The 72,089-nt window shown below is 37.4% G+C and overlaps 3 protein-coding genes across 3 annotated transcripts in view; 2 read left to right on the plus strand and 1 right to left on the minus strand.

Annotated features, from left to right (window-relative positions):
• Positions 1 to 12,813: 12,813 nt before the first annotated feature.
• Positions 12,814 to 39,884, plus strand: LOC113102070 (IQ motif and SEC7 domain-containing protein 1-like). The gene is made up of 15 exons (XM_026265732.1): positions 12,814 to 12,898; positions 22,278 to 22,563; positions 27,955 to 28,155; positions 28,260 to 28,436; positions 29,428 to 30,479; positions 31,677 to 31,838; positions 32,005 to 32,127; positions 32,213 to 32,379; positions 32,500 to 32,639; positions 32,824 to 32,949; positions 33,624 to 33,723; positions 34,226 to 34,387; positions 34,548 to 34,739; positions 36,213 to 36,262; positions 37,308 to 39,884. Exons 1-15 carry the CDS (start codon positions 12,834 to 12,836, stop codon positions 38,514 to 38,516), a joined length of 4,212 nt encoding a protein of 1,403 aa, XP_026121517.1. The 5' UTR covers positions 12,814 to 12,833; the 3' UTR covers positions 38,517 to 39,884.
• Positions 39,885 to 43,299: 3,415 nt separating this feature from the next.
• On the minus strand, positions 43,300 to 57,325 carry LOC113102072 (PDZ domain-containing protein 4-like). Its single transcript, XM_026265733.1, has 8 exons — positions 57,158 to 57,325; positions 49,816 to 49,854; positions 48,871 to 49,160; positions 48,658 to 48,748; positions 48,041 to 48,139; positions 47,864 to 47,926; positions 47,379 to 47,480; positions 43,300 to 45,246 (listed from the first exon to the last, which is right to left on the minus strand). The coding sequence occupies exons 1-8, from the start codon at positions 57,215 to 57,217 to the stop codon at positions 43,300 to 43,302; spliced, it is 2,691 nt and encodes an 896-aa protein (XP_026121518.1). The 5' UTR covers positions 57,218 to 57,325.
• Positions 57,326 to 68,580: 11,255 nt separating this feature from the next.
• The window catches only part of LOC113102075 (protein-serine O-palmitoleoyltransferase porcupine-like), a 6,107-nt gene continuing 2,598 nt past the window's right edge, over positions 68,581 to 72,089 (plus strand). The window contains exons 1-9 of the mRNA XM_026265741.1: positions 68,581 to 68,784; positions 69,478 to 69,637; positions 69,866 to 70,058; positions 70,194 to 70,237; positions 70,368 to 70,549; positions 71,313 to 71,443; positions 71,561 to 71,686; positions 71,778 to 71,878; positions 71,971 to 72,047. Of these exons, the coding sequence (XP_026121526.1) occupies positions 69,502 to 69,637; positions 69,866 to 70,058; positions 70,194 to 70,237; positions 70,368 to 70,549; positions 71,313 to 71,443; positions 71,561 to 71,686; positions 71,778 to 71,878; positions 71,971 to 72,047 (990 nt within the window). The 5' untranslated portion in view covers positions 68,581 to 68,784; positions 69,478 to 69,501. The remainder of the gene's footprint in view (positions 68,785 to 69,477; positions 69,638 to 69,865; positions 70,059 to 70,193; positions 70,238 to 70,367; positions 70,550 to 71,312; positions 71,444 to 71,560; positions 71,687 to 71,777; positions 71,879 to 71,970; positions 72,048 to 72,089) is intronic.

A 72,089-nucleotide genomic window follows, 5' to 3' on the forward strand; every position in this document is an offset into this window, starting at 1 on the left:
GATGTTGTAGCATTAAATATTACGAACTGAAAAGTACTGTAAAATAGCCCCTTCTTCAAGTTAGATGCTAATACGTAATATTATGATACATACATTTGATTAATACTAATGTTTAGTATATTTTATAATGTTCTACTTGTTGACAATATCACACATATTTCTATATTAGTCATGTGAAACGTGAATGTTCACATCCTATCATTATACATACTAGTCTAGCAATATTGTAGTATTTAAACATACAATATTTCTAGACAAATGAATACCTTATAAAATCTTGTTACTTTTTTTATCCACCCAACTTATTAAATATTTACTTTAAATGTATGCACTTATTGTTCAGCTCAGCTGTAAGCTTTAAGGTCCTGGACCTAACTTTATTTTTCTTTTATTGATGGTCAATTGGCAGCTAGTTATTGTTTACATTATCATGACAGTGTTTGTTGCTTCATAAAAGCTTTTGAATCGAAATAAAGACATAGTTGTGTTGAAATAAAGTTGAATTTGTGTTTTATATATTTTGGTTAAGTTTGTTTCCTATACCAGCTGTAAAAAATTGTCTAGTAAATCTGTTATTGATTTTAGTCTTATTTTAGTCGACTAAAATACCAAGCAATTTTAGTCGACTAAAATAAGACTAAAATTAAAACAAATCAGATGACTAAAACTTGACTAAAACTAAAATGAATTATAGTCAAAAGACTAAGACTAAAACTAAATTAAAATTTCGTGTCAAAATTAACACTGCTCGTTGCAAAATGTCTAATGCATTTAACAGACCAGAAATATAAGATCCTAAAATAACCAACAGGTCTGGTGTTTGGGTGCACTTTGGATTCCCTGTAATCTATAATACCGGTGTCTAAATGCTGCAGGGATAGTTTGTTGCGTGCATGTTTCTCCTTTTTTTCGTCTTTTCCCAGATACTGACACATATATACCAGATATTCCCGCTGGTGTTTTTTTTTTTTTTTTGTATTCCCGCTGATGTACCCTGTCATGTTGCAGATGCAACATACCGTTGTTTTTTTTATCCACCACTCTCTTGCCATCACCATTATAGCTTAAAGGGAATCCAAAGTGCACCCAAACCCCAGACCTGTTGGTTATTGGAGGATCTTCTCATTTCTAGTCTGTTAAACGCATTGGCTATTTTGCAACGAGCCTTCAGCGCGTACTGAGTGAGCGAGCGCCTGACTGAGTAGCCTAACATAAACATATAAGTTGGTGTTTTTTTCTTCTTCGGGAGTGTCAGGGGCGTTGCCTGTTACGTCGTTTGGGTTATTGGGCTACCTTGTTGAACGCATATCATTATATTTCTCCCTCTTTTTTTTTTTTTCAAATATAATTAATTACTCCAACGAACCGTTCGGTATACGTAATGCGTACCGCGTACCGAACCGAAAGCGTCGTACCGAACGGTTCAATACGAATACACCCCTAATATATATATATATAATTGTAAAGTGTCCTTGTTATTTTAGTGTTATTTATATCCACCCTTTTCTTCAATGTGAAAGTAAGCCTATGGGTGAGACTTCGGGTTCATTAGCCACTGTAAACAACAAGGAGAATAACAACGTGCAGTAAACGGTAAAACTGTTTGCACTACACACCAGTATGTTCATAATTAAGATAATACATTAAAATAATATAAGACACACCAACTTTCAATATCAAGCAGCAAAACTAACTGCTATGTTCAGCTAAAAATAGCGGATGCAGATGAGACCAGAAGCCAGACCCATAGAATTTACAGATGTAACTGTGCCCATTTTTATGACAAAAAAGGTGCATACTATTGTAGCATTTATTAATATTTTGAATTCGCTTTTATTTTTCCATTTTGAGTTGTAATTTAAATTTGTTTTAATAATTGTATTATGTGTGAAAAAAGATTTTTATCAACAGTACAACCCTGCCATGAGCTTTGGAAAGATGCTATATGAATAAAATCAAATAAAAACATTTATATAGTAAGTAATATAATACAATATAAAAATATACACATTTTATTGTTGGATAATCTTTGCCTCAAATGTAAGGCTTAAATCGCATTTACTCTGTTGTGTATATTTTAGATGTAAATATGCAGCGTTAAGACACTTTGCACCAGTTTTGACATCACCAATGAACCCTTGCGCATCATATGACCACAATAATTACTTCAATTTCAGTCTGTTTCTCACAGACTGAAAAAGAGCACACAATACAGTCCCAAATGTTTATTTTTTGTGTTCCACAAGTATAGAGAATTAACATTTTGGACTTAATTATTCTTTGAATGCTGCCCCTGAGAATCATTAATTCTCAGCTTAGTTTCCATCGGGTTCATCTCACCACCGAATCGTCATCACAGTGAACCTCACACACATGCTGTTCATATCTGAGCTAAAGGTGTTGCAATCTGCTGCATTTGTCAGGCAGACAGCAAACACACAAGCTACCAAAGCTGAAAATGGCAGCAAGAGCCAAACCGATTCCTAGAAACTGACTCCAAAAGGCTTTTAATTCATCGAGTTGCGCCTTTAATATGACAAATAAATATTTTAATGAAGCTCTATGCCTGATCCCTGCATTTCTCCATAAACCCGCACTGCAAAAAGCCCATTCACACGTGTGTGTGTGTGTGTGTGTGTGTGTGTGTGTGTGTGTGTTTGTGTGAGTGTGAGTGTGAATGTGTGTGCATGTGCAATCATGAGTAAAGTACACACGTGGAAGAGACCTGTCAAGAATGCAGCTTCTCTCTGCTCTGCTCCTCAAAGAGAGAGAGAAAGATAGAGCGAGAGGGAGTGAGAGAAAGAAGGAGGGGTGTTGGGTGTGTGAGAGAGACAGGGTAGACTAGAATAGGGGTTCTTTTTTCCTCTGCATCCTTCAGCCTGAATGGGACCTCTCTGTGGCTGCGTGACGGTAATCTCTCGTTCGTTTGTTCACTGCTCCATCCTTTCACTCTTTGACTCTCTGCATCATAGCACGTTTGTCTGTGGCATTAGCGCTGACACTTAACTAAGCAGCACAGTCTTGCGATAACAGATGTGCCGTCCGCTCACTCTGAATGGGAAATATGTTGACTGTGGGCCTTTTTACCCATGACATTTTCAAATTCACATTCAGCTGATCTGGTTTATGCTCTTCATTGCATTTAATTCATCTCCTTAACTATTACGGTACTTGCTATTGTCATTTAGTAAATAGTGCCGTGTCTTGCTGTGTAGGACAAGCAGACAGCTGATTCTCTAGAATAGTACGTAGCCTAGTGGTGATACAGTTAGATGTGAAGGCCCACAGAATACAATGTATTCCTCGTTTATTCCTTTTCAGCATAATTGTTGTATCGTGTGAGTTTGGACAGCATTTGTTCTGGCTTCTTTTATGTAAATGTTGCTTTACAAATAAACTGAAGGGGCCACTTGGGATGAAGTGAACTGTCTTATTCCTGAGTGAGACAGAACTCAATAATTTACCAGTTTGGCCTGCCTTTAGGCTGTTAGTGGTTAAGTCATTGTTTCAGAAATGAAATTGATTTCACTTTTTTTATTTTGCCTAAAACTGATGTTTTTGTCTTTTGGGGAGAACATCTGTATGTATGTGAGAGAGGATGTGCAGCTTCAGCACTGCTGTAACTAGGGATGTTGGTGGATCAGTTTTCATTTTGTCTGATTCATTATACAGTTAAAATAAATAAATAAAAACTGATTGAAAATTAACATGCTTAATGATGCCCCTTGAGCTGAATTTACAGTAAATTTAGTAAGTAATTTTCCAGCCGTCGGAATATGACAATATGAAAATAAATGAAGTAATATATTATAATTCTAGGGGGCGTTCACACAAAATGTGTTTAAAAACAGGAGACACAGCACACAGTAAAAAATATAATGCACAGTTTGTCTATACCGTATAGTTATAAGCCAACATAAAGAGATTTTAATTTATTGTCAGTCAAAGTTGAATTCTCGATTAAAATAGAATCCAACATTGTATTAAAACTGGTAAATGTAATTTTTAGAAGATCTCATAATTTTCCAACTGTATTTCCAACTGAAATGTTGTGATGCCTAAATTTACTTGTAGTAGTGGTAGTAGTAGTTCTTTCCAGTAGTACTAAGCCTCAAATGTCAACTATACATCGGATTGTTTTTTTATTTAAATTATAAAATAAAATATATAAAAAATACAGATCAAAATATTAATAGTATTATAGTGTTGTACTAAAATTACAATTTAAACAATGGAAAATCCCTTAAGATAACTTGTAAAAAGAAAAAAAACATCTTAAGCACACAAAATAACATACGATTAATTGCTGCTTTGAACGATTAAGTAGTTGTGTCATCTGTAATTGTAATTGCGATTAGAAATGTGATTAATTGTGCAGCCCTAATTTTTTGTATATTACTATCTGCCAGAATTGTAATATTGTTTTGGGGGGAAAATATAGCACAGAAAGGGCTTTTAATGAAATGTGCAACAACAAAAATGGAAATAATGAAGCGATAACAAAAATAGTTGAACAGCAGAATTGAAACAAAACAAAAAAGTTCAAAGTATCCAGACACAGCTGCTATAAGAACTTCCTCTTGTTGCTGACCAATGATACACATTTGCTACCCCCCCCCCCCCCCCAACTTTTCCTTATTTGTCTAATCTTTGAAACTGGCACTACATGTCAAAAACTTAAACAAGCGAAACAAATGTTTTTATCAGCAAATATTGATATATGTGATTAAATAATTGTGATAGATGCATTTATAGGCATAATCATGTAATTAATCAGATTCTATATGTATTGATTGTTGTGTCTACAGTATGTTTGTCTCACAGAGCTCAGAGATGGTGGGTAATAGTTTAATAGCAGTGGGAATTTTACCGCCTGTGTTGTCGGAGACAAGAGGAGCATGAAGGAGGGAGATGGATGGAAAGAATGATGAATTGACACATCCAGAAATGAAGTGACAGGTTCAAAGATCCAGAGGGAGAAAAAATCTGTCAAAACCATTATAGGAGAGGAGGGGGAAGGGTGTGTGAGAGCGAGAGAAAGAGAGAGTAAGCAGAAGAGTGAGAGGTCATGTTTTAAATGAATAATATAAAGAAAAGCAGCTGGCTGCATGCACACATTCTCGAGTGTGTATGAGAGAAAAAGAGAAAGATTTATAAGTAGATTTATAAGCTGAAGAGAGCAGGTTGTTTAAGGCTAAAGATGAATTCAGCCAGAATGGTCAGATTTACGGGGTGTGTGTGCACCCCTGGGTCTCATCTAGTGACAGAAGATTAACTGAGTCTGGTAGGATGACTTCTGTTATCTTCAGTCGGCAAGTACAAGGCTGATGGGTAATTTTGTGCTGTGTTCTGCTGAAGCGTCCCTCTTAATGCCTCCTGACTCTCTTAGGAAGAGCAAACCCTGACAAAAAGTTCTGTTAGCGTACGCTGCTACAGTGATTGTGTCAAATGGCCATTTCATGATGTTTTTGTTTATATTGTGGTTAATGATTATCATATAAGTATATATCATATAAGCATATATGGTGCCACACAGTGCTAGAAAAAGAGAGAATAACAGTTGTTTTCATATGCAAGAAGTTAGGAAATGTATTTCGATGTCATAGTACAAAAGTATTTGACAGCAGAATGCTAGTTGACCAACAATAATCATTTTGTGTATATTATGAGTATTAACTATTATGAGGAGTTTTATCTCTTGTTTTCATTCTTGTTTCTACTGAGAAGTGAGTCAACAATCGCAAAATGAGTGACAGCTGTCCAAGTTTCTCGAGGCTCTGATGGAGAGCGCTGACAGTTTGCAGTTATTCTGCTGCGGTGTGCGACTTCAAACTCTGAGGGATTTACGAAATTGTTAATTTGCTAATATGATTCAGTGGCGATGACTGTGTCGGATTAATTATGTTTGGTAGACATCAAGTGTCAGCTTGTGGTGATCATGAAAGGGAGCTAAACGCAGATTAGTGCAAGCGCACATCAAAGGGCGAGGGTGACTCCAGTCCTTCCTGCACGCTGCTGGAGATCATGGCGTCGCTCTTGGGCAGTGCCTTCACTGCTGGTGCTGGACGGCTGGTTTATATTAAATTACTGTACTAAATGTTGATTTTTTTGTATTTTTGCATGAAAATATTTAAGGGTGAGTGTTGTCTGTGGATATAAAAGTGTGAATGCCTGTACTGTGTATTTTTGGTCCAAGCCAAGGTCACACATCTTGATATATTCCAAGAGAAATGGAGGGAATGGAAATGTTCGGCTGTAAAAGGGCACCCAGTCTCTCTGATGATTGTATGTTCATATCAGGATGTTTCCCCCTCAGGTGTTTTGCTCTGAGTTCACAGTGTCCTGTTCACTTGCTTTGTAGAAAAAAAGCACTGGTGACAGTAAATACAGTGACAGAGGAAATCATTAAATTATAGATGACAGTGTGGATAAACCTAGAGGTCAAGGTTTGGCTGGTTAGCAGCATTGACTGGTTAGTCCCAGCTGGCAGATGCTATAACTACAACGTCTGGCTGCAAAGAACATGGGCATTCAAAAGTATAAATATTCAAGTAAATGCTGTTCTTTTTGACTTACTATTCATCAAAGAATCCTGAAAAATAAAATGTTTTCCACAAAGTTATTAAGCAGCACAACTGTTTTCAACACCTATATAATAAAAACGTATTGTGTGCACCAAAAATGATGTGACTCTGAAAACTAGAGTAATCTTAGACTGATTGCAAAATTAAACTGATAATCTAATGTTCATGTTCAATGTTTCTTGAATAATTAATTAGCACAGCTGCTGTTTATATTTTGTGATAAGGACAGTTATGGAATGCATAATGACTGTTTGCTCTCTGTTTATTTATTCTGTGTGTAAATAAACATTTTGATTAGACCTGATCCATAAGCTTTAAGCTTCAATTTCTCTGTGTCCTTATTTGGAATCCTGACTTGCTTTGAGGGTAATTTTACACCCTAATAAAGTGCAGGGAATAATTGCTGCATAATTCATAATGGGAAAATTTGATTAAAAGAGCAGCTTATTTGTTGATTAAAAAGAGCCTCTCTCACACTTACTAGAAACTGGTTAAAACTAGACTATAAATCGCAATGCAATGGAAAATATTTGCTAAAATTTATATTTTGCACTATTTTTATTATAGTTTTTTTTGAATAAAAAGTACTAATAAAGAGGATTAATTTAATTAATTATCATTGCTCTGTGTAAATTATTTCAAAAGTTTTTCATAATTATATTAATTACCATTAATACATTTAAACTATTTTAAATGTCACCTTTTTTAATTTCCAAGTTTATATATATATATATATATATATATATATATATATATATATATATATATATATATATATATATACACACACACACACTCTTGGGTTACCACTGAATGCCCATCAATTTACAAGGAAATCTAGTTGACAACAACAGATATAAATAATTTCACATTAAAGTACACTAATTCACACATATGTTTTAAATTAAATAAAGTAACCCTGGACAACAAAACCATTCTTAAGTGTCAGTTTTTTCGAAATTGGGATTTATACAACATAAGTATTCCATTGATGTATGGTTTGTTGGGATATGAAAATATTTGCCCGAGATACAACTATTTGAAAATCTGGAATATGAGGGTGCAAAAAAATTATAATTATAGAAATACTGAGAAAATCGCCTTTGAGGTTGTCCAGATAAAACCTTAGCAATGCATATTAATAATCAAAAATAAAATATTGATATATTTGCAGTAGGAAATTTACAAATATCTTCATGGAACGTGATCTTTACTTAATATCCTAAGGATTTTTGGCATAAAAGAAAACCTATCATTTTGACCCATACAATGTTTTTTGGCTATTGCTAAAAATATACCCCAGTGACTTAAGACTAGTTTTGTAGTCCAGGGTCACAAATAAACTGAATTGATAGTGCACCACTATAAATGAGGTCAAGCACTCATTGATGATTGCTGTTTTCAGCACAATGGACAGCTCCTTCCACCGTCTCATCAAAGTGTGTTTTTCTAGATAGGACAGCTTCCTGTTGTGCATGTATGTAAACGTGTTTCCATCTCCTGTGGCCTCTTAATGTATTCATTCTTCATCCTTTTCCTTTAAAAAAACAAATAAAAAAAACTTTCTGACCCCCAGATGTTTTATTAGTAATTTATATGGTTAGCTTTAACTGAAATAATATGGCTTAGTTTCAAATTGTTTGGATTCTTTAAGGGATAGTTCACCCAAAAATGAAAATTCTGTCATTAATTACTCATCCTCATGTTGTTCTATACCGCGGTCGTGGTACTGTCATGAGTGTGCATCGAAGTCTGACACGGAAGAGAAGAAATTGTTAAATAAAGTTGTTATTTTGGTTTTCTTTGTGTAAAAAATACAAATAAAATAAAAAGCCACTGATGTCACATGGACTATTTTAATGATGTCCTTACTATCTTTCTGGGCCTTGAACGTGGTAGTTGTGCTCCTGTCTATGCAAGGCCAGAGTGCTCTTAATTTGTATTCAGAAGATGAACAAAAACCTTAAGTATGAGGAAGGTTTTCCTTACCTTGCTTTGGAATAAGAATACAAATGAAATAAAAATAAAATATAATTTGGCGTTACCAATGTTGGTATTCTTTTTTACTTTTATCCCTTAAAACAAGATTAACTTTATAGTGTTTATGTGTGTATATTTATATTGTGTATGTAGTTATATGATGCTACATAACCCCTCGGAGGTACATGAGCCCTCCCTTTTTGTGCCAAATCCTGTAATACAGTGTGAAACCCTGGTCACCAAGGCAACCCCACTCTTGACTCTGGCTCGCTGCAACCCCTCCCACATCCGTTTCTCAGCAACGGTCACCAAGCAACTCTCTCCTCTCATCCCCGCCCCTCATCCCCTTCTCTGAATACGACTCTTTCAGAGAGAGTGACGTCATCGAGAATGAGGGATAGAGAGTGGAAGCAGTGTGGAGAGAGATAATGATTTAAAAAAAGAGAGAGGGTGGGAAGCAGTGTGATTACAGAGAAATGAGAATGAGATGGAGAGAGACAAATGATGAGCAAGAGATCGGTAAACAGGATTACTGTAATGGACAAATAGAGAGTAAAGCGAAAATGATAAATGGTGGGAAATATTGATTCAGGAACAAAAAAGGGTTCAAATGTTTTATTATTTATGGAGGAAATATATATATATATATATATATATATATATATATATATATATATATATATATATAATGTAGCTGACTACGTCTTGTATTAATTTTTTCTAAAAATCCTGTCAGACGTGCACAAACTGACAGTCACCACCATAAGCTACTACTAAATATTGTAGAAACATAATTTTCTGTATAGTTGCTTTGTAACGATTCGTATTGTAAAAAGCACTATACAAATAAACTTGAATTGAATTGAATTGAATATATATATATATAAAGCAAATTTTTATAATCTGCAAAGAAGAGGCCGGAACCATTTTATACAAATTATTTGAATAACCATTATTTTAGGGTTGTTGTTGTTGTTGTATTTCATTTGTTTGAAATACAGTAAAAACATTAATATTGTGAAATATTAGTACAATTTAAAATGTGTTTTCTGTTTGAATATAATAATATGCTGATTTGGTGCTCAAAAAACAGTTGTGATGCTTAATATTTTTGTGGAAACCTTTTTACATGTTTTTTTAGGATTCTCTGATGAATAGAAAGTTTAAAATTACAGCTTTTATTTAAAATAGAAATATTTAGTAACATTATAAATGTCCTTACTGTCAAGTGTATACATATAATAGTTTTTGTCGTTGTTGTCCTGTAAAACTGAGTAAGGATGTGCTTAATTGTCAACAAGATGCACAGTTTGATGCGGTTGCTCTTTAGCGATTTATTATTTCTTGACTTAGGGTCTCCACATTACACTAAGTTCTCATGTTCAGATTTATACAATATTATAAATCAACCTGAAAATATTATAAGAATGTGTTTTTCATTTGTGTTCATTATGGAGAAATCTTAATCTGAAGTGATATCTCCATTCCTCTCAGCTGTTTGCATTTGCTGCATTCTGAAGCAGTGTCTTTCTGATTGCTCAAATGACCTAGTTAGACTTTATTAATATTGCAGTCAGCAGCACGTTGTATCGTTGTTCTTTGGGAATCATGAAAGGGGAAATGCGAGGAGACCAGCATTGAACGCTTAACACAGGAGGCTGATAGAGCACAGTCATGAAGCATCATGTCAGTCCAATCATGTGGAGATACGCATCACGTGTTGCCCTGGTGACATTAAAATGGACTGAGTGCTGCATGAGTAGTAGCTCATTGCACATCGCAATGATGTATGTCTACGTTATTTCAACAAGATTTCTATCATGCAGCAGACAAGTCATCAATGTGGGCCACAGGAACAATTTGAGGCACATTTAATACTGTATACCTAGGAGAGCATTTGTGGTGAAATGTTTTCTGAGTGTGAAAGCATGAAACTTACCTGTGCATGAGCTCTGTTGGTTTATTTTGTTTGCCATCACAGGAGGTTGGGAGAAAGAATGTAGATGTGCAATCATCCAGCATGTTCACTGAACCCGATTGAACGTGAAAGTGATTCTAGACCTTCTTTGGGGGACTTCCTAAAAATCCATCAAGTGATCTGTCAGTTATGCTTTCAGGTGCTCTGTCAATCATCTGAGGCTTCCAGTGAAATCACAAAATAAAAATGCAACCCCATTCCTAATATCCACTGACAAATTGTAGCTGTTTATTTGAAAATACAGTCTATGCAGTACAGTATATAGGCCAAACATCTCATATAACTTGTTTACATGGGCATAATTGTGCAATTAAGGTACATAATCTGGATAATTCTGTATTTCTTTCTGAAAATAAATTACTATTGAAGTATTTCAGTATGTTTCTGCATGTAATCAATGCTCTTGCCATTTATTATGATGTATTTTTGTGATTTTGGAGAGTAATTTAACTAACTTAATAATTCTCATTCATGTCCTTAAAAATAACACACAAGAGTGTGATGTATGGCAAAATATAGGTCATGGGACTTTTACAAATCTGGACCATAATTTTAGTTTCTTTTTTAATTGTTAATGAAAACACTGAGAATTCCCCTAGAATTTATTTGGGCTGGACTTGCCCAGATTAAAATTAATGTCCAGTTTTGTGGACATAAAACAAAATTTAGACAGTTGCGTTATAAATGGAATTCTATGAACTGTGAATTAGTTGTTCAATTAGTTGCTGCATATGTATTTATTATTATTATTATATAAAGATTGCCAGGAGGATTTTAATTTGTGAGCCAGGTAAAAATCATAAGATTGATGATATTTTTACAGTTAAGTATTTTTGCAGTATCCAAATAGAAATACTGGATTCTCCATGCAGAACTTAATCAGAGAACTGTGCATAAACTTTCCCAGCTTGGAAATGACATGTTTAATATTCCCTGGCCTGAAACTTCCAGCTTTAACATGACCATAAGAAGCCTGAAAAAAAGACAAAGTGACACAGGAGAGATGAAGTGAACAGAACACTGAGCAGCTTGTGTTGAAGAATGAGACAGATGACAAACAAGGGGAGGAGGCATCAAAATGGTGGCTAACATGGAATATGATGAATTATATAAAGCTATCCTGAGGCCAGGGAGAGATATGGAGACAGAGAGAGAGAAAGAGAAAGAGAAATATCACTAATCTCTCCCGTGTTTTGATGTCCATGTGAAAGATGGAGGCAGAGTGTGCCATTGTCAAGATGAGAAGACTCAAGATAAAGAGAAGAGACTGTTGTCACAACAGAGTGGGTTGAACAATCTCTCTCAGCGTGCTTCATTATAAGTCTACTGACAAAAAGAAAAACATTAATTAAAGAGAATGTGAATGTGTTCCTGTTGCACAGTGGTTGAGCATTGCATTAGCAGCGCAAAAGGTCATGGGTTCAATTCCCAGGGAATACACATACTGATAATAAAAACTGATAGCCTGAATGGCACTGTAAAGTCGCTTTAGGTGAAAGCATCTGCTAAATATGTAAATGGAGTTATCTCTTGTTTATCTACTCTATTAAAAAGGTTCTTTATTGGCATCTGGTTCCAGTGGTGTGCACAGGCGTTACAAGGGCACAATAATGGTCTCGGGGAACCTTTTCAATGCACATTGTATAGTGATAAATGGTTCTTTGGATTATGAAAATGTTTTTCACAAGGGTCCTTTTAAGTGTTTAACTGTTCACCGTAAGGTTCTTTTGGGACCGAGACTGATTCTGCAAAAAAGGCCTTTATTTTTAGGAATACACTTTGTGGAATGGCTCGAACTGAGTGATGGAATTGACCACCAGATTGACACCATACGTTTCCTCGTGGACCGCGCGACGAATCGAGATGTAACTCACACTGATTATGTCACATGACCCGCGGATTGATCTCAACAGAGCCTGTCTGATGATTCGAAGCAATGATGCCTGAGGTGCGGATCATGTGCTGCGAACAGGAAGCGGTTTACCAGGCTCTGCTGGCAGACACGTTTTCGCACCCTTACTGCTGTGTCACGCTGGCTGCTCGAGCCTGAAAAGATTAAAAAGATTGGAGGGGAGAGAGAAAGAGAGAACGAGAGGTGAGGAGGAGGAGAGTGGCCAAGGATGAGAGAATGAGCTTCTCGTCAACTCCTCGCTAATGACAGCACATGAAATTGCAAATCATGCCTTTTAACGCGAATTTATTCCGCGCGCCCGCCGCGAGGGACGTTGTCAGCGCTCGAGCCAAATTAGCGATCAAATGAAATAGCGCATCCGGACGTGTTTCTCGCAACGATGTGGTGCATCAACTGTGCGTCGGATAAGACTCCAGCGATTCTTCATAACAAGCTTGTGTATAGGTAAGACGCAATTGTTGCGACTCCTTTCTTTAGACTCGACTGGTTAGAAAATTTGGTTTGTTTTCTCAGTCCAACTGGATTTGAATGAATTTGTTAGGTTTGTTTGTTTAAAAGACCCTGTTGTGAGGCATCACCTGAAAAACAACATACAGTAGGGGAAAAAAAACGCGTGCGCGCGATTCCTCATGTAAATGGAAGCGCATCTTTTAGCCGCAGAGAAAACGCTTGAGGCCAACGAGTCAGAGGTAAACACTGCTAAAAACATCCAGCGATGCCTTTAAATGATAGGTTATTACGCAAATACATGTAATGTACAGAGTTTCTGAGCTCGTGTAGTGGTCTCGGTTTTTCAATTCATGTTCTTGGCAATGAGTTGTAGGTCACATGTTCCCACAGCACAGTAATGCTCTCATTTCAAAACAAGTTAAGTACTGACTAATGTTTGAATCATTTTTCAATTGTTCAGGTGTACGTATGGACATGAATGTTGTATATTCAAACATTTTACAGTTAATTACAGTTTTGGTCCAGGTATCATTCGTGGAGTTGGTAGCTTATAACCTGTTTAAATATACACTAAAGCTAGTAGTGTGTGGTGCTCTTCTTCAGTAAGGAGCCAAAGTTCTGTTTTTTTTTTTATTTTTTTATTTTTTACGTCTGGTATAAATTAACCAATTGATTTTTGCCCACATTCTGCAGAGCATTTATGTTACACTGTCGATGAGAAACCAATAATCCACTGTAAAAGTCGTGACATTTACTTATTACCTTGCAGTAAAGAGCATTTTTTTTTTTTTTTTTTTGTATTAGCACTTTTTTAAGTCATTGATCAAATTAGTATTTTACCTTCTTTTTGGACGATTAGTCAACCAGTTAACTGCAGGTGTTATGATTGTCTGACTTTAACGTAACGGAGCAGAGTTGCTAACTAAAAAGCTGTTCACTCACAGGTCATCTTTATAAGTACATTTTTTCTCTGATATGACCTAAAGTGGTGATGTATGAGTGGGTGAGCTGTTTACTCTGTATTTAGTTCATTTGTTTACTCCAGTATGTCTGATTCAGGTCGATTTATGGACTGATTGTGAGAATGAGAGACAGGTATTATTGCACTGACTGGCCAGTCATAGCATATTGCATCATATTCGTCCTGTTTTATTTTTGTACTGTCAGTTCTTTTCTTTTCTGAATTTTGAAGAGGCGCTTGCTCCATTGCTTCCTCATAAAACACCCCTGGCTGAATGAACATGTTGTGCACAGTGCTTCAAATTTCTTGTTCTTACAGTGAAGGATACAGCATCCAGATTTGAGTATATAGTCAAAAAAACATGATAAAACACTTTAGTATGTTGTGCAGAAACGGGCCATGGTGTTCTCTCTAGGCTTTCTCTCTGTTTGTCAGCTGGCGGGGGGTCTTCTAAATCCGTTAGTCCTCTCATGTGAGGGGTTTAAACAGTGCTGGAGAGATTTCAGCTGTTTTACAGACTGCGAGAGTTACAACACTGTCAAAGAAGCAGCAAGATACGGAGTATGTGAGAGAATCACTGTTCTTCAGTGTGTTGCTAGCAAGTTGGTCTTGTAGTTTTTTTCGCTCTCCGTCTCCATCATAATGACTGTCATCCATTGCATTAAGGAATTATTTATTAAGTGCTGATGCATGATTGCAAGTGAATGTAACCGAACGAGCAGGCTGTTGTTCCTGTGCAAGGCCTTCAGATTCATACATTTACCATGCTTTCTAGTCTAATTCTATAGTGAATTATACTTTGATTTTAATCTTGAATTATGTGTTTATATTTTAGCATACTTTTAACTTTATGAACTTTGAACATAGTCGTTGTAGCCCTTCAGCAGAATATAAGTTCAAAAACGCTAAAGATTTCATCTGAGCTTCGGCCTTCTCTCCCTCTCTATCTCTTCTAAGCCTCAGCTATGTAAAGTATGTATCCCTCTGTACTATCAGCCCTGGTCCTTTCCTCTGTCTTAATGCATTGGCTTTGAGCCACTGCCATGATTTTTATTTGCTTTATCTTAACTCATCTTAATTCAGTCTTGTTTCCTATGTTTAGATTTTAGCACTGCGCAAAGCTTTTCTTATCCATGTCGTGTGTTTAAATGCAAACATTTTTGTCAATCTATTTAGTGTGTCTAGTACTGTATCGCATTTATTTCAAATACATTTCTACACATATTAAAAGTGACATTTATTTACCATATTGATGAGAAGCTTGTGAGTCCTGTTGGAGAAAGAGACTTGAGTCAGCTGACTAAAGAAGTATGCTACTCAGCATGGAACCTCACTGAATAAATGCCATGTTTTGCCATTCCAACATGTCTAAAGATATGCCAAGAAAGCTTTCTTCTCATGTTGCTAACTTAACTTGACTTAACATAACATAACATAACATAACGGGGGCGGCAGTGGCTCAGTGGTTCATGTAGGTTGTCTACAAACCGGAAGGTTGGTGGTTCGATCCCCGGCTCCACCTGACCAAGTGTTGAGGTGTCCTTGAGCAAGACACCTAACCCCAGCTGCTCCCGACGAGCTGGATGGCGCCTTGTATGGCAGACACCGCAGTCGGTGTATGAATGAGTGTGTGAATGGGTGAATGTGAGGCAAATTGTAAAGCGCTTTGGATGGCCATGTGGTCTGTTGAAAGCGCTATATAAGTGCAGTCCATTTACCATTTACCATAACGTCTTCCTTAAACATGTTCATGCCCATTCTAGTGTTGGGATATACATTACATTGTCCTAACTGAAGCCATCATCAAACAGTCCTCTGGTTTAAAAGTAGTTTTAGGATTCACAATCTTTTTTTTTCTTCTTTTTTTTTTTAAGTAGTTTGCTTAGAAACAAACATGTCAGTGCTTTTGATGTCAAAGGACAACAGGGGATGAACTTAAAAAAAAAAAAGCTACAAAAGTATGGATTATAGAATGGTATTTTGACCAGAAGCAATGTTTTAAATTGAAATATCTTAATAGTAGATTTGTTTATTACAAACATAAAGCTTTTCATTTATTACTCCACAATATATTAATTGGAAGACGGGAGTTGTCTATATACTTATGGATTATTGTGATGTTTTTTCAGCTGTTTGAACTCTCATTCTAATGGCACCCATTCACTGGAGTGGATCCACTGGTGAGAAAGTGAAGTAATGCTATATTTTCTTTAAGTGCAGCGTTATTGTGTTCTGACTGTAACAATTTATATAATAAGTTAATAACTTATATAATAAGTTATGTCATATTATAGTCATTTACTGTATATAAATAATTCTGCATTATTTAATATGTTTGGATCAAGTGCAATTGGAGATATATATATTTATTATACATTTGAAGTTTATATATTTTATATACATTTGAAGTTTATACCTGAATTCGAAGAGTTAGTCAGATTATTTTCCTGTTTTCTGGCTAAATTTAGAAATATGAATTGGTTAATCTAAAAGATGTCATTATTTTTCTTCCTTCAACATCCGTCTTGTTCAGACAAATCTCTGAAGTTTAAAGTAGTGTGTTACTTTGTATTCTCAGCAGTCTGGCTATTTTAAGCCTAAAACGTTCACGTTGTCAGTGTTTCTCTCTTCTGTGCTGCTGAAGCTGTGATCCGGTTTGGTGTAAATGACAGGCTGCTTGAGGTTGTGCAATAAGCGAGACCGTACAGTGCTCTGTGTCGTGACAGGCAGCAGTTTCATTCTCCAACAGTGCGTTCTCAGGCTGAGCCTTTAGTAATGAACGCAAAGATGATTCCCAGGGCTACTTTAGCTGTTCTGGCCTTTGGCTTTAAACAGTAAGTGTTCTGTGATTGCCAAACACTGCATTTTGGGGGAGTGCAGAAATGACGTACACACTCTTTGGCTTCTGATGCTCACTGCATCAAGATTTGTTGTTTGCTGAGTGTGCAAAATGAAGGCTTGCAATGCTTTATGATCCAAAAATAGGAACATTATGTCATGTTTGGACATCTTAAGCAAGTAAACAAATTTATAGTTAAAAAGTATGTGTTTGCAATATACTGTAGTAGTAATTAATATGAATGACATTGTAAATAATTATGTATGCACTTGATTTATTAGTATATTTAGTATATTTAAATTGGCTTTAATCTTGACTTTATTCATTCATATCCAGTTTCAGGTCTCGTTTTAAAGGAGCAGTTCACCCATAAATGAATCATTTGCTTTCTTCCAGAGATCAACAGTAAGGTTACAATTCACTGTCCGTGTGTGGAAAAGAGCAGCATCACCATATTTTTAGACTCACTTCCTGTCCCATGGAAGAAAACAAATATAGGTTTGGAATGACATGAGGATGACGAAATAATAACATGTTTTTCATTTTTGGGTGAACATTCCTTTAACAGCCCTCTGAAGTGACACATTCTCTCACTGTCTCACACCTTTACCTGCATGAGAACAGAGCAGCACATGCAGTACTCTGAAGGAGATGGATGATTCAGAGACTGTATGTTAACTTTTCATTTCAGGAGGAAACCATGTGCCTGTGAGTGTGAATTAAGTCTAAATTCAGAATCCAATTTTAAAGGTGCAGAACTTGTGTCAGCATCAGATTTAAAGAAAAAGTAAACTGAAAAATCAAACATTTCTGACGTAATACAGTCATTGTCTTAATTAAATGCCACCTGCACTGCTCTTAAAGCTTATGAAATGATAGTTCACTTGCGTATATAATGTATTACTTACATTCATCTACTTTATACATTCTGTGTTACATAAAACAAGGTCATTTAAAGGGAATTCCTAGTATGGACAAAAAGCTGTGGAGATGTTGATATGTGTCATTGTTTGAGAAGATGGATATGAATATATTCTGTGAATAACATTTCAATCTGTTTTAACAGATGGCTTCAGTTCATTTTTAACTTTTCATACTTTGATGGATAGAAAGTTCAAAAGAACAGTATTTATTTAAAATATAGAACTCTTGACATACATCATAAACATTATAATGTGTTTTTACGGTCACTTGATGAAATTAATGCATTCTTTCATAGTACAAGTATTTTTACAATACTTTTGTTAAATAGAAGATTATGGAAATCTTTTTTTTTTTTTTTTTCACAGGCATGAATATTTCTTTTCTGCTGACTAACCCTTAAGTACACAAAAACGTGAACGCTGTGGTTTTCCATTTTTTGCAGTATAATAAACTAAAAAGGCTTCAAAAATGAGTATAATACCTTTCTCTCTATATCTTAAATGAAGATCTTACTCACAACATCACTTCCAACTCAAGGCTGCTGATACTAGACTGATATGGTGGAACTACTGTAAATCTGAACCTGAACTAATTAAACATGATGAAGAAAATCGATGGAATTGATAATAAATTGCTAAGAGCTGTTCCACCAGCCCCCATCTCCTGTAGCAAACGTACAATATCTGTCCCAAAACCTAGTGTTCTGCCTACGGAGGCAGCATTTTAAGACATCACATGGCTGTTCCAGAAGGTAGGCAGCTTAATTATGCCACCTTCAACTTTGTTTAGGGCAAATTCAAAGGCTGCATCACATATATCCTTTATAGAGAAGGCAAATCTGTAATACATTGCACTGAGTTCTGTAAAAAAATGATCCAAGATGGTAGATAGGGAGAGAGAATCATATAGAAGCTTATATTATCATAAAAATGGTTTAATTGCAAATATAATGTTTTAACTGATAATTATTTTTGCTGATTTTTTTTTATGCTTTGGAGTACTGTAGTGTAAGCTTAGCAGCACGCTAGCACCAAACTTATTTAAAATGAATTATGAAAACATGTCTCTCTTGGTATAATCATAAAAAGATAGGCCACTGCATGTTTTCTTGAAGAATATTCTTGTAGAAGTTGCTTATTACTCCTCGATTATGTGTACGCTATTTGTTATTCATGGTGGATTGCTTGATTTGTGGTGAGATCACAGTGGCACATAAATTGGTATAGAATTACACAGAAATAACTGAGGAAACAATTCAGTATCCTTCAAAGATCAATGGCACACTCTGTTTATCAGACATTTCTCTTTTTCTAACAGCTTTATTTTTGCCGTTTAGCTTTAGCTAGATGTTTGCAGGATGTGAAATGTTTTAGAGGTTGTTGTGGAATGATTTCTTAACATAATAAAGAATATCAATTACTCAAAAATTATGACTGAGGCAAGCAGAGTGACACCTTTAAAGTGCACCATTATATAGAGGCAGATGAATGGTATAGTGATATAGAGACATTAGCATAAGCCAATGATCATTTTATTGAAAAGAAAATGACTCTTTTAGGTCATAAAGTTAATGGTGCTGCTTTTTATTACTTTGTTATTGGTTTTATAGAGCAAGCTTAAGCTGTATTAATGTCTGCGGAGTCCTTTTATATTTTTGTTGAATTGCCAATTTTATTGTATTATGATTTTATAAATCCATTTTGATTGCCCCATGGACTTCTTTCTATTGAGAGAATATTGTCTTACTTACAGAGGCACATGATAACATTATAATCTGAGTACAGTATACATATTATCTGTATTTTAATGTATGCAAGATTAGCATGTCCTAAATTACAGTATGTTGAAAAGTGAAAGTGGCCATTCATGGTGGATCCATGCTTGCTTATGAACTATATTGCAGAAATGCTTGCAAACGTTTTCCATACTATTGCTGCCAAATGCATGTAGCAGTCTGAGTGATACTCAATGAACAGCCATTCACTGACATGCAAGGAAACATTGCTTTCTGTCGGCATCTGCCCACGGACCTCTTCGTGAAAATGCACAAGCAAACAAATGCACATGCATATTTTGCTCTCAGCACACTTTAACCTTCAGAAATGGTTCCTTATCTTTGTCTATAAGGTAATTTATTAAATCAGATATCTATGTAAAGAATTACAACTGAAAGCACCTGCTTAGTGAATTTTTTTTGTAATTTGTTCATCCTCATGTTGTTGTTGTCAGTAAAATAAAGGTGAATGAGGACTGGGGATTGTGGCCATATTGTGGCAAGATATTGTGCCTACAAATGAACTAAATTAAAAAAGGGAACAAATGAGTACAACTAATTTTATGATTTACCTAAAATTAGGGAACAAATTAAACAAACCTGGCCAGAATTGAACTTATTAATAAGTTGTGAGAAGAAATAATGTATGGTCAGTGAGAATTGAGTCAGTGCAGTTCTTTTGAACGTCTATTCATCAAATAAATCTGAAGAAAAAAAAAGTACGGTATTGCAAAAATATCAAACAGCACTGTTTTTAAACATTAATAATAATAATAAGTAATTTTTCTTGAGCAGCAAATAAGCGTATTGAAGGATCATGTGACATGTGTCACTATTCCTGGACACACATTACCACACACGACCTGAGGAACAGGAGAGAAAGTTTGAAGTAGATTTATTGCCATGTGTGTGATTGAAAGAGAGAAATGCCAGTTGTACTTTGCTGCCTTTGGGGGAACAGTTTATTGTATAATAACTGTATTATGTATGACTATGACGTATGACAATCATAGGCTGAATGTTACAGTGTGTAGAGAGGTATACTATTTCGTTTGATTGCTGTTGAGCCGATTGTTTTGAAGCTATGCTGTTGCTGGTAAAACTCAGCTGTTGCCATGTTGGTAGTTACCAGTCCCCTGGTGTGAAGAGATTTGTTAGGAAGAGAGAGAGAGAGAGAGGTGTGTGTGTGTGTTTTGCTACTGTACTGGTTGTACACTGCATTGGCACTGCAGTAATTGACAGTTCGTCGATGCAGTCATCTGGACACCCACTGGCATGATTCGGCTGATCCCAGAGCAGGTCTTACGCAAACGCACGCCCCTATCACACCACTGGAGACATCATGTGTGAATTTTTGTTTACCTCTTTAGCCATGCGCTTCCATCGAAAGACTAAACTCCCGCACAGGGCGCACGCCTACATGTGAGTAGAGGATTGGAAAAACTCCGAATAATGAATGTTAAATGTTATATGTGAAGATCTGGGACAATAGTTCAGCCTGACCAATATTGCTTTATTTTTTTTTTTGACAAATACAAATTATTTTATAAGCGTGTGATAGCCGATGTTCATAATCAGTTTTTAATTATCATATTTATTTGTGCTTTTTACTTGACTATATCAGTAAACATAGTGTGTAGCATAATAATTATAATGCACAATTAAAACAACTTTGCATAATAAACTACTATTGATAATAATAATCATTAGTAGTAGTAGTAGTAGTAGTAGGTCTTTGTGCAAAGTTGATTTGGTAATGAAGTAACCAATTCAGTTGAAAATTGAATAATTCAATTAAATTAAATTCAAGTTTATTTGTATAGCACTTTTTGCGATAAAAATCATTGCAAAGAAACTTTACAGAAAATTAAGTTTCTACAATATTTAGTATTAGCTTATAAGTGGTGATCAGTTTATGTGCAAATGACAGGAATTTTCAGAAAAAAATTATACAAGACATAGTCAACCAGACATTGAACACTATTGACAGCAATTATAATGTGATTATATGTATCCAATGTATCCATAACCACATTAACAAAACATTGGGCTATATTAGACAACAACAATAAAACATGCATAACTATTACTCATAACAACAGTAACTTCATTATTCTTGTTTTTGTTTTTGTAGTTGTAATTTCTGCAATGGTGTCTTATAAAATATATAACTGTTAACTAAATTGAAAAGTTAATATCAGTTTTAAAACAAATAAGCAAAATGTGACTTAAGAATAATTAAAAATATAATTATATGACATGATGTATAATATAGATAGATAGATAGATAGATAGATAGATAGATAGATAGATAGATAGATAGATAGATAGATAGCAAAAAGCAAAAAATGGGGTTTCCTTTAGTAATGCAGGCAACAGGAAGTGAGTCATCACAGTACAGTACGGTACACCTGCTTTAGGGAGAGAGGGATATTGAAATCCAACTTACCTTTGTACAACTTTTCCTTTTTTTTTGTGTTTCTCTGTCTCTCTTTCTCGCCGAGTGATCATTGAATGACTCAATATTTTTTAATGTCTGGCTTGTTTTGTTAACAGTATGCCACACATGCCACTCTTTTCACCTTCTCTCTCTCTCCTTTTCTCTCTGCCTCTTTCTCTATGCATCATGTCCTCTCTCTGTTCCTCTTTCACACTCCCTCCATCTTCTCTCGTTTCTCCCTCGTTTTCTTGTATTCTGGCCAGATGGCTGAGTCCTGACTGGGCTGCATATGGGTATTTGAAATGCTAATGTTGGTTAGTGTGCTAATGTTTATCTACACTGAGCAGATTCAGTGCCAGGATCACAGACTTGTTTTAGTCAACAAATAGGACCTAGAGCTCATTCTCTATCTCTCTCTATTTTGTTTCTTCTCAGTGTGGAGGGAGATCGTCAATGTCCGGACACGGCTAGTTTTTCAGACAGCACCTGTAGTCAGGGCCCATACCTGGGCAACTCAGAGCGCTATGGGAACATCCAAAATATTCCTGGCCCTCAGGGGCCTCCTGTGACCCCTTCGAGCCAAGCGAGTCTTGCCTGGGCGCAACGGACCCGCAACCAGCCCGCCAGCCTGGCACTCCGCAAGCAAGAAGAAGAAGAGAGCAAGCGCTGCAAAGCGCTCTCTGACAGCTATGAGCTCTCCACAGACCTGCAGGACAAGAAGGTGCGGATCTGTGTTCCTCAAGAAACATATAGTTATTAAGGTCTTTAAGCTGCCTCTTGGAGTTACCATTCTGTGTTTACCATGGTTAAGGGTTCACCGGGTCATAAAAATTCTAAAATGTGATGGCCTAAAAATGGCCTAGAATTCGGTCATAGGAAATTAACAAAATTATATATATATATATATAGCCCTACAGTATATATATATATATATATATATATATATATATAGGGCTATATTATCTAATATAAATATATATAAATTATTGACAATTCATTTTATATATATTATATATATATATATATATATATATATATATATATATATATATATATATATATATATAAAATAGTCGACGAATCAATGCTTTGAATATTCGCAGGGTGTTATTGATTATGCCATTTTAACTGTATGGGGAGCTCAAATGTCTGATTTCACATAGAGCTACCAGTTTTATCCCAATAAGTTAATATACAGCCTGTTATGATAAAGCTGTAAGAATCTGAAAAGAAAGAAGCTTCAAATTAATATTTTAAAGTGGGTGAATAAATCCAACCACTCCAATAGATTTGTTTCACTGTCCATAATCCGTGACCGACAAAGAAGCATCTTGGCAGCAGGGATTTAAAACTTTACCCAGACTCAAACTGACACAGGAAGATACTGGATGTTTTTTGAACAGGTAGGGTACACGTCATTTCAGAACATTTCAGCAGATGTATATATATCGTGGATATATTATTTACCTGATGTAAGATGCATTTAGTTTTGAGTCAAGCGCTTCAATGTAGTACTACGGTTTTATCTCTTCAGCGCACAGCGCGAACAGGAAAAACTACAATGCAGAATATTAATAACAATATATACATACTATTATAATGAGAAGAACATTATACTAAAACGCTGTGAATTTTTAGAGTTTAGCTGCCGTGTTTCTGAACATTCTTTCGTGAAGAACGCATCCACAAAAGGTTTTTTTTTTCAGAGCCCCACAAAGATTATGAATTAAATCAGACGATCGCGTTTTTCTGGAGGGACTGGTATATATGTATATGTATATTAGTGTTGGGCGAGATGGTCATTTTTCAGATCGTTATATCGTCAGCCCATGAGATCGACGATACACAATATTATCGTGCATGGGTGGAGCAAAAGAAAACTCTTTGTTCTTGTCATAGCATAACTATTTGGTGTTTTAAACCGAGCAGGTGTGCGAGAGAGAGCCTATGGAATCACCAGTAATCGAAAAAATATACTTTCAAACATACTGATAAACTAATGTTAAATACAAAAATACTGTATTTTAAATGGCTAGTTCATATATTGTCGGGTGCAAATGTCATATCGCGCGTCCGGTGACAAATCTGCTGCATCTGTGCAGGAAGTTATCAGTCTAAATCAGGGGCGATTCTAGGATTTTTTCAACTGGGGGGCACAAGAGGGGCCACGATTAATACAGAGAGGGCCAATCTTGTGTTGTTTGAACTGTATATCCAAATCATTTCAAGAGTTCGGTAACCTTTAAAATTAGTAATAAACAGTGATACCCTATTATATTTTAATAGCAGTTAGTCACTGCTCTAAATCAAAACAATCAAATACAATTTGTATTAACTTTTCACTTTACAAAAGCTAAAGAAAAACTGTAATAAATAAAAGAATCCAATGTATGAATACTGTACAACTCACAAATAATAATAATAATATAATTTATTTATAATAGCCTTATATAATATATATAATAGCCTTATTTATATAAATGCAGAATAACATTAATAATTCATAGAAATAAATACACAATTAATGATTTAATATAACTAATATAAATTGAATATAATAAATTGTTTTTGTTTATTATCCACATCCCATTCAATTTGCATAGCAGCAGTTGCAGTAAATTTGCATTGATGAATAAACAAAATGTACTTATGTCAAGGCTAATTAATCTTGAGCATATTGATTTTAAAATATAATTTTCAATACTTTGCTAGATAGCTACTTGTTCAAAAAGGTAGCTTTAGTTTAACATGTAAAATATGTGGATCCTATAGAAACAGTTTAGAATAGCTTAATTAGTCCAGTGTTATTTTAGTATTAGTTATTTATTTTGCTATTTAATCATGCATTAAATATTTATGTATGATTTTTTTTATTTGAGAATGTTTCTGGGTGTCATCAAATAACGTTTTGTCAATAACTTCTGTGAAAACATATTTGGATCTGAGAACATTGTACGGGAGAGAGAGCTAGAGAGAGAGCTTTACAGGGTGCAGACAGCAATCGCGGAGCACCATGGTGATTTAGAACGCCAACTGAATTTATGAGAAATCTACAGACGCAAAAAGACTAAAGGTGTAGTAAAATAAAGACCTATATTTTGGATTTTTTTTTCACCACAAGTCTGAAAGAAGACGTTATTGAAGACAAACAGCCCCAAATCTCAAAATTGACCAGTAAAAAAACAATGTTTTTGCATGTGTCTCACCCATAGACTGTAAAAAAAGTCTCAAGTGTGGAGCATTAGATAAACATCATGAAATTTGTTTCGTCACCGCACTTAAGTGAAAAAAGTCGCCAATCGACTGCATGATTCAATAATGACTTTATTAGAATTGCAATTATACTTTTTTTAAACCATTGCTTTAAATTGCGTTGTTGCCTATATTGGCGCGTTCGACCGAAAAATAAGTAAATCGTCACGCAGTAAACCGCTTTTACATTCAGCATCAGAGGAGCATAGTAAATATAATGATTAGCATTTTGTCTGCTCTAGGAGATAACATCGTCATTGAACCTGGTCTGTCTAACACCGAAATACGTTAACGTTAGTACCAAACACTTGTTGCACTGCAACAACTCGCTAATCAAAAAAATAAGCTATATAAAATAGATCAACTTACCGTGTGCTTTTTTTCGTTGGAAAACAGCAGCTCGCTATTCTTGGTCCTCGTTGAGAAGCATCGCGACGCAATCATGATTTATTTACTAAGCTGAAAGATTATGATTTGAATTTGTGAGTGACAGACAAGTAGAAGGGTGGGGGCACACTGGGGGGCCAATCAGTTTTCAGGAGGGGCCAGTGCCCCCATGGCCCCTCCCCTAGCTACGCCACTGGTCTAAATGTTCTGCAAAATCAGTCAACGGTGAAAATCAATAGTCGATTTCATTTAAAGTCCAGCAGTTTAACACTAATATTGGACATAAACAAACATGTTAAATATAAAGTAAGCTAAGTTCATCTATTATTAGTAGAGTTCAATTGTACTGATGCATCAGTCATACAGCACTCGGGACCGCGCCTCATGACGAGACCAACGCACCGCCACAGAAACAAGAAAGAGATGCATTCTAACATAACTGTGGCATTGCACTCAGATGGTGAGGGCTCGTTTAAAATATTGCACATATATAGGCCGGATTACTAGTTAAAGTGCAATGAAATACTTATCTGCAGACGGTGTACATCTGTTTGTGGATGGAGACTTTGTAATGGCCAAAACTCTGTATTTTGCATGCCTCACATTATACTTCGGTGTGCATGAAAATAATAAAAAGGTGGCAGAGCGAACTTATCCACAGTGGTTCTCACGTAGTCCTTCTACGTCACCACATAGTGTGCGTTATAAGTTAAGTGATCAGTCTTTAAAGAGAAGGATTATGTGAGAACCACTATGGATGAAAAGTTCACTCTGTCGCTTTGTTATTATTCTGTCTTTACTTTATTTGTAAGCCATGAAAGTGTTAAACTCTCATGTATGAGAAGAGCGCGTTATCGTGTAGCAGCCATTAAATGTGTAGGACGCCAACTCCTTGTTTTCTATCCCTTTAATTTCATGGATTTAACGAGTTATCTGAGTCAAAGCGGACAACTTCAGCGACTTCAAGCTCTAATCTTCCTGCGCTCGCTGTGTGTGTGTGTGTGTGTGAGAGAGAAATGCGGTGCTGAAGTGAAATTGCTGGGCAGTTTGATAGCTGAATTATAATAAGCAGCCTAATAAAAATAAAAATAATAGTTATTATTATAATCTAATACATTTATAGGAAAATGAGCTTAATATCATCCTGATTATCAACAGAGAAATCTGCTTATGTCGATATCTCTGACTATCGTCGATACACGATACTATCGTCTATCGGCACAACCCTAATGTATATGTATGTATCTATGTGTGTGTGTGTATATATATATATATATATATATATATATATATATATATATATAAAACAAGTTACCGTATTTTTTGGACTATAAGTCGCATCTGTCCAAAAAATACGTCATGATGAGGAAAAAAACATATATAAGTCGCACTGGACTATAAGTTGCATTTATTTAGAACCAAGAACCAAGAGAAAACATTACCGTCTCCAGCCACGAGAGGGCACTCTATGCTTTCTTTGGTAGGCTACAGGAGCACTGAGCAGCATCTCTGGCAGCGCCCTCTCGTGGCTGTAGACGGTAATGTTTTCTCTTGGTTCATTTCTCTCGGTTCATGTCAAATTAATTTTGATAAATAAGTCGCACCTGACTATAAGTCGCAGGCCAAGCCAAACCAAGAAAAAAAGTGCGACTTATAGCCCGGAAAATACGGTAATCTGTTTTCTTAAAATTTAAACATTTTGAAAATGTCTGGGAACCATGCATAGCACAGGATTATATTAGATGGTCACAGCATGGTGTTCTAATATATAGTGTGAAAATAAATATATATCATATTTACTTACAATTATACATTGTAAAGTAATGTAAAGAAATTGTTGCAATCTCCAAAAAGCAGTAATACCATGTTTTAATACCATTAATGCAAGGAAATCAAACACTGTTTACTTTTCTGAAGTGTTTTGTGTTTAATTAATGTTTAGAATTCTCAGCAGCACAAACAGCCCATAGGAAAATCTACTTATCACAAAATGTTTGTGATTTAATGTTCATGGAGGCCATCTTACAGGCTTTAAACTACTGTCATGCCTCAAATGTACGTAATGGCCTACAGTCATGCTAATGTGAACCCAAACCTCCATCATCTCACATAATGAAAGATGGAATTGCAGTTATGATACAGAGTGCTTTTATGCTTTCATATTAATAATAAGAATCTCTGCATTGTGGAATTGTCCACTCATGGAGAGGAGTGACCGGGACGTATGAAAATAATCCAGCACCCCAACATCTACAGAATTACTGCTGATATATTTTTTTTTCAAATAAAAATAATTGAGAAAGATTGTCATTAAAAATTTTAATTTCCTAGATTCTTTGTGCTTCAGGTTTGAGGAGTAAATGTAGACACATTATGCATTACCTTTGAAGAACAACGCACCAGTTATTTTTCTTTTTGCACTCTTTCTTCAATTCTTTCATGCTCTCTGTTTGTCCATCTTCCTTTGTATCAGGTGGAGATGCTGGAGAGGAAGTATGGAGGTTACTTCCTGAGCAGACGAGCTGCTCGCACAATACAGACGGCGTTCCGGCAGTATCGCATGAACAAGAATTTTCAACAGCTACGCAGTTCCGCATCTGAAAGTCGAATGACTCGCAGGATCATCCTGTCGAACATGCGTTCACAGTATTCGTTTGATGAGCGACAGCCACAGGCAATATAACAGTATAATGGTTAAAACCTGCACAAAGTAGAAAATTCAGCTTGTTTGTTTTGTGTTGTTTACATAATTTCCATAACTTGTTCATTATTCTTTAGGTTCAGCCAGAGACGCCACAGCAGTCTCAAGGTCGATTTACCAGCCATCACACGTCGGCTCTGGGCACAGCTAGCCAGGCAGGAACAACAGACCCACAGCAGGAGACTGACTCACCCGCACACTGTCCTTCAGACAGAGAGGAGTACTCACATGCAGACGACGCTTTCAACAAACAGGTGACAGATGTGTGAAATACTATGTGTAAATTAAAGTTCTGTTAAAGATTAAGGATCATTTCAATACAGGTCAGATATATATAGTTGGGATATAATAGATTTAGACTGCTTCAGAATTGGTATAAAATTGTTGTTCGTTTTATTTGATGACAACATATGATGTTGTCTTACAGCTGACAAATCCATGAAAATGACAAGCCACAGCATTCCACTAAAGGAACATTTGGTTACTTGTCAATTAGCAGACACTTTTTTTCCACAGATGCTTTTCACTGCACAGACAGTCTCCCTGGAGCCTTGAAAGCCTGTATAAACTGGAATGATGGTCATTAGCATTTTTTTTTTTGTATTTTATGCACTAATTTAAAATAATTTAAATATTGTTAAATGGTTACTGATAAGGACAGGTTAGACAAAATATTACAAATGCACAGATATTTAAACTTCTGATACTGATATGCTGACAATTATTGTTTTTTCAATTAAAATAGAAAACTGAAAATTATTATCAGTCATTTTAAATACTAAAATTGAATTACAGTATGGAAAATGTATGTTTTGCTAAAAATTTAAAATATTTTTTGTAAAGTTGTTCATTTAAAATAAACGCTGTTCTTTTTTTAACTATCTGTTCAGCGAAGAATCCCAAAAAAAACACGGTTTGCTAAAAAAAAAACATTTCTCAACATTAATAGTAATTATTGAGTGCCAAATCAGCATATTAAAATGATTTCTAAATGACTGTATGACATTGAAGACTGGAATGCAGAAAATTCAGATTTGCCATCACAGGAGTAAATTTGACTTTTAAAGGAATCAAAATAGAAAACAGTTATTTTAAATTGTAAAAAATATTTCACAGTATTACTGTTTTTAACTTAAATTTTTATCAGATAAATGCAGCCTTGAGACACTCACAAAAACATAAACAATCTTACAGACCCCAAACTTTTGAACAGTAGTGTAAATGTATGTGTGTTTCCTCTCTCAGGTGACATCTCTGGCTGACTCTATGGATGACACTCTGACGTGTCAGCCCCGCCGAGGGGAATCTGAGGATGGTGGTGGGAGAGACGGTGAGGAGACCGAGGATTTTGGCGAGTGTGTTTGGAGCAACAAACCTAACTCACGTAGGGGGGTCATGGGGGAGCAAGAACGTCTGGGGGTCATGCACGAGGACAGCACAGCTACCTCGTACAGCGACATCACGCTTTATATGGATGACGGCATGCCATGTTCTCCACTTTCCATCGAGCGAGTTCCCTCCAGTACGGACACAGAGTACTGGGGCGTAAGCAGCAGGGTTGGAGGACGTGGAGACAGTCGGGAGGGCGGCGAGAGCAATAACAGCCGGCGTAGCACACCATGCACTGAATGCCGAGATTTCCGGTTGCGGGGGTCACACCTCCCTGTTCTCACCATAGAGCCACCTAGTGACAGTTCTGTTGACATGAGTGACCGTTCAGATCGTGGTTCCCTCAGCAGGCAGCTGCTTTATGAGCAGGAGCCTACAGCAGGCGGATCGCCTCAAGGGACTCTCAAACACAACCCCACCCCTCGCACACCCAATCCCTGTGCGGCACAGGGCCAGACGAGACCCCCGGGTCGTCCCATCCCATCCCCTCTTCCAACACAGATACCACAACATACAGTAATGCACCACCATCACCACCCACACCTTCACCATCCATTGCACCACCACCCTATGCCACATATCCATCACCCCTACCCTGACCCCACGTCTCCCTCGCCCACTCAGACTCCACTCACCCCACTTTCTTCCTCATCCTCCACGCCACTGCCTGCTACTGGCTTGGAGCACTCGGATGGGGACAACGACTCCATGAACTCCACCACCAACTCCAATGAGACCATTAACTGCAGCTCAGGCTCTTCGTCTAAGGACAGTCTAAGGGAACCGTTGCCTCCTCTAGGAAAACAGACCTATCAGAGAGAGAGCAGGCATAGCTGGGACTCCCCCGCCTTCAACAACGACGTGGTGCAAAGGAGGCAGTACCGCATTGGACTGAACCTCTTCAACAAGTAAGAGACCTTCACCAAAATAGGATTGACATGCTCTTTCAGGGGTGTAACGGTACGTGTATTCGTACCGGACCGTTTCGGTACAGGGCTTTTGGTACGGTGCACGTGTGCACCGAATGACCGAATGCAATATTTTGTGTGTGGAACATAGGTACATTTTCGTGTTTCCACACGAACATATTAAGTGGCGGAAGTCTCCGCGTTCAGCACAAATCCCGCCCTGCAGCTGGTTCTAAAGTTTTCAAAAGGCATCACGCGAGTGTGAACATCACTACAACTAGGAAAAAAACGACCGTAATTCAAACGCAGCTCCCGTAGGCATTTATACAGACCTTTGCTCTCAATTCCGATCGGTCCATCACAATAATGAAATGTGAGCAGGTCTAAAAACTGAAACTGTTGTTGCTGCACTTTACACTTTGGAAAAGTTAAATATATTTTTAAATATGAGCAGCCTACAAGCTGGGATTGGTAATGCTGCACTGTAATCATAGTTATTTATTTATATTTTATTATGAGATATTGGTTTGAGACTGAAAGTATTTTATTTATTGTATAACTTTGCAGCAGTTTTTTTATTATATATATATAAAAGTGTTTTAAAAAAGTGTAAACAAATTGTTTAAAAAAAGTTTATAGTAATAAACAACCTGCAGTTTAATGTTTGCATTTCTTTCCCTTACTGTACTGAAAATGAACTGAACCGTGACTTTAAAACCGAGGTATGTACCGAACCATGATTTTTTGCGTACCGTTACATACCTAATATATATATATATATATATATATATATATATATATATATATATATATATATATATATATATATATATATATATAATTCCCTTTTTAATTTCCTCTTAATCCCCTTTTTCAATGCTGCTGTCAGTGCATTCATAAAAAAAAAATAATTAACCCCAACCTCTTAATCTGTTCTTTCAGAGCGGTTTCTTTTTTTTGACTGACGTTAACTGACAGAGACAGCAGGTATATAAGGCTGCTGTCACTTTAAGACCGAATACACAGTCCTAATAATGTAATGTAATCTGTTTGGATACAAAAAAACCTGTCTACACTAAGGCTGTTGTTGCTCTGTTTTATTTGTCTTTATTTCAGTTGATTATAGTTTTACTGTAACGAATCATATCTTATTTGTTTTATCCTCACTCTCCATGTCTTTCTCTCTCTGTCTTCTAGGAAACCAGAGAAAGGGATCCAGTATTTGATAGAGAGAGGTTTTGTCTCAGACACACCTGTGGGCATTGCACGTTTCATCCTGGAGAGGAAAGGCCTGAGTAGACAGATGATCGGGGAGTTTCTGGGAAACCGTCAGAAACAGTTCAACAAGGATGTGTTGGAGTTAGTAATGATGTTTTTCCTATCTTCCAACCCCAGACTGTAGCAAAGCATCCATATGCTGTTCACACCAGCCTGGAGACAAAAAAAACAGACAAAGGCTAAAAAAATCTACAAAAACATGTTGGCAGAAGAATTTAGCGATCTTTCTTTTTGTTTTCTTCCTCAGCTGTGTGTTGGATGAGATGGATTTCTCTGGCATGGATCTGGATGACGCCCTAAGGAAGTTTCAGGCTCAGATTAAGGTTCAGGGGGAAGCCCAGAAGGTGGAGAGACTGGTAGAGGCCTTCAGGTAGCCTTTGCTTTCATCTCACCCTTTACTCTTTTCTCTGCATTTCATAGTTCCACAGGAGTATGAACTTCTTTCTTTTTCACAGTCAGAGATACTGCGTGTGCAACCCTGTACTTGTCCGCCAGTTTCAGAACCCAGACACTATCTTCATCCTGGCATTTGCCATCATCCTTCTCAACACAGACATGTACAGCCCCAACGTCAAAGCTGAGAGGAAGATGAAGCTGGAGGATTTTATCAAGAACCTTAGAGGTGATCCAACCCAATATAACTTCAGCTAAATCAGGTTGATTTTTGGTGTCCAATTGAAGACTGTACAGCAGTTTTCACCTTCTGTTTCTTGGTCATTCTCCCCATCATTGTAATTGGCAGGAGTGGATAATGGACAGGATATTCCCAGGGATATGTTAGTGGGCATCTACCAGCGCATTCAGAAATGGGAACTCAGGACAAACGATGACCATGTGTCTCAAGTGCAGGCTGTGGAGAGGGTCATCGTGGGCAAGAAACCTGTGAGTCAAACCATGTGTTTCACTTCCGCATGTTATATTTGTGGTTAAAATTCCATATTGTTGTTCAGCTTGCAGTAAAAAGGGAATATGATCTCTAGTTTTTTATTTGTGTGGTCTAGTGTAAAACAAACCAAGCTGTGTTTTAATATGCTGTGTGTGTGTGTGTGTGTGTGTGCATCTCCAGGTGCTTTCTTTGCCACATCGCAGGCTAGTGTGCTGTTGTCAGCTGTATGAAGTCCCTGACCCCAATCGACCCCAGCGGAGTGGAGTTCACCAGCGCGAGGTCTTCCTCTTTAATGACCTGATAGTGGTGAGTCTTCACTTACCGCATATTTGCCTTATTACTGTAAGAAGATATAGTAGAAGAAAAATACTCACTTAGGTTTAGAGTCATGTGCACTTGCAATAATTATGTAATAGTACAATATTTGCATTGATAAATGTGTACAAGATGTATAGGCCTATTGTTTTTTTAGCCTATAGAATATAACTGTATTCAGAGTTACACTGTACAATTTCAGACTTATAACTGTATATTTGCATTTTTAAAAATGTAGATTTAAAATTACAACTTTGTCTTCTGGATTTATAAATATATATTTAGATTTAATGTAATTGTTTCACATACAGTATATACACATATCTCTACAGGTAATTCATTAGTCACAATCAAGCAATTTTTGGTCCTCGCTGCAGCCAAAGTGACTAAAATAACATATTCTTTATACCTGCATATTAGATATTTATTTATAGAACTACTGCTACTACCACTACTACTAATAACAACTGTTGAAAACATAAAGAACGAGAAGTTCAGAATTTAGTTAGTTCAGAATTGCCCGTCTTGGCCTAGAGAACAGCTATTTAAACACAAGGGGAAAAAACATTCAGTCATATGTATCTAAGCAATTTTGTGTTAAGAGTATGTGTATGTATAATGATGATAAGTACACAGCTGAACATCCCTTATGTCCCTGCCTTCAGGTAACAAAGATCTTTCAGAAGAAGAAGACATCTGTGACGTACAGTTTCAGACAGTCTTTTCCCCTGGTGGAGATGCAGGTTCATATGTTCCAGAACTCCTGTAAGTATATTCATCCCTCCTTCTGTCTGACCATCTGTCCCTCCTTCTTTATTTATACTATCACTCCATTCCAGCTGGTTTACACACTCTGCTCTCATCCATTCCATCACTCCATCTCATTCCCGTGCTTTCATGTAGGTGGTGTTTTGATTTCTTAGCAGCATATGAAGGAGAAAAATATGTCCATTTGAAAATCCTGTATTGTGGCTATGCAGTTAATTTGGAACATCTGAGGAATGTCTTTTTTCTATTTATCTTAATCAGTGTTCGTTTTGCACTTGCATTCCACTAAAAAAATATCTCCACATGGTTAGGACCATATTTCGAATTAAATATATCTTTCCTACATATTGACATGGTGAAGTACAGTACTTGTGTGTATCTATGGATTTTGTCAGATTGAGAGATATATAACTAATTACATGAGACACAGCATATCCCTCTTTTTCTGGGTCTCTCTCTTATTGATTGCATTTACCCTCTCCCTGTCCCTCTCTCTCAGACTACCCTCACGGTATCAGACTGACATCAGCGATGCCCGGCAGTGAGCGCAAGGTCCTGATTGTGTTCAATGCGCCAAGCCAACAGGACCGAACGCGCTTCACCAGCGACCTGCGTGAGAGCATCGCTGAGGTTCAAGATATGGAGAAATACCGTGTAGAGTGTAAGAAATCCTTTAATGTTACCTGTTGTTTCATGACATGACAGATCAAAAGCATGAGATTCCTTTCATGTTTGCTAGCTGAAATTTGCTGTTTATCTGATTAATTATTAATTAGGGTCCATTTTTGCCAGCATTAACCCCTGGTCTGTCTTCTCCAAAGCTGAGTTAGAGAAGCAGAAAGGTGTGATGCGTCCAGGGCTCCTGAGCAGAGATGGGGACGGGCTTGGTGGAATAAAGACTGAAGCTGTGAACGGCACTCTGGGTAGGCCCAGTCTGGATGACACGTACACAGCAGGGGAGGGGCTTAAAAGAACAGCACTTAGCTCCTCACTGAGAGACCTCACTGAGACAGGTACAGCACACATTCACAATTTTGAAATGCTGAACTTCTGTAACAAAGTACAGTTTGACAGACACTGCCCTCTAATGGCACATTATGTCCTTTCTTAAGGCTTTTTAAACAAGTGTCTGGAATAGCATGCTCATAATTTTTTTCAATGATTAGTATGTACATTGTCACATTATGCAAAATTTCTGTATGCATATAATGTACAGATGATACATTTTTTAAGATGTGCAGTATATAATGTAGCAGACTCTGCGAAATACTGTATCCAACAATAAGATGATCTTGACTTTGACCTTGTAAGTAATATCTGCCAAATGGTTTTTTTTTCTTACTCAGTGTTTTGTGGGGTTGCCACATATTTTTTTACACAAATTACTTTATAAATTCAAAATGTATACTTTTAAAATATATTTTTATAGAGGATAACTCGCAGAATTAAATGTAATGTGGTCATGTGACAAACACTACTGTTTTAAATTCTTTCTAAACACAGCCAACATCAAGTTCAGTGATGTGAAGTTGAGTTTTGTCAAGAGATATTTACTAAATGTACACAATTTGTAGATATTTATTAGGGCCGGGACTCGATTAAAAAAAATAATCTAATTGATTAGAGGCTTTGTAATTTAATTAATCAAAATTAATCGCATTTTAATCGCATATAAATATTTGACCTGAGAACAGTGAGAAGTCTTTTTTCACATGGATTTATAGTATACCATTGAATAATGACAATACATAAGCTTAAGCAACAAAATATTGTTTATTTTTGTTCAACCAAGTCTAGCAGACCAGTGCAATTTTTGCCATTAAGTGTAGCAATAGCATATTTAGAAACAATTTAGAAATAGTACATTTCAGAAATTCAGGAAGCTTATAGGTGCTGGAACCTTCTGTAAAGTGTTTTTTAAGTAAAACACAATGCTGTCAATTACATTCAGAACATTGGAAACCATGACTATTAGAAAACATCTCTCTGTTGCTTCAAAAGCCATAACATACTAAGTCAAACTCTCAATAACCTTGGCCAAAACAATAAAGAGTTCAACATAAACTGCCAGTTGCACCAACAAAATAATACATAGTTCAACATAAAGTGTAAAGTCCACGCTAGCTGCTATATGTTTTGCGTTGAGGTGATACTTGAGGCTCGATGTGTGCTGCGTTGATGTGCGAACGCTAGTTGGTGCTCCAGTATAATCGGTCCGCCGAAACTGATCCAGTGAGAAACGTTCCGTGGTGCAAAAATACGTTATTAAAAATGCGGGAATTTTTTTTCTGTAATTAATTAATCTTAGTTAACGCGTTATTTTTTGTGTAATTAATTAATCTCAATTAACGCGTTAAAGACCCGGCCCTAATATTTATTCATTGAAAATGGATCATCCAGGGCCAAAAACACCCAGTATTTAGATTTTAGAATATGTTTTCTCCATGACCTTTTACCCTGGTCTTGCTGTGCTTGGTTGGGTACAGGGAAGCGAGGCCGTAGAAACAGCATTGGCTCTTTGGATAGTACTATAGAAGTAAGTCAGGCATCTGAAGTAATAATTATTAATCTTGTGTGTTAAACAACATTGGCTTTGCATGAATTTTTGATTGTTGTGATGCAGTTCAGCATGTTTTAATCCGTATTGTGTAAAAAAAATCTTAATTGGTGTTTGCATGCAGCATGTCTAATATTTTATGCCTGGTGCAGTTGCTTATAACTAATGCATTGCTCTGGTAATTTAATGTCCCCAATCGGTGTCTGAGGGCTGCTTCTGTTTTAGAGATTTAGATGCATGTTTAAATGCATGTAAAATGAGTGAGGCTCTATAATGAGGAAGCTTTACTTTGCTGTCTGACTGATTTTGTGGCTTGTGAATGTTACAATGTCATTTCTAACTTCAGTAATTTGTTTGAGACTGTTTGTATTTAAGGCTTTTTGGGTTGTCACTGTGCAGGAGATGTGAGTACAGTGATGTTACACGTCTTGTGTGCATGTAATTTTAAGTATCAAGATAAATTGTTACTCTCAATTTCTGTTTAGATAATGTGGCATTAAAAAAATTCTGGCTGATGTCAATAAGCTGATATTTTCATGTTATAACAGTTGACTGATAAATGGGAGTCATTCAAATTATATAATATAGTACAGAAATGTAAAGTACACATTAGAAATAAAATGTATTAACTGTATTTAGTGAATTGAGTCATGACATTAATATCACATTTAACAGTAAATTATTAGTGTTTTTAAATATAATCTTGTAAATCAATATACAATGTTTTTACATTGTACTCTGAATAGGATGGCTAAATTAACTTGTTTTAGTGTTTTTATTTCTCTTTTTTATATTAGAAAAATAGTATAGAATTTTAATAGAGATCCTTTCTTGGTTATAACATGAAAATCATTATCTCTTAAATGAATTTTAATAGTCACATACATTTTTTTTTTTTTTTTTTTTTTTGTGAAACAAGTAACTGGGGAATGTCTGTAACTAATAAGTTCTAAGACTGTCCATCTTCTCAGATTTCCAGTCTAATGACTGACTGTCTGGCTTTGTGTGTTTTTGCACACTATAGGGATCCATCATTAACAGCCCTCAGCCGCATCAACGCTTGCCCATGGGGGGCGCCGTTCCCGGCTGCTATGGGCTAGAAGACTACCGGCCTCACCGCCCCATCCTGAGCCCCGGAGTAGGGATGGGGGGTGGGCCGGGGCAACTTCACAACGCCGTAGGCAATATGGGTGGGGGCCCTGCCGTCAGCGATCGAGGTGGGGGGCCGGGGAGCAGTTCTGGAGGGAGCAATTCCGGTTCCTTCCTGGGCTCCCTGTTTGGCAGCAAGCGTGCCAAACCTCCTGCTCCCCTTATTCCCCCAGGGCCACATTACCCGGCCCCCATGCTACCTCCTACTACAGGAGGGCCACCACCTTCTTCCCCCTCCGCCCTCAGCCAGTCAGACCCCGGTGGGCCATCCAAGATCCAGGCCCTGCACGCTCAGTACTGTCACAACAACTTTGGCCAGCCTCCACCCCCCTACCATCATCATCATCGGTACCACATGCAGGCCGTCGCCCCTGGCCATCCCCCCACTATCCATCATACCCTGCAACGAGGGTCCCTCCCACGGCGCGGGCCCCCCGCTCCTTCACACGCCCAGTTCCAGCAGCAACTATCCCATCATGCTATACAGCAAGGCCGCTATGGCAATATGGCTTGCACCCCTCCACCTCTGTCCCCTCATTCGCCCAATTCCCCCATTGCCCCTTTCACCTTTTACCACATGCATCCCAATCCCATACGCCACGTACGGGTGCCCGGTCCTACCGGCAAGCTTCCTCTCACCCTGTCTCACTCTCAGCCCCACCCTCACGCCCACTCCCACATTCACTCTCATACCCACAGCCATCCAGTACATGCCCACAGCCCACACCCCTTAATGGATCACTCCGCCCATCAAACTCATTTCGTTTTCTCACCGCCCCCTCAGGCGCCATCCGCCATCACCACCCGCTACATACCCCAGGGCGTCGCCCACTGCGTCCCGCAGTATCCTCCCCTCTCCTCCATTCCTCCTCCTCCACCACATTCCCCGTTACCTCCTCCTTCATCCCCACATACCCCACTGACCCCTCTTACCCCACTCTCCCCACTGGCCCCGCAGCTCCCAGGACACATTGGGGTGCAGTTGGGCGGCCCAGGGGGCGGAGGAGGAGGTGGAGCCAGCAACAGCAGCACGGTCGGCAGCTCCAAATCCAGACCTATCAACCGCATCAGCACGGTGGTATAAGGGTAAGCCGCGGCAGAGGGCGCAGGGTCCCAACGCGGAGGAGCTGGAGCCCAGGCAAGAGGAAGTACACCAAACTTAGACTCTGTTACTTCCATATCCGCTTCCCTCACGTGTAGAGCGGAAATCCTGGCTGGCTACATGCTTATTGCTAGCCTGAATGGCATCTTGCTGTTGGCCGCCATTCAAAACAAAGGCTTTATAACAGCATGAAATCTCCAACTGAAGATCTAAGAAGCCTAATGGAGACGATGGTATAGCAAATGAAGTGTATTGAAGAGTATGGGTTGAAATTAACGTGCATGGCTACCAAAGGAAAAGGTTACAGGGCGAAAGGGGGTGCCAATTTAAGTCAGACTGATGATCTGGAGTTTAAGAGACCAAGTTTGGCTGTCTGAAGACGACAATGGTGAACTCTTTAAACACTGAACATGGAGACAAAACTGGAGAGATGAGTGCAAAATATAAAAGAAACAACAGAACTTTCATCCATAGTATTTTCAATTTTCATGCGTCTCAGATGACAATCATTTCAGGGTCAGTCAGAAAATGTTTGCTTGATTCATTACTCCAAATTCACAGATGTATTCCTCAGCATATAAGAAGGGCCAGCATGCACTTAGTGGGATGCCAAACACTATTTTTTTATTATTTTAAAAGATACTTTTATTTTACCCTGTGAGTGAAAGGACAGGATGGGAACTGCTGAGAAAACTTGCATCACTACACAGTAAAAAAAAAAAAAAAAAACTTATTTTGAAACAATTTGGAAATTGTTTTTAATTTTATTAATTGTTGTGTTTTTTGTCTTGAAGTGGCTGGGCATCCGGTTTGAAATAAGTCAGCCAAAACAGTAAAAAACACTTTTTTGAAGACCTCAGTGAAGTCAAGATGTCATTTGCGCCAAACAGAATGTATAGAAAGAGATTTTAAATTGTTTGGTAAATACTTTGTTCTTTTGTTTTGTTGCTATTCTATAAGAAAAAATTAAGCATACAAACCTAAATGCAACATACCCAAAAGTGTAATGAGTAACAGCGACCAATAATCAGGACATAGATCTGTTTATTTCCTACCACCTGTAACCTCAGCATCTCTATCTCTTTTTTTTTTTTTTTGTATCACCATTTCACTATTATTTCAGCTCGTCTACTTAAACAGTCTTACCAGACCAACAAAACATTTATATTTGGCAATTCATTACATAACCTTAGTGCCTACTGTAAAGGTTTGTCATTGGAGGTTTGGGATCAGTGATTTTTTTCTTTGGATGACGTGTTGAAGGAACAGGGTGTTTGCATAGAGTGTCATTGAAATCTTGAAGTCAAATCTGTATTTATGGGCTTGGTTTTGTACAGCTTCGATGGTCAAAATGTGTTACAGATAGCATAAATATTTCCAAGTAACTGATTTTTAAAAAGAACATCTGGATATGGGTGATTTAAATAAGTGACTTTATTACTATAATGATGTCAAATACTACTGATATAATTCTTGCTATTTTTGGTGTAAAAGCTACTAATATAATACATGGATATGTTTTAGCAGATTGCAGTGCTGAGTGTTTTCTAAAACTTTATTTATTTTTTATAGACAGACCAACAGGCTAGGGTTTTTTTTTTGTGTGTGTGTGTACAATTAATATTTAGCAAATTAATTGGACTTCTCATTTCAGGTAAATGTTTTGCAGCAATTTGTAAAACTATATCCACATAAAAGCTGTATGATCTGTGTAAAACTCATTGTTGCCAGAAGCCATACGTACTTGAGCAACTCGCTCGTTTAATATTGTGTATTTACTCTTGAGTTGCATGTCCAATGTCAGTACCCTCTCTTTTTTTTGTTTGAAAGCATTAAGGTAACTTACATTCACACACACAATCTTTTTGCTGAAAGTTTCTGGCTTTGCACATACACAACTTAAAGATCATCAGTGCCTAGGATCCAAAGTTTCAACACCATCTGCGTCCCTCCATACAGTCCCTCTGTCTTTCTTTACACCCCCCCCCCCCCCCAGACAACCAAAACGGGCCATTCCCTGTCTATTAACCAGAATCATTCACAGTGTTACATTAGTGATGTGTTTGTGTTGAGGAGTTATTTTTATACTTATTACATTTAAAAACTGAATGTCCTAAAAGAATGAAAACATCTTAATACTATTAATCTCTGCTGCTAGTCCCAGCCATTTAGTTTTATTGATTTATTTTTGTCTTCATAATTTTCTTTGCCTATATAAATATGTTTAGTCAAACTACAATACTTTTTATTCAGGTAATGGATTCCAGTACTTCAAATCTGCTAGCATTTCCCATAACTGAAAACCTTAAGGCCCTTGTACAAACAGGAACTCCATGCCCCTGTTCATAATCTGTGGCGTGATCTGAATTGAGAGGACCATTCACTACATTTCACCTTTTTTTCCCTATGGGTGGTATTGCTTCTCTCTAACTCTAACGCTTTGATCTTGTGCTTGTATTAAAATTCCTGAAAGCTGGGGCATGCTGAGCTTAAATCCAAATAAAGCAGAGATGAATGATGTAAAAAAATATATATATATTAAAATCCAGTAGTTTTTGAGATGCGTGTTCTGGTTTATAGGCACGCTAATGTCTTGCGCCACCGTGCCCCGTGTTGCATGTCTGCACTTAGCTGAATGATGCTGTATAAACCTGAATGTATATATTAGTTGATATAAATATGCCATATTTACTCTGCACTGGACTTGGGAATCAGTATCTTGCTGGGAACGGGAACTTGAACCATTGTTTACATTTTAAGGACCTGGGGGTGGGGTGGGGCTTGGAACGAATTGTAATTGTAAAATTGTATCAGTATGTGTGTAAGAGCAGTTCCTATATTCAAAATTAATTGTATGAAGTTTTATATGTATATATGTATGAGGTTTCAATGCAGAATTGAAATTATGAGAAGAGAAATTATGTGATTAATTTATGGCTCATTCTATAAAACATGTTCTTGCTGTTGGAAAGTTGTTTTTATATATACAGTATATATATTTCTGAGTGACTATTTGTCTGGGTGTTCCTCTATTTTGGTGTGTGTACAGTATGAATGTGTGTTGTGTGAATCCAAGTATGAATTGACAAATTTATATTAAGCATACAAAATTGTTTTATTTGTCTAAAATGTTGTATTTTATACGGTTTTAGTAATGCATTGAAATAACCACTCAAGAACGAATGCACATTACACAATGTATAATCGGGACTATTGATATCAATCAACAGGTACCATATGAGTATTATAACTATATAACTGTAGATAATTATATAACTGTAGATTTCTTCATTTTTATCCAACACCAAGACAGAAGTGGTAAATGATGCTGGATAAAGTCCTCTGGTCACATACATTTGTATACTTAGAAATAGAAGTACTTCACTAAAGTTCATTGTGTATTTCTGGCATGTACAGTATAGTCAAAATCATAGTTTAAATCATGCAAAATTAGTTGAGCTGAACAAGTGGCTCTCATCACCAAACTGGTCGAAACTCTTAAGGCCATTTTCTACAAAAAACTTCAGTTTTAAACACTTACAAATATGTTAACAAATTCGTATGCCATTCATTTATTCATGAATAACAATATCCCCTCATTTTTAGCTCCTTTGCTACACTTGTGTGAACCACTTCAGGTGCTCCTAATAACCGTATATTAAAATGTACAATCTGTTTTCATTTAGAAGCTGGTTAGATTTCATAGTGATCCAGTGTGTGTTTGTGCTTTCCCTTTTTGCTGGTGATTTGTATGTGTCCACAGTAGGCCACATAGGCTTGTGAAAGTCTCTCCGTGATGACTTAGGATGTAAAGGAAAATAATTACCATACATTCAAAGTTAAAAAGCACAATGCGGCTTAAATTGTGCTTTGCCGTATTTGGGTCATAATGAACAGTACAGGAGGATAATGTAAACAGAGCATCACAAACAAGCAGTATAAATGTTCAGCACCACATCTCTGCAGGAAAGTTTAACATGATTGTGTCTGCACAGGTTAAGCACTTTAATGATTTTGTAATCAGAGCAGTAAATTGTACAAAAATCGTATTGTTATTCCATCCCCCTCAATATTCTCCATGAAAATTCAAGAGTTAAGAAATTGATTCAGTGTGCCTTTCTGTGCAGCTGCAAGGAAGATACTGAATTAGTTTTATTTGACCAATATATCTACTTGCAACGAGCAGATTATGACTAAGACCTGTCTGCTTGTACAGTTTGTGGAGTATGCGTTGTGCTTGTTACACATGTGCGTTGTTACATTCATTTAACATTCATAATCTTCTGAGCGTCTGTCACTGAGGAGTGATAATGTATATTGAGAACCAATACAGTTTGACATTAATCAGACAATTAATCAGTTTTTGCACAAACTTGATATTTCTGCCACCCATAAACATTTACTTGGCTTTTAGTTTTTTTTTTTCCTTTGTTTTCTGGAAAATCTAAAAAATCTTTGAAAGGTATGTTTACTTGAGATGCAACACTTTAAGAGAATGTATATTTTATTTGGGTATGAGCATAATCAATTTAAAAACAACATAAGTATTTATGAAAACATGTCTTTTTTTAATGTTGCTTCTCAGGTAAATTTGGGATTTCGTAACAAATAGGATTTGTTCAAATTAAATTAAAGAGGGCGATAGTTGCTAGATGTCGCTTAGCTATATTAGCAATGTAGAAAGATGATACTTGAACTGTTCAAGAAAGTATTTGATAAATGAATCGAATACATTCTCTTTCTGTTGTCCTTCCACACCATCCTTTCAGACTGTGGTAACAGACAGAAGAGGATTATACACCTTTGTCCCATCTGGAGAGCGAGAGCCATGTGCCAGTAGCTCTTGGATAGTAATCCAGTTGTCCAGTATGCGTCGGTTGCGTTTCTTGGAGCTCTTTTTCTGACTGAGCTCCAGGATTGAGGCTGGGTTCTGGCCTGACTCTGACTGGCTTTCCTTGCCCATGTCCAGACCGTGTTCTCTCATAAATTCCAAGCGACTCTGCATCATAAACTCTCTGCGTCTGCGCTGCTCGCGGGCCCTCAGCAGATGTTGCTTACGCTCTTCTTTGCTCCAGTAGCGACCCATCTTCATTTCACTCACTGCGTCATCATCAGTCGTCATTCCACTACGCTCCTCACAGATCTTCATAGCTCGGGCTTTCAAGAGCCGGTCTCGAACAGGACGCTTGGCCACATAGCGCGTCCCATCACTCCTTATCTTCACCTTCCACTCCATGCGTGGGGATGGAGGGGGAAGTGGCAATGATAAGGCCAAAGAAAGCTTCACTGGGCTTGGGTGAGGCAACGACTCCAAGGTGGTATTCCCATGCCCCTCACGGTCACTGCCACCCATCGGTGCCTCACTTTCTCCTTCAACAGCTCTATCCAAAGGTCCAGAACTCTCAGAAGGTGAGGATCCCAGATGCATGCAACTCTGGTAGCGCTCTGGTGTAAAGCAGTTGGAATGACGTCGTCGAGTGAAGTAAGGACTTGACTCAGCACTGCGACCACCATTCCTGTTATGGCTGCTCACCCTAGAATTTCCACCTTGTGCCACCCCTTCAGGCATGCGACGGATGGTTCCCTCTCTAGTGAGTGAGCAGAATTTCTGGTTCATAGGGGTGTTAGTCAGAAACTTCTTGTAGCTGCTTGGTGAATATGAACTGTTGAGGCTTGCTCGCCCTCTTTCACTCCAGGTTGGTCGGTCCCTGTGTCTACTTAGTAGAGGGCTTGTGGACTCATCGATTTGAGAAACTGGAAGTCGATGTTCACTCACCATAGGTGTGCTCCTACAGCTCTCTCCCCCTGTGTTGTAAGCGCTGGTGCTGTCCTTGTCCGACCGTTCCTTCTCTGGAAGCTCGTTGATGTCAGACAGCTCATGCAGTGGAGACCCCTGAGGTTCTGCAGACACCCTACCAGATGTTTCTTCCTCCATCAGCCAGGCTTTTAAACAGCTTTCTCTTAACTGCTGCATCTTCTGTGCTCGTAGAATGTTCCGGCACTTGAACTCAAGGTGCCTCATCTCCTCTTCCAAAAGCGCCATCTCATGTAGAGTAAGGTTCTCATTACTGTTCTCATCCATAGTCTCCTCCCTATTCTCAGCTTCCACTGGTGTCTCTCCTTCTTTCTGCTGCTGATCTTGAACCTGTTGCACTTTCTTCATCCTCTTCTCATAGCGACACTTGATTTCCAGAAGCTGCTTGTACCTCTCACATTCCTCCTCTGTCAGGCCTGGCATTATCATCCCACTGACGGGATCATGAAGGTATCCACCACCCACACTTCCACAGTCCAGTGAGTCTGTGCTAAGGTGGAGCTCTCGGAGAGGAAACAGCGGCGATGGCGTGTCATTCCCTCCTCCGCCGCTCCTGCCCGGCCTGAACTTGCGCAAGCTGCCAGGCGTGTTGGTGGCATTTGTGTTGGTGGCGCTGGTCTGTTCATCGCCCAGAAGGATGTCGTGCTCAGAGGATTCTTCGTTCTTTGTGCTCTCATCTGTTCTGCCCACACCACTGTCAAGCTCTTGACTGTTGCTGAGGGTCGCTAAGCTGAGCATGGGTGTCTCCTGATGTAGGGTTTCCTCAGGAATGCCTCCTTGGGCTCTCTGTTGGCGGAATTGGTACAGGCATGACAGAGGGGAAGTATTAAGGCTGTCCACACTCATCCCTACAGGTAACTCACAGTCAATCTCCTCTGGGTCCATATGAGTGTCCGTCTAGGTGAAAGGTACAAAGGAACGGATGGGAAAAAGAAAGAAAGAGGGAAGAGTAAGAGGTTGAACATCACCAGTATTGTCATAGAAGTAAATACATGCAGTAACACGTTTCAACAGTAGATGGCAATATAGATATTACAACATGTTTGTTTGTAAAGCAAGAATTGTGAGAATTGTTATTATATTGAGGCCTAGTATTTTCATACATACAAACAGGCATACATACATATACATATAGTATATATATATATATATATATATATATATATATATATATATGTGTGTGTGTGTGTGTGTGTGTGTGTGTGTGTGTGTGTGTGTGTATACAATTACATTTATCTATAGCTGGCATTTTGAACAACGTATTGTCAGATATTTATCACATTGAATGTATATAGTACATAGTGCATACGATGTATTACAAGATCATGGAGACTTACCAATTATTGTAAGACACTTTATAACAAAATGGCACTATTACTCATATTACTGTTCATTTGTTCCTTTTTAATTTGTGACAATTGTCATGTCTTGCTACAAATCAAGATTTATTGGTGAATACAGTTTTATTGAAGTATTGACTTGTTTTCCCTGAGTATCTTTGTCTATAATTGCAAGCCAAAAATCAGTTGCAGTTATCACTTGAATTGGTTATGAATGAGCAACACAGTTATTAACATTTATTAAGAGCAACACAGGTTGTTTTAATAGTCTGCCTGTGACATTTCTCAAGCATATTTGTCTCTCGTTCTTTCCTCTTGATTTAGTCAGCCTGTAATCTCTTTCTGTAATTCAGCAATCCCTTCCTGTTTCTCTTTCTTTATCTATTTCTCTCTCTCTTTCTCTATCCATCTCTTCCTCTGTTGGTCTGACAGCTCCACTTGTTTCTGGTCTTCAGTTCATTATTAATCATTTTGTGTTGCTGGGATGGTGATTGTAGATGAGAATGTGAGGTAGAAAATGGCCCCCTTTTTGTTCTGATCTTGTTAGTGCTGTGCGTTGGCTGAAATGAGCTCCCTGTTTTATTCATTAGCTGACGGCTGTGCTCATGATGGATGATTTTTGCCGGCTGCACACAATAACCAACAACCATTTTTTTCAATATTACCACTGGCTCCCCAGATATTGCAGAACAATTTACAAAGTCAGAAATTCAGAACACCATATATGCAGCTCTGAAATAGGTTCACATTTAGAACAGTTTATAATTGTGTGGTGCAAGTAAAGGTAAAAATGCTGTTAAATTTGTATTAAATAAAACAATACATTTGCTTGCACTGACAACTTTGAAATTTAGTTCAGATTAATTGCTTCTGCTAGTGTTATTCTCATTTATACCAAGTCACTTTGGATAAAAAAAACAGCTTTTAAACAAATAAAGATAAATGCAGAAGTAAAATTCCAGCACTGGTTAAAGTTTTAGCATAGTCTCATTAGATGGCTTAGTTTATGTCCTTGATATCCTTCCTTCATAATGTACTTTGCTCCTACCTCTTAATTTGCCCTCTCTCTCATACCTTCCATCAATTCCTTCAATTACTTCTCCTGTGTGCATATCTTTCTAATGGAGTACTTTTCACTCCATTCTATAAAGCAGCTTTGTTCCCTCTCACTCTTCATCTCCTTGTGGAATAGTGTTAATGGAACTGCCACACATCCTTGACACCCATCACTAAGAGTGATCACATGATTGAGACATTGAGTGATGTGAGACTTCTTCTGTTTCCCTTCCTTCAGCAAACTAAGCCATTCATTTTAGGATATGCTGTCATTGGGGACAGAGTGGGTCCATTAACTTTGCATGTGCCTCAAAAAGCTCATTTTATGTGCACTTGAATCATGCATGTATGTCTGGGTTTAGAAAAACATTTAATAGCTCCGAGGATGTGAGATTTGGGGGGATGATTTAATGGTTCATGCATGGTTCATTTTAGTGTCCAATTTGTCTACAAGGTTTCTCCTAAAAAGAGACAATGTATGGTGACATGAGATGCAGCACTTTGCAAAATTTTGTCATATTACTGTATAGAACAAATACTTTACTTTCTGTTTCATATTCTCAAAAAAGTATGTATTTATCCTCTTTATTCTAATGTGTTTCTATCTCTTTCACATGTGTTGTATTTATTTACCTCTATCTCTGGTCTGGCCAGCAGTAATGAGAAGTTGGTGCTGTCCTCACGGGTCAGGATGGCCACCGCTTCCTCTCGGTTCTGAACTTCCATCCCATTTATCTAATGTGGGACAGACGGAGACTTCATTCACAGCTACGTTCAAACACAAAAGGTCAGCTCTTTTACAAAAACAACATAACATCAAAACATCAGCGACTGAGTCCTTGGTACTGAGTGTGTCCGTGCCACATCAGAAACCATAATAAATGAAGAACTTGTCGAGACAAAGGCAACATGACACATTGTCTGTGCTGTTCTGTAATTATTCTCTAGAGTAATTGTGTGGGCTGTGTTAAAAGTCACACCAATTATCTGTTTATAGACTGATTGTCTCTAGAAACACTTGACCTCCCAGATGAACGTGACGACGTGATTGTGTCAGTTCATCAATGATTGTTGTTGATGTCGTTTGACTCTAGCAACACATCTGAGCAAAAGCATACCTGTAATATCCTGTCCCCCTTCCTGATTCTTCCATCTTTTGCTGCTATGCTGTTTGGATTCACCTAAGAACAGGGTTTAAATATCAGCTGGATAACTTCAAAATCTCAGCTAAATACTTAGCATAGTGATTGTGTTGAGCACTAATATATACAATTCAGCCTCATGTGGCCACTCACTTCCCCAACATAGATGCCTTGGTCTTCCTCCTCATCCGTCCGATAACAGACTGTTAGCCCCAGTTTATCCTGCTGACTCGACTTATACAGCTCCACTTCCTGACAAAGACAGAGAGGAAGAGCTGCTTATAGGGCAGAGGTTAAACCCCCTGCTTTAAAGATGCACCAGGACAGAAAAACCAGCTAGAGCAAATTTATGAGATATTGTAATAATGTGTTTGGGTCACTGGTCTTGCATCAACCCATCTAGTCTATTTTTTCCACTTAGAGTGCATGTGTTTTACTTAGTGAAAAGTAAAATGAAGCAAACAGCATGCCTTTAAAAAACAAACAAACAAAAAAACAGTTATTTACAGTGATCTTGTTTGCATTTTATTTGGATTATTGTGAGCCAGGACAATTTTATTAATAAGTTTACCTTTTTATATTATATTAGATTAGATTAGATTAGATTAGATTATTATCAACCAATCGGTATTCGACATTCAAAATAATTTTATTATTATTATTACACCACCCAGGTTTAATTTGTGTTTGATTGTTTGTTATAAATATTGTTTATTTTATTAGTGGTTTACTTGTATGTAAAAGGCTATAATGACTTCTTGTTTTCCCACCTCATATTCCAGCTCTTCTTGTTGATCCGCCTCATGGTTGGCAACATTGAAGTAATCATTTGGATCACTATATTCCTGCCCCAAAGAACCACTGTGAAAAGACACATGTTTCTTCAGCAGGTTTTCAGTGCAAGTAACATTTGTCCATCTCACAGACATATACAGACTGTAATAAGAACTGATCAAGAGGCAGAGGACAGTGAAGACGCTCACAGGTCATTCATCAGGTATGGCTCCACCAGCTTTGTGAGGGGAGGAGAGGGTGGGGGCATGGGTGATCCACTGCTCGGGTAAGACCCTCTGTCCCCATTCAGAAAGTTCTGGAAGCTAATGTCGGTCTGGGTGCCGTTGTCCACACAGTCTGTGATAGCCATGAGCCGGGCCGAGCCAGCAGCTGCACCCAATCTCCTCCTGTGACCCTTATGTACCACCTGAAGCAGGAGAGGGTCATGGGACTGTCCATCTTTGTCCTGGGACAGGTGAGATGTTCTTCTGCCTTTGAGCTGCAGACAGTTAAAAGAGCAAGAAATAATGTAGGCCGTTGTACATCCACTTAAAAATAATGCACTGATTGGCTGTTTAATCTGACACCTCTGAAAATGCTGAAGCAGCACTATAGAGAGAATGAAGTGGGGAAAGAGGGAGACAAGAATAAGAAAAATGAGAGAAGGGGAGAGAGAGAAGATAAATGCACAAATAAGCAAAACTCAAGGAAGGATATTTTTCTGCTTCTCCTTATGGAGAAGTAACATTGCAAAGCAGCAAAAATGACTTATGCAAGACAAGCATGAGCTCTCCATCATCCAATCACAAAGAAATAGAAAGACAAGAAACTGCAAATAGAAACTGATTTTATAGAAGAATCTTCTGCTTTGCTTATCAAAAGTCTTGGATCGGTAATATATTTTAAATATATATACATTTTAAAAAGCCTCTTATGTTCACCAAAACATTTGTTTGATAAAAAATATCATTGCAATTTAAAATAACTGTTTTCTTTTTTAATATATTAAGTGTAATTTATTATTGGCATTCATTCTTCTGTCACGTGTCTTGAGAAATCATTCTAACATGCTGATTTGATTTGAATTACTTTTGAATATTAAGGTATTGACGTATGATAAGACAAACTTCAGATCTGAGTGGTATATGTGTTACCTTTACTTCTGCATCAATGGGACGCAGAGTGTTTCCCTTCTGTGGAGAAAAACAGAGAAGAACCAGATTAAAAAGTGTTAAAACTGACAGCTTTGAAAATAAATAAAGAGATTTGGTAAATTCAGAGACAGATTCCATCAGTACTACAATTTGTGTACAATTTAAAAACAGGAATTCTTAATAGGAATTCTATCAATCATAAGCAAATACCTTTTTATTGCTTTTTAGAGCCTCATTTGTTAGACATTTGATCTGCTTATTGCATCTGTAACTGCTTTAATGCATCTACTTTGCCAGCTCTGAGTATTAACTCTGGTGTATATTATTTCAGAAGTAGGATTGTTTTATTGGAGTGATGGGTTGTTTGTTGATGCGTTTCCATCGCCGGCCTGCTACGACTGCTAATTATAAAACAGAAACAGAGGGCTTTTTCCCACTGGATTCTCCTCCAAATAATTCTTCTGATTATGGCTCTTTTTTCAACTTTCATGTTGAAATTAGCTTGCTTCTCTCAATCATCTTGACCCAGTTACACAACATATTAGAAATGTTAAACATCTTCACAAAGGTTCTAAGCACTGTGATAAACTAGGTCAACTCAGTTTGAGGTTCTAAATTGTCCCTCTTTCCATCACCTGTGCATGTACTGCAGTGTTGTATTGATTGCTTGTTCATTTCGATTAAGGTTGATATTAACCTTTATAACAATTAATGTCTGAGCAGTCTCTTTTTATTGCACATCGTTGCTTCTTGGTACTATGACAAAGCTACAAAGCCTGAAAAGTAGTGTTCAGTGCAGTCTTCTGGTTTCAATTTCCCAGGTGTTTTTTGTTTACCACTCATCATGTCAACACTGTCATATATAAAAATGTATCAAGTATTTGTTGCTGGGTAATGACTTTTAGTCTGTTGGTATATTTATTGTTGTTGTAACTGACATATATCTGACAGTGCAGATTTGATATGTGCATTGGGACAGTTCATCCAGTGACAGGCCTTGGGAAGGGACAGATGAGAGGTGATTTAACCCTCAAGAATGCAACCCACAATCAATACAAGTTTAATACTGAAAGTACTTTCGACAACCCCTCCTCCCTCTCTCTCTCTCTCTCTCTCTCTCTAACTCTCAGTCTTTCTGTTTCTTTCATCCTTATGAAAGAAAGTCAAGCTACAAACAGCTGACCCTTAGAGACCAGGTCTCACCTCAATCCTTATGCTGTTTGACTGAAAGTCCTTCGATGCCTAAAAGAGGTGAAACCTATTTCTTTTTCATTGTGTTTGGCTCATTATTGATCCTGTCAGTGGCTTTGATTACAAATGGACTGTTTGCACACGGGATTCAGAGTTGATGGAGCAACAGTGATATTGGCCAACATGTAAAAAGATTTTCTATATGTTCCCTGGCTCATATAGAAAATGCTTATTAATGTATGACTCTCTCAATGTATAGACAGTATTTATGATTTGTATACATGAGATCATGGGGGAAATTACAAGCAGTTTTACCTTTGAAAGCAGCATGTTGATCAGTTCAAAACATTTGTTTTAGTGTTTTTAGAGGAACAACAGAGTGTGTCGAATGGACTGTGATGGAATTTCTTCTGCATGATTCAGTGGCCTACAGAACTCAGTGGGTGATTTGTGCTTATCAGTTCAATACCAAGAGACAGCAATTACATCTCTTTAACTCGTGATACACCTCTATTGACCTTCACCCTGTACGTTTGACCCTGTGGAATAATTGCATTGCTAATGAAGGAGCTTCTGAAGGTGCACACAGATACTGCAATGCACATCCACACCCCAACAATCCCTATCATCTCACCACGGGATGCCTGCATTAACTCAGAGTCTGTGATCTACCAAACATGCCGCACTGATTACGGCACTTCCAAAGACATGCAGCTGGAAGCATTAAAAAATGTCAATTTTGTTTTGTTGTCTTTTAGTAAAAGGAAATGTTTCACCTTCAGAAAATGTTCAGCTAGTATGGGAACAAATGCATTTTTTTTTTTTTTGGCTGTTGATAAGCTTTAAAAGTAATGTTTATTTTTGGTTTGATACCAAATGCAACAAAGAAATTGACAAAGAGTCTTTTCTATATTGTGTTGCATACGTATCTGAGACAGATCAGTAAAAGATTATTGAAAAATAAAGAAATGTAATGCAGGGACCTGGCTGTTGATTGATTGGAGGCAGATCTGAAACCCATTGTAAGAAAGTGTCAGGGTTAAAGCAGAATAAGTGATTGGAGAAGTCTGGCTTGGATAAAGTGTATCCATTTCACAAGGAGATTGAGTTATGACTCAGAATTATGCTCAGGTTTATTTATTTATTTTTTATTTTTTTATATGTGAATTAACGGATGAATCCTTCACAATAAGTTCAATAAGATGCATTTAAAAAAGAGATGGGGTGAATTTCCATTTCATGCCAACAATCATTTTAGCTAATGTTATGATGTAGATCTTGTAAACTGTTGCAAATCAAAATTGGCTCAATCATTTTTGTTTCAATAAATTTGGTAAATTCAGAGACAGACTTCTTCAGTACTATGATTTGTGTGCAATCTAAAATGTAATGTCACTTTTCTAGAACGATGTCACTTCCTGGATGTCACAATATAATGAAATGTAAGTTTTTTTTGTAGGAAATGTATCAATCATATGTAATAGTTTCCATTTGCAAGCGAATACCTTTTTATAGCTTTTTGTGTTAAGTGCGTTATTTGTTAGACATTTTATCTGCTTATTGCATCTGTAACTGCTTTAATGCATCTACTTTGCCAGCTCTGAGTATTAACTCTGGTGTATATTATTTCAGAAGTAGGATTGTTTTATTGTTTGTTGTTGCATTTCCATCACCGGCCTGCTACGACTGCTAATTATAATACAGAAACAGAGGGATTTTTCCCACTAGATTCTCCTCCAAATAATTATTCTGATTATGGCTCTTTTTTCGACTCTCATATTGAAATTAGCTTGCTTCTCTCAATCATCTTGACCCAGTTACACAAAGTGTTAGAAATGTTAAACATCTTCACAAAGGTTCTAAGGACTGTGATAAACTAGGTCAACTCAGTTTGAGGTTCTAAATTGTGCCTTTTACATTGTTCCCAAACTCTATTCCTGTCTTCCCTCCCTCTTTCCATCACCTTCCCCTCAGGATTTCATCTTGTTTTTGATTAGAGTTTAGAGGAGGGAAACTCACTCACTCACTCTCTCTCTATCTCTATCTATCACTGCTCAAGACTCTGGATTAATGTTCAGGATGGGGCGATAGCAATTTTTGCTCCTACTAGTGCTGGCCATCAGAGCAGGGCAAGGGTTGTGATGGAAACCAAAGAATTATTTAACTAAAGGTTACTTGTGCCGCAAACGTCAGTCTGGATTAGTTTTACTTTCTTCTTTTTTCCCCCCATTCTTGGAGCAGGTGAAGGCTGGAGCCCTTTATCTTTTTTCCTTTCATGTCGCTGCATGTTTGGAGAGACCTCCTGCAGTGTGGAGGGCACACAAGTAGATTTTGTTTATTTACATCAGTGTTTTTTTCAATAGCCTGATTTAGTGCGCTCGACTATGTGTGTGCGCAGCTTCGCCATCATTATTGCATCTACGTGCGTTGCAGTGAGAAAGCATATAAGTCTTGCTTAATGATCTCAGTTGCCTTAGCAACAGCATCCCATAGAGACAAATTTGACAGGGTATGTTAGGTAGAGGCAGGGAGACGGAGAGAGCGAGAGGGAAACTCATCAGACATGACGGGTGGGGGGGCTAGGCGGGATTACAAAAGGCAAAGCGTCTGCTAAAAGGCTCATTTTGGAGTGATTCAACATGCACGGGATTTTTGCTGCAGACCGATCTCATTTAAAGCTCATCATAAGTCTAAAGCTTAGAAGCAATTAGCGTGGATGAGTGTCGCACGAAGATGGCCAAATGCCAAATAAATGCGATGGTGTTCACGGATAGCGATTCCATGCGCTTGGCTGTTCCAGCAGAACCGGCTAATGTGATCTAGTGTGAATGGTATTATTCATGCCTGCAGCAGCTTGTCCTGAGTCCAACGAAGCCTGTCAGGATGTGTCTGCTCTTCATTACTGTGTGCCCAGCCACAGAGCAGAAGCAAGAACAAATGCCACATACTCAGATACATAGAGCATGACACTGATGAAAGACTGGGTGAGAATGTGTGTAAGAAACACTGTTACTATGAGAAGCACTTTAGAGTAAGCAACAAGAGGTGTATTTTACTGTGTATTTTTTATCTAACAGCTTCACTTAAATCATGGCGGCTTATTGCTTTTATAAAAAAGTGACAGCACTGCAGTGATTAAAGATCTTCGATGAAGAAAATGACTGGCGTTTGCATGTGTAAAATGTGCTGTCATGTTTGCCAGGGTGTTGCTATGCTGTTACTAAAGTCCTTTTTAGCATATTGCTGCTAGGTGGTTGGTTACTTAAAAAAAAAGCCCACCAATAAGTCTCCATAATATTCCCATCCCTAGATATGGCTCTGGTCCCTCCTTCAGTGTAAGCCTGAGGGATTTTTCACCCGTTTCATTGTCGCCAGGCAGAAAATCATAAATCCAATGGCTTACCTACCATTCAAAAGTTAAGATTTAGTATGATTTTTTTTTTTAAGAAATGAACCATATTATTAATGCATTAAATTGATTAATAGTGACAGTAAAAACATTTCTATTATAAATAAGTCCTTTTGAAATTTGTATCATGGTTTCCATGAATACATTAAGTAGCATAACTTTTTTCAACTGATGATATAAAGAAATGTTTTGTGCACCAAATCAGCATTGATTTCTGATTGATCATGTGACACTGAAGACGAGTGATGGATGCTGAAAATTCAGCTTTGCTGTTGCCAATAGTGAAGTAAGCAAAGTTTTCATTTTGGAGTGAATATCTATTTAAGTGTGAACAATTTCAGTCTGAAAGCCATGAAGGCTAAGAGGAAGAAGTAAAGATGCAATGCCTTGTGGTGATGTCACCCATAGCTTGTCATGACTCTCATGGTGATATCGTTTTCATTCTAAAGTGCATTAAATATACTTCGCTATTACTTTGCAGTAAATCCAGGGGGCTTCCAGTGTTGGTGCAGTTGATTTTGCAGGGGTTTTATGGTGTCTTCCAGCTCTCTCCACTAATAAGTGTGCAGCATTTAAAACAGGCTCACACAGAGAGGACTCTGTCATTGCATAATAAACTGGTTAAGGAGTAAAACCCTCTGTGAAGAGACTCCGGCAGTGGAGGATACGGCGGAGAGAAGAGCTGGAAATTGAAGTGAGATTGAAGAGATCAAGTGGAAGACCCTCTCGGTATTGGAAAAAGCTCAACCTTTCCTGGCATGACATCGTAGTCTGGTGGAGAAAGCAAATTGCTCTCTGAACAAAACTTTAAAGTGGCAAACTCGAGCTGTGGAGAGGATTTTAGTCAAGTGGAGTTTAAATGCTACAGGTGAAAGAACTGAGACGCGGCAATGCATTCGAAATAGGTTGCAATTTTTTTTTCCTCTTTTATTATTTTCTCTTTCTTTTTCTTTTTTAGAAATAAAAAAAGGAGACACTTTGCTGTTATATGATACCATAGTATGAATCGGGTTATTTTAGTTAACTAAAACAAACTAATGTATTTAATTGTTTGTTTGTCTTTATAAAGCAGACACTTTTCTGTTATTTATTACATATAAAATGTTTATATGCTTGTTTTTTTTTTTTTTGATGTTTTGTTTTTAATCATGCATTCATGATGTAACCACCTAATCACCATGGAAACCACATAGCAATGTCTAACAACCACTATGAACAGCAACCGCATAGCAACAACCCAGAACACCTGAGCATCATGGCAGTGAGCTGTGCGTGGACTCACATTCTCTTCAGAAAATATATAAATCTAGTTAATATTTGCATATTCGTGAGTGTGACCTTGCAAAATGCTGTAATAGTTTGTTTGCCCAGGTGTCATAGATACTTATTCAGATACTAATGCAAGGTGACATTACCCTGCAGCCACTTTCCCATTGTCAGTTTTAAGCCATGTGTTCAGAGGCGTGACATGCTTTTTTATTTTACATAGTCAAGGGATCAGCTTTGCTCTGATACACATGTACTCTGCTTCTGAATTCAATATTCCTTTCCTATCTCTGCTCTGCGTGCCACAGCCACAGATATTTTACACACCTGATAGGTTTTATTATTAGCTGATCTGCCCTTCTCTCATCCTGCTCTACTTTCCAGAAGTATAAATATCCCCTAGCTATCAATCATAGTCACATGACCTGCCATGTGGTTGGACAAAATGACAGAAGGGAAACCTAACTTTAAGACCTTATAGTGGAAGAGGTTTAAAAACGTGCATAGCTTTCTCTCTCACCGCCATGTCAATTAAAGCCTGCTGAGTAGGAAGTCTTTGTGCTGTTTAGCGGATTGTGGTTTTCAACACAGGGTTAATTCATTAAATTGTTTGCCTAAAGCACAACCTTAACTCAAAGTCCCCCTGACACATCTTAAACCTGTTCTGTTAAGATAAACAGTTTCCTGTTTGAAGGCATATCTACAATCCCCGTAAGAGTAACATGCATAAACCCTTGTGTCATATGGAACAGCAGAATGTGAGGTTTTATATTACTAGTTGTGCTAAATATTTTTTTTATTTTTAAGAAGACCTTGAATGGACCTTGTACTCCAACTTTTCAGTGGTAATTATAGTTATGTGTTGAACTATTGATGAACACATCACTGAAGAACTGCTTAATGGTCAAACCTAAATTTAACATTTGAAATTACCAGCATAAATACATTTAAAAAAGACATAAAAAATGTATATTGTGAAATATGATTACTATTTAAAATGGCTAATTTCTATTTAAATATATTTTAAAATATAATGTATTACCGTGACAGCAAAGCTGAATTTTAAGCAGTCAATACTCCAGTCGTGAGTGTCACATGATCCTTCAGAAATCATTCTAATATGCTGATTTGCTGCTCAAGAAACATTTATTATTATCAACGTTAAAAACAGTTGTGCTGATTTATTGATTTATTTATTTTGTAAAATATTTTTTGTAACATTATAAAGTTCTTTACTGTCACATTTGATCAATTTAATGCATCCTTGCAGAATACAATTATAATAATAAAAACCTAAACCTTACACATTTGAATGGTTGTAAAGTGATATATTGATATTTATGGTGGGGTTATTAATTTTTACCAACTTTGTGAAACTTTTACCTCCAAAAATTTTCTCCAACAAGCACATGATTTAAAGTGCAAAGTAAAAAAATAAAAAGAACATTTAATATGAACTTCTGTTTGTATTTTCACCTGAAACATGATCCTGTACTGTTCCTCCGGCCTGTTCACCACACACATGTTGCAGCCCATCGTGGCTCGTGGTTTACTGAGGGGGTGCGATTCCTCGATGCTCTTCGCTTCCTGATTCTCCGACGTACTGTAGGAGTCGATCCCTGACGTCCAATTAAAGTAATCCCTCTCTGAGATCAGAGGTTAAGACTCTGCACTCCATGAAAGGGCTTTGATGTTCTTCTCTTTGTCTGCTTTCCTCATTCAAGCCTGGCTGCTGTTTAATTGAGGTCCAACCCGGGCATCCAGCCGTGAGAAAGTCAAGGTTTGATCGCTGATGAATGGAGTCTCTAATGTCTGTTTGCTTTTACTCAGCTTCAGATTTACTTCAAGATACAAGTTGGTTTAATGTTTGTGGTTTTAAACTTCACATATGATAATGCATTTTATTAGACAGATAATGTTTAATATCTCCAGAGTCGTTGCACTTGAAACAAGCAGCACGGTGTGACAGGATTAAATTTACAGGTCCCACCGTGTCTGAACAATATAATCAAAGAGATGATCTGCGTGAACTCCCTGGTGCCTCTGCCAAAGTCGTAGACTAAGACATGAATTATTAAATAAAAGATGCAATAAACAAATGTTTATTTTCCGCCACTCCGTATTCCCCTGAGAGGTGCTTTCCTTCACACTCTGAATCTATTATTAGAGAGCTTGGATCCTTCATTTACATATAACAACACTCTCTAGGCGCAGACATGCACGTCATGCTTTTTGAAGTGCTTTAAAGCATGTTGCTTGAGTCTGTAATTAGTGCCTGCCGCAATTCTGATTTGAGTATTCCCATTCCATCATTATTTATGATTACAATTTCACTGCTAATGTGTTTAGATCGTCATTAGCCGTTATTATCACTGCAAGACCGTGGTTGCTGATGCTGTGCCTAATTTCATATTCCCTCTCCACGGCATATTGTATTTAACACCTGCATGTATTTATCTACATATACTCTCTAAGAGCGTGTCATCATCTTTTCCTTGTCCTCTATAAATGTGGCTGTAATCCCACCTCTCATTTGCACTCACTTTTGCAGATAAGAGCCTGTCACATATCATATCACACCAGCCCTCTTCCTTTCTTCACAGAATTCCAGCGGCGTGTTCATGGCAGAAAATAAATAAGAGAGTGCGCCTGTCAGATCATGTCAGAAACAGCCTCTCTCACTCTACTGAGGTGAGCTCAGGTCTTTCTCCGAGCCGTATGTCAGTCTACAAGGACAGATCTCTCCATCGCATGAAGGAAGGATAATTGCAAGAGGTGAAGGGGGAGTATCTGATCTTGAGCAGGGAATGAACTGGACACTGTCCTGCATATACCCAGCTTCCGAGAGAAATCCAGATTCAACCGAGCCTCAGGATGTAAACGTAACCTTAAGTCCACTGCTATTGATCTTCCCTTATGTTTCTGTTCCTCGAGTCTGGAGATTTAGGGTGTAATCCAGCTTGCTTGAGCGTTCGAAGATGAATGAAGTGCTAAAGAGCTGTGTGTTTCCAAAGAGAAAAATGAAGTCATTCAGTCAGATGGTGGGACGGTGAATCTGAAAAATCCATTCGAGAATGTTTCAAGCCTCTGCTGGAGCGGTGCCAGTCTAGCACACGTACATGTGTGTCTGCAGCGAGATGGAAAGCTGCTGGGATGGAGGAAACGTGGGGATCGGCACCACTGCACAAGCAGGAGCCCATTACAGCTTTACAGCAGGCCCCTCCTCTCCCGGCAATACCAGCCAATATTCACCAGCCAGCTCTCATCTCTCTCTCTCTCTCTCTCTCTCTCTCCATCTCGCTCGCTCATCCTCTCTTTTGTACTTATAGGTGATAGCTTCAGTGTCCTACCTTCCTTTCCTGCTTCCCGCCTATCTTATTTCCCAGCCCCTCGTCTCTGTCTCGCTCTCTTTCACTCTGTCACCTGTACTGGGAGCAGCTCTGCACTCTGGGTCTATGTTGCCTGTTGTAAAAGGGGCTGAAGATGTTGTCAGTCTCTGGATGTCGGCACACAAACAGAATTTATGACCACATAGACCAAGGAGCTTTGGGAAGCGTGACAGTCTTTTGGGGCCATTATTTTTCGCCTTAACGCCTGCAAACATATTGCAAGTATATATGCAATAGGACAATAAGTGCACTTTATAATTACAACAGTCAAGATATAGTGCATCATTGAGTGCCTTACTGTTTCTATAATAGAAAGCAATGCTATTCATCATACAAATGCATAAAGATTGTATTTACTGTTGCATTAAATAAAATACATTAAATATATTAGGAAAATAAATGTATTATTAAAATTATATAAGTTTCTCTCAATCATTTTTCTAATTAAAAAAGTTTAGAATTTAAGAAATTAATAATACTTTTTGGAAGACTTTTGTACAGTAGCATAAAAAAAATAATATATTGTTTTATTTTAGATGGAGGAGCAGGTAGCATTATGTGCAGACACATTGAGGTCATGTTATAATCTCAATATTAATGAATACTGTTTAACCAACCTGTTACTGAAAAGTTTTTGATTGTATGTGATGCAGAATTGCTGTATTTTTTATTTTATTAATTTAATTTATTTCAACTGGTGACATAATTCTTTGAAATTAAATAATAATAGAATATTATATTTTACTGCATTTTATTCATTTATTTATTTATTGTTAACGCTCCACTAGAAGATAAAGTCTTTAACATGTAAACAAGAACCGACCGTTTTCTCTATTATACACCCAGTTGTTTGGTAAACAGGTGTTTAGCATCATAGATATTACTGTATAGTGTATTTTTGCAAGTTTTGAGCACTGTAAACATAAATTGGCCTGTAGAACTGGAGCGTTTGTTTTATGATTTACAGTAAGCAATGATAAAGCGATAGTTAACAAGCGCAATGTAAAATAATGCTCCTAAAGGGAGTCATTATTGAGCTGTAGCTGTGTTGAGCACTAGTGGTGTGTTCTGGGTAAGCCATGATGTTATTAGGTGTGATGAGGTTCCTGTGCGTATTTCAGATAACCTGTTATCTCATGCTGTCCCTCTGACTCCTCACTGCACCATGGGTAGTCGTGCAAAACCAGAGCTGCCTTTTAAAATGGATTATTTGATTTTGAGAGGTACTGATTTGTTTCGAGAACAGGGATTACCAAACTAAATCAATATAAACCAGCCTACAAAAACCTACTGTGATGTTTTCTTTGGCTTTATTATTACAGTCTCTCATGTCATTTATGTCTCTCTTTCTTTTAATTATTTATAATGCAGGCTTTGGTTCTTAATGATGAAATTTGGCACTGAATATTCCCTCTCTATATGCATGTATATGCATATGCACATGTCAGGGTTTTGCACCATTCAGACATGAATTGAAAATTCCTTTTGAATTCCAATTGAATTGAATTGAATTTGGATAAAGCCAACGGAATACAGTAATGTAAATCAATTTGAATTTAAGGGAGTAGAATAAAATGTAATGGAATTTAAATAAACTCATGTAATTGCTTTGTGTAGTTTTTATTTCTACATTAAATGTAAATATTTAAATTCATATTCTGAGTTATTCTATATGTGCCATTACAAAGATTGTCACTGTCCTTCTCTTTTCTATCTCTCTTTCTCTTAGAATATACTTCTATGTCTTGAAGACAACCTGCAGCCGTGATTATCCTTGCTGACACAGGATAGACCTGTCCAGTCCATCTTTGGGAATCAGACAAGTAGGTCTATTGTAATACGTTCTTCTGCCCTTTGACACCCAACAAAATAACATGCTGTTGACTGACATTTATCAGTTTACATGGAAGTGCATCCTACACTGAGATCCACCTAACAGCTCCACATGCGGAGCTCAGTGTTTATATAGCATATTTATGCTATATAAATGTAATCAAACAATATATAATGTAATTTTTACCACTATATATATATAATACACACAATTATATTTTCATATTTTGCATTAAAGTCAAAGAAATCTCACTATAAGAACGTTTTTTTTTTCTTGAGTTGACAGTTAATATATTTGCATTTAATTCCATAAACTCAAATTTAATAGAATAGCAATTCAATTTAGAAGCTTGGGTGGGGGTGGGGTGGGGGGCGTCTACAGTGATTACAAATTCAAAATGTTATATATTTTCTATTTTCATTCAATAAAATATGATTTTGTTTTTTGACTGGTTGTAAAGGATGTGAACAGTGGAATATCTAAGGAAGTGGTGGAGGAAGGGAGATCCATTCAGGGGAAAGCTGGCCATTGTGTATGCGTTCTGTATCCCGACGCCAACCGTGATCACATGACTCTGTGACTTACTATGCGTTCTTTCTGCACCTTGAATACCATGTAATGAACTGATCCCACTACATTAGCATGCATTATACTAAGAGAGAGAGAGGGAAAGAGAGAGATAGTGACTGGAGGGAATGAAAGTGTAACATGAATTTTAACAATATGCTCATTACTTATTTATAGCTCTAGGAGGAGAGATAGACAGATTTCATATCTGTTACTAATGCTTTCTCATTCTCTCAGCCTCTGTAACTTTTCTGTTTGTTTGTTGCCCTCACTGTGACCTTCTGGTGTTTTTGTGCTCACCTTCGCTGTTTATGAACCCTTTACAGCATTTCGATCTCCACATCATGAATAAAACAGTCAGAATTCTCAGGAGAAGAAATTGTTGGACAAAGGTGATGTGCCAACATGTTGCTTTCGAATTCAATTTCTCGATTGCTCTGATATCCAGCTGGTTCCGAAGAGCCTTGTTAGAGATATCTGTTTTCCCATTTGACATCTCTCACTATTATACCTAACCCATTTGGAAATCATGCATCATCTCGCAAGCCTAAAAGCCTCAAATAAAAGGAAGCTCAGAGGTAGAAAGAAGAAGAAAAGAGAGAGGTTGACAGAGAGATGTGTGTGTACTACTGGGACCCTCCATAAACGACATGTTACAGGATTTCAAATAGAGAGGGATTTGACAAGCAATTATAGAAGCCAAACAAGCTCAGTGCTTTCAGAAGAGCAACAGAGAAAATAATACAGAGATGGTACAGGAGCAGTTATTGAAGTCTGAGAGACAATAAGAGGCCAGCAATGGTGGGAGTAGAAATTATACACTTCAGGAGTGCAGCGTTATGGATTACTGCCTCAAGGATAGGAAGGCACCTGTTTCGGTCTCTATAATTAAAGGCATAGTTCAGGCAAAAATGAAAAATCTGCCACTGGCTGCCCACTCATGTTGTTCAACACCCATATGACAGAAATCTGACTTTTAAAAAGTGACAAATATAATATATGAAATGAGAGCGAATAAGTACAGAATTTTAAATTGAATAATCCACACATTTAAATACATGTAAAAAATTGTATGTGTGTTTGGCTATTGAAATATGTCAATCTTATATATATGGAATCATTCAAATCATGAAATAACTTGTTTCAATTTTATCATATTTGAAAATTCCTATGACGGCAAAGCTGAATATTCAGCATTTAATTACTCCATCTTCATTGTCACTTGATCCTTCAGAAATCATTCTAATATCTAATATATTGATTTGGTGATCATGAAACATATCTCATCAACACTGGAAAAAGTTGTGCTGCTAAATATTTCGGGAGAAGCCATGATACATTTTTTCAGAATTCTTTGAGAAATAGAAAGTTCAAAACAGCATTTGAAGTGGAAATATGATTATAAATGGTTTTACTGTCACTTTTAATTAATTGATAAATTGAATCGTGTTAATTTCTTAACAAAATCTTACATCAAACTTTTGATCAGAAATGAAGTGTTAGTAAAACAAAAATGTTTCATTTCCATATGCAAAGTATGTTTCTGTACAAACGATTTAGGGTTTACATCTCAGCATCCTTAATGAAAAGTGGTGTTAAAATACACAGATGTCATAGATGGATCCACAGGGTCCCCGCAAAACCATGGGACGTGTTGTTGAGAAAATTCATTAACTTATTCAAATCTCATGTAAATTCATTACACTTCCAGCAATGAGAAAATATGGAGCCCTGTTGTGAAGAAAATTCCACAGCAATCAAAAAATCAGCCTTTCTCGAACTCAGAGGGGGAGGAGATTCTCCAGGAAATAGCCTGAGGATAAATCTCATGCAAGCACACTCCAGTTAACATGCAAGAGTTTACCAATTTAAGTTGCAATAAATTTAGCCAGCAAAGCAAAAAAGTTAAATAAATTGGATTTCACATTCAGTTCATTGTTACGTGACTTAACTGAATACATAATTAGAAAACCCACAGCTCAGAATGATCCTAAAACTGAAAGATCTTGATTGGCCTTGGAATTAAGTTATATAGAGATAGATATGCCTACAATTCATCAGAATTTTTTGCCGCTCATGTTAATATTTCTTACTATTTCTCCATGAGAGATGCAGGCGCAGGCATAACTCAAGCCTGTGGCAGAGCTCCGCTGAAGATTTATATTTGAGGGAGAGGTCAGTCGATGGAGAGGAAGAGGATCTTTAACATGTCACAACATGCAACCAAGACATCACAGTTTACAGGCTGTTATTCTGGAGATTCATTCAACATTCAGATACAATCTCAAACCTGACGCTTGTAGATACTGACCTGTCTTCATCAGCACAACACAATCACATTGCATTGTATAAAATACATCTGTTCCTCTCATCGCTTTTGGGGGGGGGATGGGATACATGTAAGGAGCCTGGAGGTATGTGAAATGGACAAGATGGAGAATGGATTGGGGGAGGATGGAGGAGAATGGGGGAGGATGAACGTGGCGAACCAAATGTGTAATTGTGGTTTGTGGCTCAACCTAATATTCTTTAGGGACAGATTGATCCGTAAAGTGTTTTGTCTCCCTGAGGATGATGCTTTGTCTATTTCTACACAATTATCAGGTAAGTTGCAATGAAAATACTGTAGAGGGAATATGATTTTTTTATGCTGATTTCATCCTTATTGGTTTCTTTTCTGCAGTATTGTACGAGTATACTCGTTTCACATTATTATCGAGTCAAGTAAGTTCACTTGTGTGCTACATCTCAAAATCAACAGAGACCTTTCGACCCAGACAGAAATGATCAATTCCACCTCTCCTCTATTATTGAGCCAAACTGCTCCTAAATAAGGGCACATCTCGTCTCTCTGGAGGGCAGAGAGGCAATAAGCAGAACTCTGTGGGCCACCCCAGGGCTTTAAGCCACATCCTCCCTCCAAGGGCGGCACAGTGCAGTTAATTTAATTACCCAGCATGCCCAATACATTCCCATCTCACATCTGTGTGAGGAAAACTTGTCCCACTGGCTGACAAACACATTGGTTTGTAATTAATTTTTCACCCTGCTCAGCTGATGCGTGTCATTCACGTCATGTTAAGGCTCTCACATGCGTTCCCAATTGCAGAGCTGCGATTCAGGGCCTAATTCATCAAGGCCTGTACCTGTCTCATATGGGTCATAGTGGGGGAAGGGTACGTGGGTTTAGCTGCTGGAAACGAACCTTAGCTCAAATCCCCAGGTGTATAGATCAGCAGTACTGCAAGGAAAGAGTTGGTCCAGGCAAGGTGAAATTAAAGTTGCAGATTTAAGGTTGCTTGAAAATTTGTCCGCCTTGGGCCATTTTATGATGTACATGAGTTTGTTTCTTCCTCGGAACAGATTTTGAGAAATTTAGCATTATGTCACTTGCTCACCCATGGATCCTCTCAGTTCAAACAGCTGATAAAAACATCCCAATTATCCACAAGTAATCCTATGGAGCCAGAATGGTGCCATATATTCCATGCAACTCCAGTTCATAAAATTAACTCAAATTAAAACTCTTAAGTGAAAAGCTGTTTGTAATAAATTCATCAAGATGTTTTTAAATTCAAACTATTGCTTTTGGTTAAAATACTATTAGAATGTCATTGGACAGAGTCTCTTCGTCTCGTCTGTTTCAGGAGAAGAAATATGCATAGATCAAACACAGCATATAAGAAAAAATAAAATAAAGTCCAAAAAGATTCTAAATAAATCTTTTGCTTGCTTTTGATGTGTGAGGATAACAATACATTTTCAGCAAATTTAAAGTGTCTTTTTATTTTTCTTTATAATTTTCTATGCAAAATAATAAATGCACAGATTACAGATTCCTGGCACAAGATAAAATTCCACGATATAATTAATCCTATTAACAAAACACTGAGCAATTAGCCTACATACAATAAAGAACATAACATACCAAGCAATAAAGTAAATGAAAAAAAGAAAAAAAAAGAAACATAAATGTGAGTGGAAACATGTCTACACTTAAAAATAATGGAATCTCTAGTTAATGACATTGTGAAGACCAAAGTCTTCAGCAGTGAAAAGTGTGACATCCAGCGCACAGCAGCTGTAACTACACTTTCTCAGCTGTAGGGCATAGTTGGTGTCTAATTGCTCCATCATTTTGTGCTATTAGAAATGTATCTCCACTTGATTTGACCGTTCTTTCTTTACAATTTAGAATAACAAAAGGTTCCCAGGGAATGAGAGACAGCAGTCTCCTATAGGAACTAAATTTAGCATGAGCTTGTCCAGTGTCATATGAACAATTACCATGGAAACAAGTGTCACGGTGTTCCTGTGTCTCACTCAGAGCTCAGTGAGTTACACGGCAGCCCTAAATCAACTATATAGCAAGAGACCCTGCGCCTATAACAACATTCAAACCATCAAAATGCCTTTAATGATTTATCAAAGCTATTGCTCGATGAAAAGATTCAAAATCATTACATGTGCATGACTCAACAAGTATATTATTCTGTTTAGTGCCTGCAGTATATTTATTTAAAGGATTTTATTTTAAACTATTTTATTCATTGGTCTGGACTGATTTCTCTTTGCAAGCACCTGCTTATCGCTTACTAAAAATACCAGTTCTGACGAATGTCATTTTACTGAAACAATAGGAATTTAAAATGTATATACTTATGTGTAAATAGTAGGACACCTATGTGGACCCCACCTACACCTTTTTGTTTCAACTACCTTAGGATCGGGTGTGTTCTTGAAGGTCAAATTTGACAACAACAACAAAAAACTTTTGTGGCTGCAGCAGTAAAATATGAATATAAAAATATAATAATAAGTATATATATATATATATATATATATATATATATATATATATATATATATAGGTAGTATTAAATTGACATGACTGAACCACAAAAAATGTACTGTAGCATTGAACCACTGCTAAAGAAAAGGAGGGAAAATATATAGTGGGAATTTTGACTCCAAACCTTAGGCCTATATTGAGGCCTGTATTGACAGCAAGCCCCAGCCTCCCTGACATACAGTACCAGGCGCGCTGGAAGCTGTTTCCTGCGGGGGGGGCTGAGGGCTGGGTTGGAAAATATGTGACGTCATTATGTTGTGACTGACGACATGAAATTTCTCTACTAGTCTTCTCCTCTGGCATGATTGTTACTGTTTTATACACAAAAATTGTACTTGATGTACTTTGATGTTTAATAAAATATATATATATATATATAATAATAATAATAAAAAAATCTCTGTACTGTTTAGGCTATGTGTTGTAGCCATTAAAGAAAACATATTTGGTTTCATATTTGTTTAAATATTATAGGCTAATGTAATTTTTTTAATTTATTTAATCAATGTTTATTATGAAAGTGAGCATGCAGCATGAGAAAGATATGATAAATCATGCGCAATAGCCTATGAGACATGGAGTGGGTAAGACATGATTTTGACCACTTTATTGAGTTTTGTTTTGTAGAAAGACTCTGTTTAAAAGATTTTCGTTTTGTATAAATTGTATCTTAATTTTGATCAATATTTTATCAACCCATTGCCTGTATTTAATAAACAAGCAAATATATTATATATTATATTATATATAAATATACCACAACCCTAATCATACCCTTACAGTACTGCAAATACAGTAATTATGTGTTATATTCGCGGTTGTAGCTAGCTACAGGAAACCAACAATAAATATTATTTTCTACCAATTAGATTGCGTTTTTATTAAAGTATATCCCTATCCCAACCCTAAAACTACCCTTACAGTAATGCAGATACATTAAATATCGTTGTTTAGCATGAGACAAAGGACGCGATATTGATGTGTGCGTGCGCAGTAAACCCAGGTAGGAAAATCTGACAGGGTAGGATAAAATGTCAGGACACCAGCACATCACTTGTATTGCACATGAACTGGAGGGCGCAGAAACTCAGCTTGTGCCTCACAGACAGTTTTGAGAAATATAGGCTATCTATTATAGAAAGCTTAAAAATGTCTACTTTTAAACGAAAATATTCAAAACGAAAAGAAATAGGCTACTCTCTGAATATGTAGGCCTAATCTCTCTGGCGTTCATGGCGAGTCCGCATCGTCTTTGCAGTGACACAGGAAACACCATTATATTAATAAACAATTAAATGTCTCCTTGCTATTTTTGACAAATTCATAATCATTTCTTTGTGGCAAAATTATGCATGCGGTCGTGCGCTTGAGAGCGGCTAGTAAACGCCCATTATTCTGATCGGAACAAAGCATGACAAATTCTACATTTATTTCATTTTCTCCATAGAAATGAGAGGCCATGTCACAAGTCAAATAATTTTTTTTAAATTACAATAATAGTGATTGTCGCAAGAGATGGCTCCCCTTGGCTTCAGGGAGAAAATGCCACTGAGAACGGAGATGGTCATTTCTGAAAAAAAAAAAAACAATTAAGTATATATGTCATATATATTCACTAAATAATTATTCACTATTATTTAGTGATGTGCTGCCTTATGCTAGCCTAGGCCTCTTCAGCCACAGGACTACGGTGAATAGGCAACATACAGAAATAAATAATGCTAAAATGCTCGGCGGCAGTATAAGGGATTTAAAACCATTTCTTACCTCGATTTAAAGTGCACCAAGCTTGGCCTTGCGTTCAGGTGTGTTGCTGATGAATATATTTTTATTTTTTCACGTTTTTAAGTACAATATTAGGTTAGTCCACAGCCCCCCACCAGGGGGGGGCTGGTGCTATGACGGGGGGGGCTGCAGCCCCCGCAGCACCCCCCTTCCCGCGCCATTGTACAGTACATAACTGACTTTCTCCAATAGGCAAAAACCCCGAACAATCCTATTTCACTAGATAATAATAAATTAAATCTCAATCCTTGGGCATTTCAATAGTTCTTTTAATTCGCTGAGGAAAGCAAAGATAAGAGTAGAAGCGCAGATGGAACAAGAACTGCAAATGACTTCTGAATGGGTTTGATCATAAATAAATCGAAAGGAAAACAGAAAAGGTAGGCTATTGAATGTATTATCAGTGCATTCCCATAATAAACCACAAGCACTCCAGCAACTCTATCGGCTCTGCGGAGGAAGTGAACAGAGACGCAGCACGCTGGAGTCAAGTTTGGTTGAACTCCGGGATGTTCATTAACATCACAGCGGTTGCGTTTCACCACTGATGAGTCTTACAGATGTTTATGGTCGTGCTAACGGAATGGAAAGGATACCTTCCACTGGAAAAAGTCTCAACCTACTTCCGGGTGTGCGGTTGTAGCGCAGGATACTGCTTGTGTGCTCCTGGAGATCGGTAAGAATTGCTTGGAAGTGCAGCAGCAGTGAGCTCTTCCTTCGTGATCTAGCAATCTAGTTGGGTTTCATGTCAACTCGCTCTCAAGTTCATGAATCTTGATGAATATTAGTTTTGTTTTGCACGATGCAATGGCTACACTACGTGTATATGAGGCAAGGACTGTAATAAAACACCATTCCTAATTTCCTTTATAATCAAACTTGTAGAAAGGAACTGTTCTTAAATCATAGTTCAGATAGTCAGTGATGTAGAACAGGTACAGCTCGTCTCATGCTCATACAGCAGCATTATATAACCTCTGTTCTGGAGTGAAAGCACAGTTATATGAACACAGACTGGCCCGGTTTTCATGCAGGATTCATTCGATCTTGAAAAGGTCTTTCCAGAATGATACGCAGTATATATGAACACCTGACTGGCTATCTCTCCCTCTCTGTCTCAGCAATTACACATATCAAATAAACTTAAACTGAATGCAAAGGTTATGCAAGGACATTTTCAACCTTATGTATTCTTTACAAGGCATAAAAACACGTTTTAAAGTTCAACAGTTCAACAAGATTTTGTGATAATGCAGCACTGGCAGATTAGCTCCAGTGACATTTCCATTAACTGGCCATAGCCCAGGGCTATGCTTATTGTTTATCCAATAATCATACAATGAAATAATACTCTGTTTTTCCTCTCTAGACCCTGTCTGTGTGGGACATTACGATGGACTCCTTCGGGCGTGTGGAGTTCTTGCAGGCTCTAGCGGAGGGCTGTGTGCTGCCCACTGCCCAGCAGGGTTTAGAGCAGGTCTGGCAGCTTCTGCTCGTCTGCCTGCTGTGTCGGGTCATCTGTAGACTAGGTGAGTCCATCATGCACAGCACCAGCCCACAAACATCTGTTCAACTGACACAGTCTTTCCCCAAAGGATGGGAACATGGCCCAGTTGGTTCTCTCATGGCTAACATCAATGCTTTTTGTCATGTGCATTGTAGTGAAATCTTCACACTTCATCTTATTATATCCAACTCATGTTGCTGAATGGGTCCATCTGTTGAGTCTTCATGTGCCAAGTCTCTCTTTTTGACAGGTGTCTCATGTCATGTGAAGCATCTGAGCTCGCTGGCGGGCGGCCTGTACGTGTTGTACACGTTCTTTGAGCTGCACATGATGTGGGTGATTATCCTGTGCCTGCTTTGCTACCTCATCCTGCTCCTCAGCATAAACTCCAGCAGGCGAGGAGTCTTCCTTTCTGTCGTCATCCTCATTTACATGCTGATGGGGTCTGTCATCCACTTCCAGACAAATGCATTTTATAGATAGGGTCTATTGAACACAGAAAACTGCTTCAATACTCATCACATACAAATACAGACACAGTCACAAGTGGTCACATGTTTTGATCATTTTTATTATAGGGAGCTACACATGATAGACCCAGTGACCTGGCATAAGATAAGAGGTGTGTCTTCACTGAATTATTATTAATTTGAATGTTTTATAGAAGTTTTCTTTTTCATGTCACATAATTTATCAAATGACACTCATTATGGTGTTGCATGTCCCGTACGGATCATTTCGTTTGTGTCCAGGGTCTCAGATGGTGGTGGCCATGAAGGCCATCTCTCTGGCCTTTGACCTCGATCGAGGCGCTGTGTCCAATTTTCTCTCACCGCTGGAGTTCATGGGATACCTCTGCTTTCCGGGAACCATTATCTTTGGGCCATGGATCAGTTTCGCCAGCTACACGGATGCAATTAATGGGTGCAAAATGGTAAATACTAGTATACTAGTTTCATTCTCTTAATTTTTGCAGTTACTATAAATTATTATTTTTTTTTTATTATTATTTTACTTCTGCAAGCTCTTTCTGTATATATTATGTGAACATTTTATTTATATGTATACAGATTTTATATACACATGTTTAAACATTTGGGGTCAGTACTTTTTTTTAAATTATTATTATTGCTTTAATTCAGCAAGAATTCTTTAAATTGTTCAAAGATATATTTAGATAACAGAAATTAACTTCAAATAAATTCTGTTCTTTTTATTTTTTTTTAAACTAATGCCACCGTTTCAACAAAAATATTAAGCAGCACAGCTGTTTTCACCAATGATGAAAAAAAAATCAAAATATATTAAAATAGAAAACATTTATTTTACATTTTAATATTTTATTTTAATAATTTCAGTCATATGTATTCTTTTCCAAATAAATGCAGTCTTGGTGAGCATAAGAGACTCTCAAAAACTCACTGACCCCAAACTTTCTATGTGTATTTGAAGTCCAAACACACACACAGTCTACCCAAGCCAGTGTATTCATATAGCACCTAATCTTTATTATTTCAATGCAGTTTTCAGAAAGTGTCTTTATATGCAGATATTGACATTAAAATAAATTGAATGTGTTCTTCATGCTAAATGTTAAATGGGAAAAAATAATTGTTTTCTTTGAAGAGAAGATAATTTTGATTTAGTCTGAGCATGTTTCCATCAGCAGAGAGTAACTATCCTGCTATCTCCTGCAGAGCGTTGGCTGGTTTGGAAAGATTGCTCTAAGCTTTCTGAGGAGTCAGATCTGCCTGGTTATTTCCAACTGTATTGCTCCTTATCTCTTTCCTTACTTCATTCCCATCTACGGTGATGGACTTCCTCGTAGGTGAGCTGCGCTTCCTTCCCCATTGGGTTCCCATATCCAGAGGAATTGAAAAGACTAGCTTGAATGTTTATATCATTTTTCTGTTTAATATTGTTTGTATTGGCCTTTTGTCCTCAGATGGCTTCACGCTTATGAAAATGCGGTGTCCTTCCACTTCAGTAATTATTTTGTCAGCTACTTGAGTGAAACAACCACTGTGATGGCTGGAGCTGGATTCTCTGAGCACAAAGACCACATCAAATGGTGCATGCTCATACATTTTCCCTCTTTATTTATCTTTTGTTGTTAGATAACAGCATTGTTGAGACCTAATGTGACATTTTCTCATTCAAAGGGATATTGCAGTAGCTAAACCTATGAATGTGGAATTGCCGAGGTCTATGGTGGAAGTTGTTACCTCTTGGAATCTGCCCATGTCTAAGTGGCTTAACGCATGTATGTATATTTATTCAGGTTTGTGATACAATATTTATGCATATTAATGTTGTGCATTCATATAAATATTCCCTGTACATTTGAACACAAAGACGTCTTTAAAAGTGCACTCAAACTTGGCACTTTTCCTGCCATCTTGGTGACCTACACTGCCAGTGCATTGTTACATGTAAGTATTATTTCCAGCTCTCTGGTTATTATCATTTTACCA

Source organism: Carassius auratus, unplaced genomic scaffold (assembly GCF_003368295.1).
Source record: "Carassius auratus strain Wakin unplaced genomic scaffold, ASM336829v1 scaf_tig00217679, whole genome shotgun sequence".
Classification (NCBI taxonomy): Eukaryota; Metazoa; Chordata; class Actinopteri; order Cypriniformes; family Cyprinidae; genus Carassius; species Carassius auratus.

Excerpts from the sequence above, each read along its gene's own strand:
- LOC113102072 (XM_026265733.1), bottom strand. The coding sequence starts at position 57,217 with ATGGGCTGCAACATGTGTGTGGTGAACAGGCCGGAGGAACAGTACAGG. Across the intron at positions 48,140-48,657 it reads AAGAAGAGCTGGAATATGAG|GAAGTGGAGCTGTATAAGTC; the intron begins GTGGGAAAACAA and ends TGTCTTTGTCAG. Across the intron at positions 47,927-48,040 it reads AAGGCATCTATGTTGGGGAA|GTGAATCCAAACAGCATAGC; the intron begins GTGAGTGGCCAC and ends CCCTGTTCTTAG.
- LOC113102070 (XM_026265732.1), top strand. The coding sequence starts at position 12,834 with ATGTGGTGCATCAACTGTGCGTCGGATAAGACTCCAGCGATTCTTCAT. Across the intron at positions 33,724-34,225 it reads TCATATGTTCCAGAACTCCT|ACTACCCTCACGGTATCAGA; the intron begins GTAAGTATATTC and ends CCTCTCTCTCAG. Across the intron at positions 34,388-34,547 it reads GGAGAAATACCGTGTAGAGT|CTGAGTTAGAGAAGCAGAAA; the intron begins GTAAGAAATCCT and ends TCTTCTCCAAAG.